The sequence below is a fragment of the Rhinoraja longicauda genome, chromosome 34 (genome assembly GCF_053455715.1).
Source record: "Rhinoraja longicauda isolate Sanriku21f chromosome 34, sRhiLon1.1, whole genome shotgun sequence".
Classification (NCBI taxonomy): domain Eukaryota; kingdom Metazoa; phylum Chordata; class Chondrichthyes; order Rajiformes; family Arhynchobatidae; genus Rhinoraja; species Rhinoraja longicauda.
Window position 1 is genome coordinate 2,688,830 of NC_135986.1, and position 71,162 is coordinate 2,759,991.

Genomic DNA, 71,162 nt, shown 5'->3' on the forward strand with positions numbered 1-71,162 from the left:
GTGCAGCACAGTGGCGCAGCGGTAGAGTTGCTTCCTTACAGCGAATGCAGCGCCGGAGACCCGGGTTCCATCCCGACTACGGGTTCTGTCTGTACAGAGTTTGTACATTCTCCCCGTCCGTGACCTGCATGGGTTTTCTCTCTCAATTTACCTACCTTTGTAGGTAAATTGACATTGACAAATGTAAAAATTGTCCCTGGTGGGTATAGGATAGTGTTAATGTGCAGGGATCGCTGGTCGGCATGGACCCGGTGGGCCAAAAGGGCCTATTTCCACGCTGTATCTATGAACTGAACTAAAGTGGTTGATCTGATTTTTGCTTCCACCAATGGTCGGTGAATCTCTGAGTGCTGTGCGATTTATATTGCTGTAGGCTTATCCCACTTTGTTGATCTGAATAGCCGAGCCCCCTACGCCCTCCCGCCTGCTTAGTTTCCAGTCTACAGAGTCTTGAGTCACGTTACACTTTCCCCACTGAATACGTACTCGGGGCATTTTCTCTTGGCATTTACCTGCCAGAACTTTTTATTTCCCTGCACGAAAGACTGGTTTTGGGACACAGGCCAGTGGATAAAATGGTAACGTCCAATGCAATCTGTAAATCATGATTCGTACGTCTTCCAATGGACTACTAACACTTACTTGACCGTTGAAATTCTCACTCGTATCCTAGCAATTAACAAATTTATTGTTTCAAATGACATAATGAGTGGCAATAATAGACAAGTCCAGCCTCTCTGGATAGGCAGAAGTCAGAGAACTCTCATTGTGTATCTATAATTAAATATTATATAAAAATATAAAATTGGCACCAATGACGATTTATTTTCTTCATATATTGTGTCAACCATACTCAGTGATTCATGAGACCACTGATTAGTAAATAATCTATCTTTTTTTAAACTCTTTGAGGCACCGCACATTAACTGGCATGACACAGTACTCGCTGATAACACCAGGGTGCTGTACAATGGTAAGCGGCAAGTGAACGGAATCCAAGCACAGAAAGGCATCAAGATAATCAAAATAAAACATTGATTACTTTTTAAAATTACTCCATGCTTCTCTTAAGAGGCTTTGGTACAAAATTAGGTGCAATGTGTCAGTTCTTCAGGTTTAGCTCGCCCACACACAGGATCCACCTGTAAATCACTGTGCACATTTTGACATTGGAGCCATCCACTTCCAGGGGGTGCCAGGGAGACAAAGCTGCAAAGGGCGCGGACGGAGTGGGGGGGACGGGGGGCTGCTCAAGTCCTTCACCGCTCATCTGCTGCATCCCGACATCTGACCAGCAAATGAGGGTTTCGGCCACAAGCCAAGACCCCCTCCCGGCAGCGAAGGCAGGCTCCGCAGAATCCACCCGCGGGGAAAGACACAAGATTCGCAAAGACTCACCACAGTCGGCAGGGCGTCTGGGGCCGGACATGTGGCGACAATCGTCATGATATGGTACTGTGGTCGGGGAGACAGGTCAGCCTGCCCAGAGGCCACAGCCTCAGAATAAAAGGATGTAGCTTTAGAAAGGAGATGAAGCGGAATTTCTTTAGTCAAAGGGTGGTGAATCTGTGGAATTGATAGCCATAGACAACCGTGGAGGACAGGTTTTTGGGTATCTTTAAAGCTGAGATTGACAGATTCTTGAATCGTGAGGGCGTCAAAAGGTATGGGATGGGGGGGGGGGGGGGGGGGGAGGCAGGAGCATGAAATTGAGGAAGAAAGATAAATCAGCCATGATTGAATGGCGGAGTGGATCTGACGGGTGGAATGGTCTAATTCTGTTATTATGACTTATGCACAAGTTCTAACCATTCCTGATGTAAACCTTTGTGAGCACGAAATGCACTGAATGAATCCACCACTTTCCAATCAAAAGGTGCCAAGCTGCTTGCACCATCTCCATGGGCACAGCACAGTTCTGGGTGACTTCAGGTTTTGTTAACAACTTTCCAGAAATCCACACACAGGGATTGTTTCTGTTCTCAAGTCACGGCGTTAAAACAAAGTGGCTTGTGCACCTCCCTCTCCCCCGTGGAACCTTCCTTTCATTGCTTTCCCCGCTAGTGATCAACCTGTAGGAATAGTGGTCAACCTGTAGGAACATTTCTTCTGTACAGCAACCACCACCATGAAGGGAAGCTCTGTAACATTACAAGCGGTGGCCTGCACAGCTTTAGTGATATTGGGGACGCCTCGCAAGCTAAAACAAGAGGCTATTGTGGGGGGACAATAGGGAATGTGCCCTCCCAGGTAGGGAGCAACAAAGCAAGGTTTGAAATAGAAAAAGGACCCAAAAGTGCTGGAGTAACTCAATGGGTCAGGCAGCATCTCTGGAGAACATGGATGGGCTGTTTGAAACAAGGTGCGAGTCCAACAGGGAAACCACTGTAAATTGAGAGCCAAACGTAACACTGTAAGGGAGACCCGACTAAGTTGCAGACAACAGACATAGAACCATACTGATCTCATGTAATGACTACATGGCGGTTGTCGCCACCATCAGAGTCAAGAGTCCAACCTTTCTCGGAGGCAGCTTCAAATTGACAAATGAAGGCAAGACAGAAGGTGACCTAAATGATGTGTAAATTTTTGGTTAAATGATGCGGTAAAATCAACTTCACATCAGGTATATAAGCAGACAGAGCAACAAAAAGCCACATCGCTTTCGTGTCTTCAAGCGGGCGGAGGGCACTGCCTGTGTGTCCAGTTACTCGATGCACATCCTTTTGCTGCGGCCAGCCGCTCTCAAGGCTGCCCTTGAGGGTTGGGGAGCCCTCTCCTCCCAGCAGCCAGGCTCGCCCCCGTGGCACGGTAACGGCTGGCCGCTCCCCGGCTGCCCCATCCTGTTAATGGATAGCGTGGGCCGACCTGGTCTCCAGCCCTATTGGCACATATATACAGAGGGCCAGAGCAGCTTCACGACAAACTCAATCATGTCTTCACCAGCGATCTATACAAGTGGTATGTACAACGGGCAGGGACGGGGTCCGAACCCAGCGTGTCAAGTGTCCAGGGCCGCCCCCTCCACCGAGATCTGCTGCCCACTCACCGGCCACCCTGTTATTTTTTTTCACTACTGAACTATACAGTTGACTATAAAATACTGATTAGGAATGCTATCATATACAACGTCCTCTAACAAAGTGCTTCATGTGTTTCCCCCGTCGCTCGGAGTCTGGCCGATTGTCTCTCTCTCTCTCTCTCTCTCACTCTCTCTCTCTCTGTTCACATTCCCGGCGGATGAGCCATGGGGGCAAAGGGCGAAGTGAAAGTGATGTCGGGGGCGGCTGGCGAGGCCGGGACGTCGGGCCCCGAGGGAGGCACCGTCTGGGGGGGGCTGTTGTTCACGCTCTCCAGGCTGCGGGAAGAAACACAAAACCCGTGAGGGGAGAATAAACGTTCACAAATGACTGCTAATCACTCCAGTTGTCCCATAAGTTCGTAATTGATAGGAGCATAGGAACATAGAAACGTAGACAATAGGTGCAGGAGGTGGCCATTTGGCCCTTCGAGCCAGCACCGCCATTCATTGCGATCATGGCTGATCATCCACAATCAGTAACCCGTGCCTGCCTTCTCCACATATCCCTTGATTCCGCTAGCCCCTAGAGCTCCATCTCTCTTTTAAATTCATCCAGTGAATTGGCCTCCACAGCCCTCTGTGGCAGAGAATTCCCACAGAGAATGTGTAGAGAATAGAGGGATATGGATCATGTTCAGGTAGATGAAATAGTTCAATTTGAAAGCACGCTAAGCCTGCTCTTTTCCAACCATCGAATTGGCCTCCACTGCCTTTAGTGACAGAGAATTCCACAAATTCACAACTCTCTGGGTGAAAAAGGTTTTTCTCACCTCAGTTTTAAATGACCTCCCCTTTATTCTTAGACTGTGGCCCCTGATTCTGGACTTCCCCAACATTGGGAACATTTTTCCTGCATCTAGCTTGTCCAGTCCTTTTATAAGTCTCTATAAGATCCCCTCTCATCCTTATTTGCAGAATTAAACCATTCGGCCCATCGAGTCTACTCCGCCATTCAATCATGGCCGATCTAGCTTTCCCTCTTAACAACTTCTCCTGCCTTCTCCCCGTAACCCCTGACACCCGTATTAATAGCTATTTAGATATTTAAACAAATAGATGTGGCGCCACCTGGGGGTCAAGACAATTACTGATCGAACTGGAATAATCACATGACTGGGAGATGACAGTTGACAGTTGGAGATGACAGTTGACAGTTGGAGATGGGAAGCTCTGCTCGAGCCCATGAGTGAAGACATGTGGTGCTCCTCTCAACAGCAACAAGCACCTAACTGTTCTCCTAAATAAGCGCGCGTGTTCAACCACTCTTTCGCTAATAAAACCCGTTTGATTCACAATGCATGGTTTACTACATAGAGCTATTTAAACAAAAGAATGTTCCCGGCATGTCCCCAACAACCCTCACCAACTTCTACAGAAGAGCCGTAGGAAAGCATTTTATCGGGATGCATCACAGCATGGTTTGGGAACAGCTCCATCCAAGATCACAAGAATGTATGTTGGCATTCATAGCAAGAGGATTTGAGTTTAGGAGCAGGGAGGTTCTGCTGCAGTTGTACAGGGCCTTGGTGAGACCGCACCTGGAGTATTGTGTGCAGTTTTGGTCTCCTAACCTGAGGAAAGACGTTCTTGCCTTAGAGGGAGTACAGAGAAGGTTCACCAGATTAATCCCTGGGATGGCGGGACTTGCATATGAGGAAAGACTGGATAGACTGGGCTTGTACTCGCTGGAATTTAGAAGACTGAGGGGGGATCTTATAGAAACATATAAAATTCTTAAGGGGTTGGAGAGGCTAGATGCGGGAAGATTGTTCCCGATGTTGGGGGAGTCCAGAACCAGGGGTCACAGCTTAAGGATAAGGGGGAAGTCTTTTAGGACCGAGATGAGAAAACATTTCTTCACACAGAGAGTGGTGAGTCTGTGGAATTCTCTGCCACAGAAGGTAGTTGAGGCCAGTTCATTGGCTATATTTAAGAGGGAGTTAGATGTGGCCCTTTTTGCTAAAGGGATCAGGGGGTTTGGAGAGAAGGCAGTTACAGGCTACTGAGCTGGATGATCAGCCATGATCATATTGAATGGCGGTGCAGGCTCGAAGGGCCGAATGGCCTACTCCTGCACCTATTTTCTATGTTTCTATGTTTCTAAATTGCAGAGGGTTGTGGATGCATCCCAGACCATCGCGCAAACCAACCTCCCTTCCATTGACTGCATCTACTCCATCTAGCAATCCCGTCACCCTGTGAACGCACATTTGACACGATGATTCCAGGCCTCTCCACAGCCATTTCCTAAGGACAATATAATACTGGGGTGTTCATTAATTAAATGAGCTGCGGTACCTGTGCGAGAGTGATGGTCTTAGCAGGGGGGTCGCACCGTGTCCGAGTCCAGGGACACCACTGACAAATAACTTCTTCGGAGGGGAATCCACTTCCATGTCACCTGTACAGACGACCAAAGGCTATTCATTGAGGGCTGAGGGAGGTGAGGCCAGAGAGAGGGGGGAGACGGAGAGAGGGGGATGAAATGGGGCCAGAAAGAGGGGGGGGGGGAGGAGAGAGATGGGGTGGGGGGAGATGAGGCCAGAGAGAGGGTGGATGGGGGGAATAAGTGGAGAAACAGGGTCAGGGGGGAAGAGACTGGGTCGGAGAGTGGGGGAGAGACAGGGCCAGGCAAAAAGGGAGAGAAACGGGGCAATGGGGAAGGAGTGGGGTAGGGAGGGAGGAACTCAAATAGTTCATGTGGCCAGGCGATGACATTATAGTCTTTACTGCAAGAGATGAAGCAAGAGGGGAGGGGGAGAAGACGGGGATGAATGGGGTTTGAATTTAAGGCAAAGCAAGTTGAAGGTGCATTTTGAGACAGTCTTACCTTTCCTCTTCAATGGTCCCAAGGCACTGGGTCGTATAGCAACACTTGGACTGACACATCTCCTGCTATAAGAAACACAGAATGAACACTTGAAGAAGCATCTCTTCAACATGATCACACAAGCAAGTTTATAGACTGGAGACACAAGGAATTGCAGATGCTGGAATCTGGAGCACAACACAAAGAGCTGGAGTAACAGCGGATCAGGCAGCAGCCGTGGAGGGAATAGACAGACGACGATTTGGGTCGGGACCCTTCTTCACATTGTGGTATAGACTGCCCATTGCACCTCCAAATCTCCTGCTGTGTTATCTGCCCCTAGGGCAGCACAGTAGAGTTACTGACTCACAGCGCCAGAGACCCGGTTAGATCCTGTCTACGGGAGCTGTCTGTACAGTTTGCATTCTCCCTGTGACCACGTGGGTTTTCTCCAGGTGGTCCGGTTTTCCCACATTCCAAAGACGTGCAGGTATGTAGGTTAATTCACTTCGGTAAAATTGTCCCTGGTATGTAAGATAGAAGTAGTGTACGGGTCTCAGTGCGCCGAAGGGCCTGTTTCCATGCTGTATCTCTACACTAATCTAGATTACCCTGCTACAGAAGAAGGGTCTCGACCCGAAACGTCACCCATTCCTTCTCTCCTGAGATGCTGCCTGACCAGCTGAGTTACTCCACCATTTTGTGAATAATTACCCTGCTACAGTAATGGCCCACTCCATAAAGAGTGGAGTACATTACGAGCATGAAGAATGTACCAATGATCCAAAGAAAAGGAGTGCAAGTTTGACGTAACATCTTATGTTTTAAATAAGGCCCAATCTGCGTATTCACTCCATGGGAGAAATCCCTCACCACAAGAATCAATCTGGTAAGTTCACACTGCACATATTGCAAAGTGGGATTCAGCAACAAAAAACAAAATCTGGAATTCTCTGCATTGGGCGATGATCATCTTAACGTAGAAACACAAAGTGAGAGAACAAACCAAGCGCAGGCTCGGCGATCGTTTCGCTGAACACCTCCGCTCAGTCCGTCTTAACCTACCTGATCTCCCGGTGGCTCAGCACTTCAACTCCCCCTCCCATTCCCAATCTGACCTGGGCCTCCTCCATTGTCAGAGTGAGGCTCAGCACAAATTGGAGGTACAGCACCTCATATTTCACTTGGGTAGTTTACACCCCAGCGGTATGAACATTGACTTCTCTAACTTCAGATAGTTCCTGCTTTCCCTCTCTATCCCCTACCCCTTCCCAGTTCTCCCACTAGTCTTCCCGTCTCCGACTACATCCTATTTTTGTCCCGTCCCCTCCCCTGTTATCAGTCTGAAGATTGATCACCCATTCCTTCTCTCCAGAGATGCTGCCTGTCCCGCTGAGTTACTCCAGCATTTTGTGTTCTATCTTCAACACAAATTGAGATACTGATCAAGGACAACCTAATCCAGTACAAGGAACCACAGATTCTGGTTTACAAAAAAAGACACAAGTGTTATTTTTCTTGAAGTAAACTATCAGTGCTCCAAGAAAGATTTTGAAGTGCTGGAGTAACTCAGTGGGTTAGGCAGCATTTCTGGAGAACATGGATAGGTGACGATTCGGGTCGGGACTCTTCTTCAGACTGATTTGGGGTTCAGACAGTTTCATAATCATATTTTTTTCAAGGGAGGGGGGGGGTGGGAGAGGGGAGATGTGTATTTCTGCAAAATGATGGGAATCATTTACTGGCATCTATAGTTCTAATGCTGAGACCATCAAGAGGTGCCCTGGTTGTACAATGCACCCATTTTAAGTGTCATGGAGTCTAAAACAAGACATCACTGAACTGCTTTGGTGAAAGAAAATATTTAATGAGGTTTGTTTTTATTGCATGGAACATTTCAAAATTTCCCACTGTTCTCTGGCATTCCATCTCTTGCAATACTTTCGCAGCTGGGGCGAATTAAAAGTTTGACAGTACTGCCCGAAATTAAAAAGATGCACTGTGTGAAGCAACATTAAAAGTGCCTTTGTCTACGAGACTGAAAGAGGATTCATTGCCACGCACACCAGTCAGGTCACTGGTTCACTCAGCAAGATGCAGAAATATCAGTCTGAAGAAGGTTCTCGACCCGAAACGTCACCTATTCCTTCTCTCCCGAGATGCTGCCTGACCCGCTGAGTTACTCCAGAATTTTGTCTCTACCCCAGAAATATCATGTGCCGCATCCCAGCCTCAGGAGAGAAACACCAAAAATAAAAATAAACACTTTCATGAGGGGAAAATAGCTCCAGGATGTATTTTTGCCATTTAGTCCATTAGATTAGAGAGAGATAATTAACAGCAAAATGCGTAACACATCATGAGGGTTAAACGGAATAAGAAAAATGTTACACATGCACACTCACGCACAGCGAGCACATATAAATGCGTGCGCACACACACACGCACTCAAGCGGGGACATGCAGGCATAAATGCTTGCACACGTACATGCAGCAAACATGTACATCATGCATATAAGCATTGATACGTATGCATAAACTCAGGCAGGCACACAACGCACAAGAGAGATACACCGACATACGTACGTACACACACACACACACACACACACGAGCCGGGGCACGTGGCCTTAAATGCACGCACATGTACACTGGCAAACATGCACAGCCGCAAACAAGCAGGAGCATGCAGGCATACACCTGCATGTACACAGGTACTGCACGCACAAAAGCAGGGACACGTGGACATAAACACACACACACAGATGGACATAAACGTGTAAACTCACCCCATACACAAGCACACACACACACGGGGGCGCAAACGTGTAAACTTAGGCCCATGTATACACACACTCAAACACAGGCAAAGTGAGAATCAGCAGCGGTTAAGCACGGGTTTCAGGAGTCGTTACATTTTTCTCACCTTCCAAACCGTCGAGTGGGACTGGGAGAGGAATTTGGCGTGACACCACCTTTGGGTATGAGGATTGGCTGGGATGAGGAGAAGTACTGCTGAAAAATACAGAAGGGGCGGGAAGGGCGGGAGATTTATTAGACCGCCTGCAGTGTGTCGCCAAGCCTCTCCTTCCTACAATCTCCACCCATTGCCAGATGGGCAAGGTAAACCTGGCGCATACTCGCCCAGAGGAACCCTGTGCTAGAGATCACCCAGGCCACCCTGTTAAATGTACAACCGTACTGTTATTAGAACACCCAAAATATAAGCTGGAATGTCTCCGCTCCTCCCCCCCCCCTCCCCCCCTCACCCCCCAACCACCCACTGCCATTCTTTGCAAGACTGGCAGACGGTGGTTGGCGTTGGAGTGGGAGGTGGAGGCAGGGGTGATCGGACCCAGGGGTCATCATGAGCGGTTGGTTGAACAGTTAACACAAATGTGCAATTTAGTCAGATCTTTGCAACTGCAGATACTGGTTAGTTTTAAAAAATAAAGTACTGGAGTAACTCAGCGGGTTAGGCAACTTCTCTCGGCTGGTATTGTGGTAGAGTTGCTGCCTTACAGTGACAGAGACCTGGGTTTGATCCCGACTACGGGCGCTGTCTGTACGGAGTTTGTACGTTCTCCATGTGACTGCTGTGGGTTTTCTCCGGGTGCTCCAGTTTCCTCCCACACTCCAAAGAGCTACAGGTTTGTAGGATAAATTGTAAATTGTCCCTAGTGTGTGTAGGACAGTGTTAGTGTGCGGGGATCGTTGTTGGTGCAGACTCTGTTGGCCAAAATGCCTATTTTCACGCTGTATCTTTAAACTAAACTAAATCTCTGGACACACGAATAGGTCAATCTGCATAAGGGTCCCGATCTGAATTGTCACCTATCCACGTTCTCCAGAGATGCTGCCTGCCCCACTGAGTTACTCCAGCACTCTGTGAAGCGTCACCTATCCATGTTCTCCACAGATGCTGCCTGACCCGCTGAGTTACTCCAGCACTCTGTGAAGCGTCGCCTATCCATGTTCTCCACAGATGCTGCCTGACTCGCTGAGTTACTCCAGCACTCTGTGAAATGTCATCTATCCATGTTCTCCAGAGATGCTGCCTGCCCCACTGAGTTACTCCAGCACTCTGTGAAACGTCACCTATCCATGTTCTCCAGAGATGCTGCCTGACCCGCTGAGTTACTCCAGCACACTGTGCGCTTTTCTTTGTAACTTATTTCTCGGCAGTGGTGGGCTGAGAGATGAGGAATTGGGGAAAGTACTTGAAGTAGCAGCTGCCTCTGACCACCGGAGGGCAGATCAGATCTCGGGACAATGCCCTGCCACAGGAGCCTTGCTGAACAATGTGCAGCTGATAGTGTAGAATAATTAACTGTATGCGCACACACATCAACCAGAGAGTTAGTTCCAACACCCTGCAGTAGACACTCCATTTATATGTCACGCTGCCTCAGTAAGGCCAGCAGCAGAATCAAGGACGAGTCGCACTCTGGCCACTCCCCCTTCTCCCATCAGGCAAAAAGGTTTAGAAGTGTGAAAACGCACACCTCCAGATTCAGGGACAGTTTCTTCCCGGCTGTTATCAGGCAACTGAATCATCCTACCACAACCAGAAAGCAGTGTTGAACTACTTTCTACCTCCATGATGACCCTCGGACTATACTTGATCGGACTTTGCCGGCTTTACCTTGCACTAAACATTATTCCCTGATCATGTATCTACACACTGTAAATGGCTCGACTGTAATCATGCATTGTCTTTCCGCTGACAAAAGCTTTTCACTGTACCTCGGTACACGTGACAATAAGCTAAACTGACTGGCTGACTTGAAATAATTGATCTTTTAGGATCACCACGATTCTTGTGTAAAACAGAAATGATACACCAGCCTGCACCAAACATCTTATGCAGATAGATACAAATGCTAAAGTAGCTCAGCGGGTCAGGCAACATCTCTGGAGAACATGGAAAGGTGACGTTTCGGGTCGGGACTCATCTTCAGACCAAACCCAAAAAGTCACTTCGCCATGCGCTGCCTGACCTGCTGAGTTACTCCAGCAATGATAGACCCAAAATGCTGGAGTGACGCAGCGGGACAGGCAGCGTCTCTGGAGTAAAGGAATAGGTGACGGGTCGGAACACTTCCTCACACTTCGAGTCCAAGGAAGGGTTCCGACCCTAACGTCACCCATTCCTTCTCTCCAGAGCCGCTGCCGGTCCCGCGCTGAGTTACCCCAGCATTTTATGTCTATCTTCGGTATGAACCAGCATCTGCAGGTCCTTCCGCCAGATTTCCATACCTTGCCGATCCGTGTTGGAGAAGGGGCGAGGGGGAAGATGTCGTCGCTCTGCAGGCTCAATACCCGGTCGTCCTGCTCAGCCGTCACCATCTGATCGCACTGCACAAAGAAGGAGAGGCGCCGGGTAAGCAGTACAAACCCACGATGCACTCACACAAAAACAATCAAGGCTGAGTCTGCAATTCATTTGAGACACCCAGTACCAAGTGAGGGGCGATCTTATAGAGGTGTATAAAATCATGAGAGGAATAGATCGGGTAGATGCACAGAATCTCTTGCCCAGAGTTGGGGAATCGAGGACCAGAGGACATAGGTTTAAGGTGAAGGGGAAAAGATTTAATAGGAATCTGAGGGGTAATTTTTTCACACAGAGGGTGGTGGGTGCATGGAACGAGCTGCCAGAGGAGGTAGTTGAGGCTGGGACTATCCCAGTTGAGGCTGGGACTGTTAAGAAACAGCTAGACAGGTACATGGATAGGACAAGTTTGGAGGGATATGGACCAAACGCAGGCAGGTGGGACTAGTGTAGCTGGGACATGTTGGCCGGTGTGGGCAAGTTGGGCCGAAGGGCCTGTTTCCACACTGTATCACTCTATGGCTCTCTACCCATCATTACTTTGAATAACTATGTGCACGGGAATGATCCACAGACTAAAGAAGAATTCAGGGCAGACGGGAAGACCCAAGAAGCAGAGACAACGAACTGCAGCTCTCGAAATCTTGAGCAAAACACAAAGCGCTGGAGGACTCCGCAGGTCAGGCAGTATCTGTGGAGGGAATGAACAGACGATGTTTTGGGACAGGAATTTTTTTCAGACTCCGTTGTCTATCCATTCCCTCCACAGATGCTGTCTGACCCAGAGTTCCTCCAGCACTTTGTTTTTTGCTTGATTCCAGCATCTGCAGTTGCTTGCGTCTCCAGTATTTAGGGATTCGATCAGGTCTCATCAAAATATGCCAAAGATTAAAATTCTTAAGGAATTTAATAGGTTAGAAGCAGGGATATTTTTCACCAGCTGAGGAGTCTAAAACACAGTGTCAGGATAAATGTTAGGTCATTTGGTTAATTGGCCTCTGTAAATGTAGACGCAAAAGAGAGATAACGTAGAACTAGTATGAACCGGTAACCTACAGTCGCCGCGGACTCGGATGGCTGACGTTTCCACGCTGTATCGCCAAACTAAGCTAAATAATAACATGCTGGTATTTTTTTTATTGGATGGCCACTTGCCCTTTAAACATTTGCTATCAAAGTGAAAGCTTCCAAAATTAAAGGTGGGGTCTGATTTACCCAGCATTTCTACCCATCTGATTAGTTTAGTTTAAGAGATACAGCGTGAAAACAGGCCCTTCGGCCCACCGAGTCCGTGCTGACCAACGATCACACATACACTAGTTCTATCCTACACATTAGGGTGGCATGGTGTCGCAGTGGTAGAGTTAGTGCAAGAAAATAACTGCAGATGCTGGTACATCTCGAAGGTATTTATTTCATAAAATGCTGGAATAACTCAGCGGGTCAGGCAGCATCTCAGGAGAGAAGGAATGGGTGACTTTTCGGGTCGAGACCCTTCTTCAGGCAGTGGTAGAGTTGCTGCCTTCCAGAGCTAGAGACCCGGGTTCGATCCTGACTACGGGCGCCTGTTTGTACGGAGTTTGTGCATTCTCCCCGTGACCGCGTGGGTTTTCTCCGAGATCTCCGGTTTCTTCCCACACTCCAAAGACGTACAGGTTTGTAGGTTAATTGTTTTGGTATAATTATAAATTGTCCCTAGTGTGTGTAAGAGTGCGTGGATCGTTGGTCGGCATGGACCTGGTGGGCCGAAGGGCATGTTTCCGCACTGTATCTCTCAACTAAACTAAGATTACCTGCATTAAGTATCTGAGGTCACAAAGGTGCAAAAGTTAAAAATAAAACCTTGCACGCGGTTTTACTAGTTAGCGGTTGAGAGGTTATTTAGCCTGGCCAAGTACTCACCAGCGTGAAGCCATCCTCCCACGAGCAGCTCATCTGCATGGCTGCGTGTATCCCTCTTCAGAGAAGAAAAAAAACAGGGAGCACGGATTAGTCACCGGAACAATACTCTCTACCTGCCTTTAGCATCTTCCCCCTCCTCAGCCAACTTACTGCAAGAAACACAGCCGGAGTAACGTGGGTGTAGGAAAACCCTGATCAATTTTGTTACTTCCTGCCCACAGATTCAACACGGCAGAACCAGAGGAAACTCTGCAGAAATGCCCGATGGTGTGGTATCGAGCTGCAGAAGATTGCTTCCTTTGGCAGCGGTGATCTCGCGGGCAGAACATGGAGGAGGCTGCAGATGTGGAAGAAGAGTAGTGTGGAACACCATGGCTGGACTGACGTCGGGCTCACAGCTACTTTGCAAAGGGAAATTGGAACCCAAAATACTGGAAAGATTCAGCAAGTCCGACAGTGTCTGTGGAGATATATTGTATCAGCGTCCACCACCACCCGTGGTAGTGCATTCCAGGCACCTACCAATCTCTATGTAGAAAATAAAACATTGTCCCTCTCAACTTAATCCCAAGTCCTCTAGTCTTTTTCCTATCTACCCTGGGGGAAAAAGGTTCTGACAATCTTTGGGCGGCACAGCAGTAGAGTTGCTGCCTTACAGTGCCAGAGACCCGGGGTCAATCCCAACTGCAGGGGCTGTCTGTGCGGAGTTTGCACGTTCTCCCCGTGGGTTTTCTCGGGTGTTCCGATTTCCTCCCACACTCGAAAGACGCGCACGTTTGTAAACATAGAAAATAGGTGCAGGAGGAGGCCACTTGGCCCTTTGAGCCAGCACCGCCATTCATTGTGATCACGGCTGATCATGATCGTGTCTCTAATCCAGGCAAGGAGACTTGACCGGGGGAGACCGAAGTCAGGAAGAGCCATAGTAGTGGGTGACTCCATTGTCCGAGGTACAGACAGTAGATTCTGTGGCGGCAGGCGGGACTTGAGGATGGTCTGTTGCCTTCCTGGAGCAAGGGTTCAAGACATCACGGACCGGCTTCAGAACATCCTAGCGAGGGAAGGCGATCAACTGGAAGTAGTTGTGCACGTGGGCACGAACGATGTCGGGAGGAAGAGGAAGGAGATACTGCAACGTGAGTTTAGAGAGTTAGGAAGAAGACTGAGAAGTAGGACGTCGAGGGTGGTTACCTCTGGACTGCTACCTGTACCAAGTGCTGGTGAGGGCAGGAATAGAGAGATCGTGGATATGAATGTATGGCTGAGGGGCTGGTGCAGAGAGCAGGGATTTAGATTTCTGGACCACTGGGATCTCTTCTGGGGTAGGGGTGACCTGTACAAAAGGGACGGGTTACACCTTAACAGCAGGGGACCAACATTCTGGCAGGCAGGTTTGCTAGTGCTACAAATGTGGCTTTAAACTAAGTAGTGGGGGGGAGGGGTTGCCAAATTGGGAATATGAAGATGGAGTTAAACGGGAAGCGAATACAGGAGAAATTGCAAAGGACTCTCGAATAAATGGGAAGGGAAGTTCTAGATGGGATAAGAGAGTAAGGTCAGGGCCAATTGCGACCGGTGTGAGAAGGGAGGTGAATACTGAAGTTAAAGTGTTATATTTAAATGCGCAAAGTATAAAAAATAAAGTGGATGAGCTTGAGGCTCAGTTAGACATTGGCAAGTATGATGTTGTAGGAATCACTGAGACATGGCTACAAGAGGACCAGGGCTGGGAACTGAATATTCAGGGGTACACAACGTATAGAAAAGACAGACAGGTGGGCAGAGGGGGTGGGGTTGCTCTGTTGGTAAGGAATGATATTCACTCCCTTGCAAGGGGTCACATAGAATCAGGAGATGTAGAATCAGTATGGATAGAAATGAGGAATTGTAAGGATAAAAAGACCCTAATGGGAGTTATCTACAAGCCCCCAAACAGTAGCCTCGACATAGGGTGCAAGTTGAATCAAGAGCTAAAATTGGCATGTCGCAAATGTAATGCTACGGTGGTTATGGGAGATTTCAACATGCAGGTAGGCTGGGAAAATCAGGTTGGTAATGGACCCCAGGAAAGAGACTTTGTGGAGTGCCTCTGAGATGGATTCTTAGAACAGCTTGTACTGGAGCCTACCAGGGAGAAGGCAATTCTGGATTTAGTGTTGTGTAATGAACCTGATCTGATAAGGGGACTCAAGGTAAAAGAGCCATGAGGAGGCAGTGATCATAATATGATAGGTTTTACTCTACAAATTGAGAGGGAGAAGGGAAAATCGGAAGTGTCAGTATTACAGTATAGCAAAGGGGATTACAGAGGCATGAGGCAGGAGCTGGCCAGATTTGACTGGAAGGAGGCCCTAGCAGGGAAGACGGTGGAACAGCAAAGGCAGGTATTCCTGGGAATAATGCAGAAGTTGCAGGATCAATTTATCCCAAAGAGGAAAGATTCTAAGGGGAGTAAGAGGCACCCGTGGCTGACAAGGGAAGTCAAGGACAGCATAAAAATAAAAGAGAAGTATAACATAGCAACGAAGAGTGGGAAGTCAGAGGATTGAGACTCTTTTAAAGAGCAACAGAAGATAACTAAAAAGGCAATACGGGGAGAAAAGATGAGGTACGAGGGTAAGCTAGCCAATAATATAAAGGAGGATAGCAAAAGCTTTTTTAGGTATGTGAAGAGGAAAAAAATAGTCAAAGCAAATGTGGGTCCCTTGAAGACAAAAGCAGGGGAATTTATTATGGGGAACAAGGAAATGGCAGACGAGTTGAACCGGTACTTTGGATCTGTCTACACTAAGGAAGATACAAGCAATCTCCCAGATGTTCTAGTGGCCAGAGATCCTAGGGTGACAGAAGAACTGAAGGAAATCCAAATTAGGCAGGAAGTGGTGTTGGGCAGACTGATGGGGCTGAAGGCTGATAAATCCCCAGGGCCTGATGGTCTGCATCCCAGGGTACTTAAGGAGGTGGCTCTAGAAATTGTGGACGCATTGGTGATCATTTTCCAATGATCAATAGATTCAGGATCAGTTCCTGTGGATTGGAGGGTAGTTAATGTTATCCCACTTTTTAAGAACGGAGAGAGAAAACGGGAAATTATAGACCAGTTAGTCTGACATCAGTGGTGGGGAAGATGCTGGAGTCAATTATAAAAAACGAAATTGCGGAGCATTTGGATAGCAGTAACAGGATCGTTCCGAGTCAGCATGGATTTACAAAGGGGAAATCATGCTTGACTAATCTTCTGGAAATTGTTTTTGAGGATGTAACTAGGAAAATTGACAGGGGAGAGCCGGTGGATGTGGTGTACCTCGACATTCAGAAAGCCTTCGACAAGGTCCCACATAGGAGATTAGTGGGCAAAATTAGAGCACATAGTATTGGGGGTAGGGTACTGACATGGATAGAAAATTGGTTGGCAGACAGAAAGCAAAGAGCGGGGATAAATGGGCCCCTTTCAGAATGGCAGTGACTGGTGGGGTACCGCAAGGCTCGGTGCTGGGACTGCAGCTTCTTACAAAATACATTAATGACTTGGATGAAGGGATTAAAAGTACCATTAGCAAATTTGCAGATGATACAAAGCTGGGTAGTAGTGTGAACTGTGAGGAAGATGCTATGAGGTTGCAGGGTGACTTGGACAGGTTGTGTGAGTGGGCAGATGCATGGCAGATGCAGTTTAATGTGGATAAGTGTGAGGTTATCCACTTTGGTGGTAAGAATAGGAAGGCAAATTATTATCTGAATGGTGTCAAGTTAGGAAAAGGGGACGTACAACGAGATCTGGGTGTCCTAGTGCATCAGTCACTGAAAGGAAACATGCAGGTACAGCAGGCAGTGAAGAAAGCATGTTGGCCTTCATAACAAGAGGAGTTGAGTATAGGAGCAAAGAGGTCCTTCTGCAATTGTACAGGGCCCTAGTGAGACCACACCTGGAGTACTGTATGCAGTTCTGGTCTCCAAATTTGAGGAAGGATATTCTTGCTATTGAGGGTGTGCAGTGTAGGTTTACTAGGTTAATTCCCGGAATGGCGGGACTGTTGTATGTTGAAAGACTGGAGCGACTAGGCTTGTAAACACTGGAATTTAGAAGGATGAGAGGGGATCTTATTGAAACGTATAAGATTATTAAGGGGTTGGACACTTTAGAGGCAGGAAACATGTTCCCAATGTTGGGGGAGTCCAGAACCAGGGGCCACAGTTTAAGAATAAGGGGTATGCCATTTAGAACGGAGATGAGGAAAAACTTTTTCAGTCAGAGAGTTGTAAATCTGTGGAATTCTCTGCCTCAGAAGGCAGTGGAGGCCAATTCTCTGAATGCATTCAAGAGAGAGCTAGATAGAGTTCTTAAGGATAGCGGAGTCAGGGGGTATGGGGAGAAGGCAGGAACGGGGTACTGATTGAGAATGATCAGCCATGATCACATTGAATGGTGGTGCTGGCTCGAAGGGCCGAATGGCCTACTCCTGCACCTATTGTCCATTATGAATTGGCCTCCACTGCCTTCTGCGGCAGAGAATTCCACAAATTCACGACTCTCTGGGTGAGTGATTTTTCTCATCTCAGCTTTAATTGGCCCCCCCTTTGTTCTTAGGTTCTGTAGGTTGATTGGCTTCTGTAAAACTGTCCCCTGTGTGTGGGATAGCTCGAGTGTGTTTGTTTGGGGGGATTATTGTTGGTCGGCATGGACTCGGTGGGCATGTTTCCACGCTGTTCCTCGCAATGAAACATCTGAAAAACTTGGTTCCCCCAGTCCTCTCCCGCTGTAAGTGGCACATCAGTAAGTCGCTCTGTTTCGTTCACCACTACCACACTGCAACAGCAGCACTTCCCACTATCTCTTTGCTGTTCTCACAATGTGTCTAACAGCTGGAGCTCCTCCAGCCCCGGCTTGACAGGAGGACACGGCGTCCTGGCGCGCAAGCTGCCTTTTAAGTACTGCAGCGTGGGAGCAGGAGAGCCACGACTGATAGGAAGGCAGTGCTTTGGATCAGGCCCGGGTCGAACGTCTGAAGGGATACTCCCCCAGCAGCAGCACGGCTGAGGCAAAGATAAACCGCAGCCCCTCCTCTCCCACCATCACCACCACACGTTCAACTTTAGGCACACGCAACTGCCTGTCTCTTAAAGTTTCAGATAATAGCAACAAGAGCACTTTTGCTCATGCTTCAGCCAGAACTGCAGTTCTAAAGCTCTAAATCCAAGGCCAAAACCAGCGTGCATCAACAAGTGATATAAAGTCAGGGGGGGGTGACACATCTGAAATAGTCGCAATGACGGCCCAGCAGTGCAGCAGTCATAAGACGGGTCTTGACCCGAAACGCGAGTCTGAAGGTGTAAACCAGTGTCTACAGTTCCTGCACACAGAACAGTTGAGGCAATCATAAGAGAGACTTTTAGGAGAGTCAGAGGAGTGGAAGGATGGAGGAAGATGAAAAGAGGCCAGAAGAGGTTCTTACGAGGTTTTTATGGAGCATAATCTCCATAGGAAATGGTAGCGTAGAATGTCCTATTTCTCTCAATTTCTGGACACCCAAGGTTGGCAAGGTATTAACATAGAAAATAGGTGCAGGAGGAGGCTATTTGGCCCTTCGAGCCAGCACCATCATTCATTGTGTCTGAAGAAGGGTCTCGACCCAAAACGTCACCCATTCCTTCTCTCCTGAGATGCTGCCTGACCTGCTGAGTTACTCCAGCATTTTGTGAAATAAACACCTTAAATTTGTACCAGCATCTGCAGTTATTTTCTTACACGCCCAGCAGTACAATATCAAGAGCTTTAACATTGGACCTCAAACTGAGCTCCGACCTACTATAGGCTTTAGAGATACAGCGTGGAAACAGGCCCTTCGGCCCACCGAAGGAGGTTGAGGGGTAGTCTTATGGAGATGTATAAAACCACGAGGGGAATTGATAGGGTGAATGCACAGTCTTTATCCAGTGTTGGGGATTCAAGAAACAGAGGACATAGGTTTAAGGTGAGAGGGAAAAGATTTAATAGGAACCGGTGGGGCAAGTTTTCCACACACAGTATATGGCGAGTGCCATACGGTGGGTATATGGAACGAGCTGCCAGAGGAAGTAGATGAGACAGGTGCTATAACATTTAAAAGACATTTGGAAGGTTTAGAGGGGGATACAGGCCAAATGTGGGTAGGTGGGACTAGCTTAGATGGGGTACCATGGTCGGCATTGGGCGAGTTGGGCTGAAGGACCTGTTTCTGTGCTGTTTAACTCCATGACTAATTACTTAGGATTTTTAGTTTAGTTTAGAGATACAGCGCAGAAACAGGTCATTCAGCCCACTGGTTTCATGGCGATGCGCCGACCAGTGATCCCCGCATATTAACACTGCCCTACACACTCTAGGAACAATTTTTTTCACATTTACCAAGCCAATTAACCTACATACCTGTACATCTTTGGAGTGTGGGAGGAAACCGGAGATGTCAGAGAAAACCCACGCAGGTCATGGGGAGAATGTACAGTACAAACTCCGTACAGACAGCACCCGTAGTCAGGATGGAACCTGGGTCTCCGGCGCTGCATTCGCTGTAAGGCAGCAACTCTACTGCTGCGCCACACGAAAGGCACTCGCCAAATAAGAAACATATTTGTCTTTGCTTCTATTCTTTCCAAGAGCTTCGATTCAGTCTGAGTTTACATAGAGCCTGTACAGCAGGAGGGATTTCACATTAGGGATTTAACATTAGGGATAATGATCTCACTGACATATAACTAATGTAAACAATAGCACGATCGCACAAGATTACTGACATTTCATTGGTATTTGTACCAACTCCAAGTCGCTGTGATCTGGCAACGGACATCCTGAAAGGACAACTAAACTAGTTCAGGACTTTCAAAGGGGAGATGAATGAATATCTAACATGGTGGAAGTGCCCAACACTAGAGGGCATATTTATAAAGTGAGAGGGGGAAAGTTTAATGGAGTGGATGGTGAGGGCCTGGAACACGTTGCCAGGGATGGTGGTGGAGGCAGATACGATCGTGGTGGTCCAGAGGGTTTCGGATAAGCACATGGATATGCTGAGAATAGAGGGATATGGATAACGTGCTGGCAGATGAGATCATGTTGAAAGACTGGAGCGACTAGGCTTGTATACACTGGAATTTAGAAGGATGAGAGGGGATCTTATCGAAACATAGAAGATTATTAAGGGGTTGGACACGTTAGAGGCAGGAAACATGTTCCCAATGTTGGGGGAGTCCAGAACAAGGGGCCACAGTTTAAGAATAAGGGGGAGGCCATGTATGTACGTAGGTAAATTGGCTGGGTAAATGTAAAAATTGTCCCTAGTGTGTAGGATAGTGTTAATAGTGTTAGTGTGCAGGGATCGCTGGGCGGCGCGGACTTGGTGGGCCGAAAAGGCCTGTTTCCGCGCTGTATATATATGATATGATATGATGATATGATTTAGAACTGAGATGAGGAAAAACTTTTTCAGTCAGAGAGTTGTGAATCTGTGGAATTCTCTGCCTCAGAAGGCAGTGGAGGCCAATTATAGACAATAGACAATAGGTGCAGGAGTAGGCCATTCAGCCCTTCGAGCCAGCACCGCCATTCAATGCGATCATGGCTGATCACTCTCAATCAGTACCCCGTTCCTGCCTTCTCCCCATACCCCCTCACTCCGCTATCCTTAAGAGCTCTATCCAGCTCTCTCTTGAAAGCATCCAACGAACTGGCCTCCACTGCCTTCTGAGGCAGAGAATTCCACACCTTCACCACTCTCTGACTGAAAAAGTTCTTCCTCATCTCCGTTCTAAATGGCCTACCCCTTATTCTTAAACTGTGGCCCCTTGTTCTGGACTCCCCCAACATTGGGAACATGTTTCCTGCCTCTAATGTGTCCAATCCCCTAATTATCTTATATGTTTCAATAAGATCCCCCCTCATCCTTCTATATTCCAGTGTATACAAGCCTAATTGCTCCAGCCTTTCAACATACGACAGTCCTGCCATTCCGGGAATTAACCTAGTGAACCTACGCTGCACGCCCTCAATAGCAAGAATATCCTTCCTCAAATTTGGAGACCAAAACTGCACACAGTACTCCAGGTGCGGTCTCACCAGTGCCCGGTACAACTGTAGAAGGACCTCTTTGCTCCTATACTCAACTCCTCTTGTTATGAAGGCCAACATTCCATTGGCTTTCTTCACTGCCTGCTGTACCTGCATGCTTCCTTTCAGTGACTGATGCACTAGGACACCCAGATCTCATTGAACATCCCCTCTTCCTAACTTAACACCATTCAGATAATAATCTGCCTTTCTATTCTTACTTCCAAAGTGAATAACCTCACACTTATCTACATTAAACTGCATCTGCCATGTATCCGCCCACTCACACAACCTGTCCAAGTCACCCTGCAGCCTTATTGCATCTTCCTCACAATTCACACTACCCCCCAGCTTAGTATCATCTGCAAATTTGCTAATGGTACTTTTAATCCCTTCATCTAAGTCATTAATGTATATCGTAAATAGCTGGGGTCCCAGCACCGAACCTGGATAAAGCTCTTAAGGATAGTGGAGTCAGGGGGAATGGGGAGAGGGCAGGAACGGGGTACTGATTGAGAATGATCAGCCATGATCACATTATTGAATGGCGGTGCTGGGTCAGAGGGCCGAATGGCCTACTCCTGCACCTATTGTCTACTGTCTATTGTCTATCATTTCAGCTAGGCATCATGTTCGACACAAATACTGTGGGCAGAAGGGCCCATTTTTGTGGTATATTGTCCTGTGTAGGAAGAATATTGCAGGTCTATGGATAGTGAGCAGGGCAAGTGAGAGCTCATTTTAAGAGCCAGCACAAGCAAGATGGGTTGAATGGTCCTCTGAGTTGCACTGTACCACCTTGTCCTCAGGAATAACAGATAAAAACCAGGGAATGGCCACAAACTGGGTCCACCTCGAACGAACAAACCGGACAGAGTGGGCATTTCTAGTTGCCAGACTCACCTCTCGTGTGCAGTCTCTCGGTTCATCACGTCCATGCTCTCCTCCTGAAACGCAAAATAAAACAGGCAGTTTCCTTGTGTCTGTGTGCGGTCGTCAGTCTCGGCCTCTGCCCGACCGGCGCAGGGCTGCGTCCCCACCCGACGGAGAGGGACGCAGAGATCACGGAGCAGTCAAGTTACTGAACTTGACAAGAAACCAGGCTTCAGGATCACTGAACCGGACCCGAGGTGTCAGGGATGGTAGTGGAAGCAGATATGGCAGATTCGGGCGGCACAGATGCTGCCCCACAGCGTCAGAGACCCGGGTTCGATCCTGACCACGGGTGCTGTCTGTGCGGAGTTGCACGTTCTCCCCGTGACCACGTGGGTTTTCTCCGGGTTCTCCGGTTTCCTCCCACACGCCAAGGACATGCAGGTTTGTAAGTTAATTGGCTTCTGTAAATTGTCCCGAGTGTAGGACTCGGTGTGGACCGAAGGGCCTGTTTTCACGTTCTCTCTGTTTTCTCTTGACTAAACTAAACAGTGAAAAAGGAAAAGCCTTTTTGCCTTTTTTTGACAGAACCTTCTCCCCCAGGGTGGAAAGGTAAAAGACTCGAGGACATAGTTTTCAGTTGAGAGGGGCAAGGATTTTTTTAAACAGGGATTGGTGGGTGCCTGGAATTCCCTGCCACCGGTGGTGGTGGTGGATATAGATATAGATATAATACCGATGTTTAAGAGGTTTTTAGAGACGCATGTGGATATGCAGGGAATGGAGGGATACATATCACATACAGGTACAGGAGATAAGTTTAACTTGGTTCGGCACGGACAGTGTGGGCCAAAGCGTGTGTTGCTGTGCTGCACTGTTCTGTGTTGAGGATTATCGTGGAGGATTTGTTGTCCCCTATCCTCACTGATTGGGGTCTGTTGGTCAGGAAGTCAAGGATTCAGTTACAGGGATGAGTGCTGACCCCAAGTCCTGCGAGTTTGGTGATAAGCTTGGATAGTATTAAAGGCAGAGCTGTGATCTATGAATAGCAGTCTGACTGACGTAGGTGTCTCTCTTCTCCAGGTGTTGTAGGGATGAGTGCAGGGCGAGGGCGATGGCATTGTCCGTAGACCAGTTGTGGCGGTAGGCAAACTGCAGTGGGTCAAGGCCACTGGGCAGACCGGATTTAATGAGTTCCAAAACATTTCATGATGGTGGATGTCAAGGCCACTGGACGGTAGTCGTTTAGGCATGAAGTCTTGCTTTTCTTCAGCACTGGGATAATGATGGTACACTCTGTACACATATCCAAACATAAACCACAAGCTAAGATTGCAACCGGGACTGAGCATGGGATGTCAGTGTTTAGACATGCGTAACCATACTTGCCCTTGTGAGGTTGGCAATGCTCAATCCTTGACAAAAATAAAATGCTTTAGAAATCGTGGCTGCTTTGGGGCAAAAACAGAGTTGCCAGTTGCAACAATGGACACTTGTGCTCTGGGGTGTTACCTATTTGGAGCCAGTAATTTCAATGACTTGCAGCTTATTTTGCAGGAAACACATGAAAGAATAAATAGCATAAGAAAATAACTGCAGATGCTGGTACAAATCGATTTATTCACAAAATGCTGGAGTAACTCAGCAGGTCAGGCAGCATCTCGGGAGAGAAGGAATGGGTGACGTTTCGGGTCGAGACCCTTCTTCAGAATAAATAGCCAACAGTTCTGATGTGTGTCTGAGAGGCACGGTTGATTCTCATGAAACATCAGGAGATGGGGCTGTGTGTGCGCAATGGTTTTCCGCTCTCAGAGAGAAGATGGTACATTTTTAGTTTAGTTTAGAGATACAGCATGGAAACAGATCGTTCGGCCCTACTAGTCCGCACTGACCACTGATCCGATCCTTGCACACTGGGGACTATGTAAAATTTTACCCAAGCCAATTAACCTACAAAACTGTACGTTTTTGGAATGTGGGAGGAATCCAGAGCACCCGGAAAAATCCTACATGGTCACAGGGAGAACGTACAAACTCCGTACAGACATCACCCGTAGTCAGGATTGTACCCGGGTCCCTGGCGCTGGATGGCAGCAGCTCTACCGCTGTGCCACCGTGGCGCCCAACCAACCCTTTCTTGAAAGCATTGAAAAGGAGTTCATGAGGGAGAAAAAATAACTAAACAATGGTAATAGATAGGGTAGATGCACAGAGTCTTTTAGCCAGGATTGGGGAACCTAAAACCAGAGGACATTCGTTTAAGGTGAGAGGGGCAAGATTTAATCGAAACCAGATGGGTAAAATTTTCAGTCATTGGGTGGTGGGTTTCGGGAACTAGCTGCCATAGGAGGTGACTGGGTACATATACTATAAGAGTATTTAGAAGACATTTGGGCAGGTACATAGATGGGAAAAGTTAGAGGGATATGGACCAAATGGGAGTAGCTTGGATGGCGCATCTTGGTAGGCATGAACGAGTAGGGCCTGGAGGCCTGATTCCGTGCTGTATGACTCTGTACACTGAGAAGGCAAGGCAAGGCACAGTAGGTGGGCTAGTATGGAGAGTAAGAACTCTCTGTTGGGCCAAATGGCTTGATAATTTGCACTCCCTTCCACACAATGCATCTGATGACAACACAAAGTCGAAGTACAATGATCAAAGTCTCTCATCCGTGGAGGAAATAACTTCAGAAGGAAATAAATGTTTTCTATTGAATTTAACATCATCACAAAGCACAAGGTAAGCCTTACCTGCCTAATCTGATCAATCCGACTGTTGAGGGTTCGGAATGGTGACAGTGGGAAAGACTAGAAGGAAGGAGGGATGGATGGAAAGAAGAAAAAAAAGCAGTCGTTCAGCTTAATCACTGCGTTATTAAATGGAAGCTGACCTGAACAGTTACAGTTTACAGAAACTGTGGAGTCACTGTTCCGCTGGAAGCCGGGAAATAAACAGCTAAGATAGACATAAAGGCGGTCCCCCCATCCAAGTACTAACCAGGTGAACTAACTTCCTGCAGCCGCACCTGGGATCCTGAGTGCCCAACGCCAAATAAACACACAGAGTGCTAGAGTATGGAAAAAAAACTGCAGATGCTGGTTTAAATTGAAGGTAGATACAAAATGCTAGAGTAACTCAACGGGACAGGCAGCATCTCGGGAGAGAAGGAATGAGTGACGTTTCGGGTCGAGACCCTTCTTCAGACTGATATCAGGGGAGGGGGTGGGACAAATATAGACTGTATTTCTGTAGTCAGAGACAGGAAGACTAGTGGGAGAACTGGGAAGGGGGAGGGGATAGAGAGGGAAAGCAAGAACTATCTGAAGTTGGAGAAGTCAATGTTCATACCACTGGGGTGTAAACTACCCCAATGAAATATGAGGTGCTGTTCCTCCAATTTGCGCTGGGCCTTACTCTGACAATGGAGGAGGCCCAGGACAGAAAGGTCAGATTGAGAATGGGAGTGGGAGTTGAAGTGCTGAGGCACCGGGAGATCAGGTAGATTAGGACGGATATGCGAGAGTAACTCGGCGGATCTGGCAGCATCTATGGAAAACATGGATAGGTGATATTTCGGGTCAGGACCTTTGTTCAGTCTGATTGTAGTTGGGAAGAGAAAGCTGGAAGAGAGGTGGGGGCAGCACAAAGCCTGGTGAGTGAGAGTTGGATGCAGGTGAGGGAGGCGGGACGGTTGATTGGGAGATGGTTGGACAAAGGCCAGAGATGAAGAGACAAAAAGGACGGAAGAGGTACGAATTGTGAAGCTAGAGGAAGGAATATAGTTAGAAGGGGAGAGGAGAGGAGACGGGGAAGCACTCAGCGACTCGGGCAGCATTACCAAAGAAGACACAAAGTGCTGGAGTAATACAAAAAAAAGACAATGCGCTCAAGTCTGAAGAAGGGTCCTGACCTGGAATGTAAACTAACCATGACCTCCAGAGTTTCTGCCAGACCCGCCGAATTACTCTAGCACTCGTGTCTTTTTTTGTAAGCCAGCACCTGCAGTTTCTTGTTTCTACACCCTAATGGCTAATGGTCAGATAGGCAGAGCCATAATAAGATGGTTTCCCAGTTTTTGCCCAAATGTCTTCCCCAGAATTCCCAGCCATCAAGAGTGAGCATCTGAATAAAAACCATCTCCCGAATAATCGCTGATATGGTAAACCCTCTGTGCACTCTTTCCAGCTTATTGGTGTCCACCTATGACAGGGTGAAGCAGTTTCAGCGGGTAGAGTCAGAGTCATAGAGCGTAGAAACAGGCCCTTCAGTCCTGCTTCTTCAGACTGATTGTAGGGTCCCGACCTGAAATGTCGTCTATCAATTCCCTCCACACTGACCCACTGAATTACTCCAACACTGCCCAAGATTCCAGCCTCAGGAGGTGCTTGTGTCACCAACTTAAAAATAATGCTGCCTGTATTTCCATCAGCAGAAAGATGAGTTGGGAGCTTAGCGAGGCCTTATAGTATTTGCAGACAATAAAAACTACGACAAAGCTCCAACTCATATTACAGAAGAGCTTTAAAGCATTATCTCAGCTGGCGAAACACTAGAAACTAAAAATGTGGGCTCAAAAGCGCCCCCTAAACTTCGCTATCCCTGCGGCCTCTGTGTACCTACCACACTCCCAAAATTGCAATTTGCCAACTTAAGCCTCGAACCAACTACCTTCACTTGCCCCTTCCCCGTCCGCCTGGTGTATCTTCAGCCATTTATCATGGTCCCCAAGTACTGAAATTCAATAAACCGTTGTTCCTCCACTTCTCAAATCTTGAAACCCAAGCTCAGTTTATTGTCACGTGTACCGGGTGGGGTACAGTGAAAAGATTTAGTTGCGTGCTATCCAGTCAACGGAAAGACAATACACGATTACAATCGAGCCATTTACAGTGCACAGATAAGGGAAGAAAACAGTGCAAAGTAAAGTCAGCAAAGTCCAATCAAGGATAGTCCAAGGGTCACCAATTCACCAATGAGGAAGATAGTAGCTCAGCACTGCTCTCTTTGGCTCCACTTTTAGTTACCTGCCCTAAAATATCCTTCTTAGATTGAAAGATATAACATGGAAATCACAGGGAGAAGTTGCAAACTCCACACAGACAGCACCCGAGGTCAGCAACTAAACCCACTGGCCACCTTTGGATTGGTGCAAATTTCCATCTAATTATGGACTCTCCCAGAGAATTCCCCTGAGGTTTTGACTCAGCCTGGTAAACAACATGGGAAGGGTAATGCTCCTGGCTCACAGTGAAGGATGGTGATGTGATACTCACCAAGCTCGGGCTGCCGAGATTTACCGAGGCACTGCTCCTCCGACATCGGAGAGAGGTTGGCTGAAACACTGGCGAAGAATCACTGCAAAAAAAACCCCATACAAACAAGAAATTTAGCGCCTTCTGATTGCATGTTTTGCATCGTTCTGATAAATTTCTGAATCACAAATAGCCACAAACACACCGTGACTAATGCAATGGGCGACCCGCGCTTATGGAATCAATTCCACACTCAGTCCCTAGTGCAGTCGAGGCGGTTTATAATTCCAACACTGTACGATCACTCAGGATTACATCAGAAACAAGCCGGCAATGGCTGCTTTGCTTACCCAGAAGGACGCGTGCCGCAGAAAGTGCCCCGGATCCAGCCGGAAGCCACTGAGGCAGTCCCACTCCCAGTCTGACCTTTCTGTCATGGGCCTCCTCCAGTGCCATAGTGAGGCCCACCAGAAATTGGAGGAACAGCACCTCATATTTCGCCTGGGCAGCTTGCAGCCCAGCGGTATGAACATTGACTTCTCCAACTTTAGATAGTTCCTCTGTCCCTCTCTTCCCCTCCCCCTTCCCAGATCTCCCACTGTCTTCCTGTACCAGCATCTGCAGTTATTTTCTCACAATACTCTCCGTGAGTTATTTCGGGCTGGGCTTAAGGATAGGGATTCCAACTTGCGTAAAATCAGACTTACGTAAGGGTTCACGGAACGTATCCCTTACCCAAGTGGGGGAGTGCGCAAATATGCGTTGTAAATCCAGGAAAGGCAGGTATAATACTCTTCAAAACAATGCAAAAGAACTTCTTGCCAGCTACCCAACTTTAATAAACCCCTTGGAGACACAAGAGACTGCAGATGCTGGAATCTTAAGCAAAAAGAAAAAAAAACACTGGAGGAACTTGGTGAGTCAGACAGCATTTGTGGAGAAAAATGGACGGATGGGCGAGAATTCTCAGCCTGAAGAAGAGTCCCAACCCAATATGTTGTCTGTCCATGTCCCTCCACAGATGCTGCCTGACTGGCAGAGTTCCTCAGCACTGTGTTTTATCCTTTCACACGTTGATGGTGCTGTCTGCTACCTTGAACTTGCACAGTACTTAACACTATATGCAGATGTACTTTATGTACCTGAAAGATTTGTTATGTGCAAGTCACACAAAAGCTAGATTAAAGCCACAAAGTTCACCAACTTTATGCCCTCCTTCAGAAATACTGGTAGATTTCTATCCTTACCAGATTTCTAAATATTGTTACCACTGTCAACCACACACATTAATGGCAAGTTACAATCCTCATGAGTTGTCTCTCTCACAGACACTGAAACCACCCTCTTGCTTGGAAAATGGGTTCTGAATTGGTCTACACCCCATCTCACTGGTGCGTCTTAGCCAAGCATTAGTGAGCCTGGAACTGCATCACGCAGTGATGGCTCCATCATTCAAGATCTCAAGTTCATCCTGGCTTGGGCAGCACAGTGGTAGAATTGCTGCTCACAGTACCAGTGACCCGGGTTCGATCCCGACTAAGGGGGCTGGCTGTACGGAGCTTGTATGTTCTCCCTGTGGCCACGTGGGTTTTCTCCATGTGCTCCAGTTCCCTCCCGCATTAAAAAGATGTGCTGGTTTAATTTGCCTTTGTAAATTGTCCCTAGTGCCGAGGATAGAACCAGCGTGGGGTGACCGCTGGGTTGCGTGGACTCAATGATACGTTATCTGTACACTAAAACTCCCGTTTCTTTGTTCCTGAACTACAGCCAAAACGGCACATGACAGCGCGATAATTTTAGGCCCACCTTACTCACCGTCGCCCCTTTGGTGCTAATGGAGGTTTCATTGAAATTGGTTATATTTTAAAAGTTATTCACATTTTAAAGTTTAAATCTATCTCCCAGGGAGAGAGAGGGGAGGGAGGGAGGGGGGTGGCAGGAGGGAGGATGAGGAGTGAGGGAGGGTAAGGGGGGTTGAGGAGGATGGAGTGGGAGGGGGAGAGGGATGGGGGGGATGGGGGGAGTGGGAGAGGGGAAGGGGAGAGGGGGAAGGGGGAGAGGGGGAAGGGGGAGAGGGGGGGAAGGGGGAGAGGGGGGAAGGGGGAGAGGGGGAGGGGGAGAGGGGGGAGGGGAGAGGGGGGGAGGGGTAGAAGGGGAGGGGGAGGGGAGGGGCGAGGAGAGGGTGCTGCACCAATGCAGGAGAGGTTTGGGCCCAAAGGGTCCACTTGGTCTAGTTGTCACCTAGGTACAGTGAAATGCTTTGCTTTGCATACAACCTGGTGAAATTATACAGCAGACCGCATCTAGACAGTACACAAGTGTCGACACATTTTTGGCGCCGACAAAGTCACAAAAGTTCACTGAAAGTCCTATCTTCTGCCTGCCACCACAAGTGGCAGCACACAGCCCTCTGCCTGGTCCCCCCCTTTGTTCTTGATGGCCCCCCGCCGGGTCCCTCTTCATTCTGTACGCACTTTGTGGGCCGAAAGGCCTTTTTCCACACTTTATCTCCACACTCTAAAAAAACTTAACAAGGCTCACCGCCCAGTGTGACACGCGGCTTGCAAATCAGGGTTGCTCAAACGAGGATTGTTCCTGGCATGGATCACAGCAGTTTACTGCCAAGAGAACGCGCTCAGCAATCTGAACGTGGCGCTGGCTTGCCAGGCAGGTAACAGGGCTGTTCTGCGGTGCTCACATTGGTCTCAATGAGGGCCACGGGTCTACAAGAACGGAACCGTCACGATTCCTGCTCTGGATTCCTACCCCCTGGTTCTGCTGGAAATAACACACGGTCGGGGTGGGTCCATGGCTGGCGGTGGTGCTGCCCACAGTCACGGAGTCCGTCGACACTCACCGTTTGAGACTGGCACATGTGGGGCAGCCAGGCAGCTGTTGGTTGGTAGAGCTTCTTCCAGGAAAGCAACGATGCCCTTGGACTGAAGGAGCCAGTCCAACGCAGCTTCTGTTCAGTGTCTCCGCGCTGAAGGGGAATGAAAGTAACAGCTGCCGCATACAGAGTCAGAACTGAATGTTCCAGCGCCGATGCCTGACAATCGGAATCCAAGTCTGGGAAACGGTGGCAAGCAGCCAGATTTCAAATCGGACTGTTCACCAAAAATCCCGTACCTTCCGGCAGGCAAATATCTCCCTGTGGAGAGACGGCCAGAGAAAGCGGAGCCGGCAAGTCCAGACGTCCAGAGACTGCCACAACGTTTAACATAAAAAATAGGTGTAGGAGAAGGCCATTTGGCCCTTCGAGCCAGCACTGCTATTCAATATGATCATCCAAAATCAGTACCCCAATCCCGCTTTTTCCCCATATCCCTTGATTCCGTTAGCCCCAAGAGCTAAATCTAACTCTCATCTAAACATCCAGTGAATTGGCCTCCACTGCCTTCTGTGGCAGAGAATTCCAGATTCACAACCTTCTGGGTGAAAAGGTTTTTCCTCATCTCAGTCCTAAATGGCCTACCCTTTATTCTTAAACTGTGGCCCCTGGTTCTGGACTTCTCCAACATCGGGAACATTTTTCCTGCATCTGGCCTGTCCAATCCCTTAAGAATTTCATATGTTTCTATAAAGTCCCCTCTCACCCTTCTAAATTCCAGTGAATACAAGCCAGGTCAACCCATTCTTTCATCATATGTCAGTCCCGCCATCCCCGGAATTAACCTGGTGAACCTACTCCCGACACCAAGTACCGGGAGAACCATGAGAGGAGCCGTGAGGAAAGAACACAGAACAGCAACAGGCCATTCGGCCCACATTGTCCGTGCCCAACATGATTCCAAATTAAATTAATCTCCCCTGCCTACATGTGACCCATATCCTCTATTCCCTGCATATCCGTGTGCAGCATCTGAAAGCATCTCAAAGCCACTGCATTGAAAGGATCTGTGTGGTTTGTAATAGAGGATGTTTCGGGACTGGCTTCAGGGTTATTTCTTTGATTAATCCACTTGCTTTATTGTTGGGGCGGCCCTGCCTTCACACAGTGGTGTCACATTGGTCTTAATCTAAGCTCTTCCATAAATCTCCTGTTGGAAACTCCTGGCCTGATCTGACCTCACTCGCCATTGGTCCCGTGCTTGCTCTCCCACAGGCGTCTTAGTCCATCACTGTTGACCGCTCCATCTAAGATCCAGCTCGTACAGTCCTTTTATAATTTTATATGTTTCTATAAGATCCCCTCTCATCCTTCTAAACTCCAGTGAATACAAGCCTAAGTGTAGGTTTTCTCCGAGTGCTCCAGTTTCCTCCCACACTCCAAAGTCGTACAGGTTTGTAGGTTATGTGGCTTTGGTAAAATTGTAAATTGCCCCTAGTGTGTAGGATAGTTAGTTACGGGAGTGATCACTGGCTGGACCAGGTGCAGTGGGCCGAAGGGCCTGTTTCCCCACTAGATCTCTAAAATCTAAAGTCTGGTGTAGATTTTGGTCAGTGTGGGCAAGTTGGGCCGAAGGGCCTGTTTCCACACTGTAACACTATGACTCCGCAGAGCAAGTGCACATATTCCCTCTCGCACCATAGGGCACTGGCGATCCTCCAGCAGCTCTGCCTCATGACCCTTCTTCCCATGGATAGGTAAACAATGGCGACTTGTGCTTTCATACAGCTCCAGCAGAGGCCAGAATGACCAGGTTATACGCTGGACAAAGACCTTCACGTTGGGATGCGGGTTCAGAAAACCTGACTCAAGCTCATGAGCCAGACCTCCCAAGTCGTTTCACAGGAGCTTGTCAAACTAACTTTGATCCTGAGCCGCAGTTAAACTGCTTTGAAGAGGAGGGAAATAATGTCAAATAGGTTAAGGCAAGCCTCCAAAGGTGAACTGTTAGAACTGGGGGATATGGGCAATAAGACAGAAACGAGAGTGCTGTTCACCTGTTAATTCAATTGTTGACAAAAGCACAATGCTTACAGTAGATCCAAGCTGAGGAGTTTGGGGAGATCCAATTCATTTCTTAATGGAAAGAAATGGGGATTTGACATATGGAACCCAAGCCAGTGCCTGTCCTGCACATCTGCGGTTGTCAGAGTCCCATTTCTTTCAAGCATGTGTCATCGAGGGCGTATCTGCTTCAACCTGAGACAGCACACTGCACAGCTGGTCGAGCCGCTGCCTCACAGCACAAAGACCCGGGTTCAATACTGACCGCGGATGCTGTTTGTGCGGAGTTTGCACATTCTCCCTGTGACCGCGTGGGTTTCCTCCCACATCACAAAGACGTGGTTTGTAGGTTAACCGGCCTCTTAAATTGCCCCTCAGGCGTGGAGAACGGATGAGAAAGTGGGATAACATGGAACCAGTGTGAAAGGGTGATCGATTGTCAGCATGGACTCTGTGGGCCTCAGGGCCTGTTTCCATGCTGTATCTTTCAATCAATCACAAGCTACTAACTTTAAAAGTCCGTTCTGCAGCATCATGAGATTAAGATCTCTCGGCCCTGGTTTCTTACTTCATTTGCCTTTTATATTCCCTCGTTCAGACCACAGCAGCAACAAAATACCCCAACACTTCTGGTATTTCAAACTTTCTTGCTAAGTAATGGGCAGGTAAGAAGCAGCTCAGTCCTGGAGTTAATTCGCAGTCTGCTGATGGGTTCCTGCAGCTGAGGACCATGGCAGAGACACAAACCAGAAATAACAAAAGCCCCATTTTAGTCTGGAAGGGCTGGTTAATACATCAAAGTGCCTGCTGTTTACATCACCTGATGTTTAGTGACAAATAACATTTGGTGTGCAATGTAAATGCAAGTACTTTTGGCAACACTCCATTAGGGCCCTTTGCAAATTTGTAACACAAGAACAAGAAGCCTTTTGAGCCTCTGTCTTCATTTGACTAGACCAAGGCAGATCTGTATACTAAACACCTGTATCAAACAAAAATATGAACATTATCAACTGGTGTACATTTGTACAAATGTTGTTCCATTGCACTAAACCTCAAGTTGCAGCTATTTTTTTGCTTTGTGTACTAGTACTATTGTGTATTATGGTGTTTACAGGGTACTATGTTTGGAGAAGGTGCTTGACAGAATACATTCTGAAGAAGGGTTTCGACCCGAAATGTCACCTATACCTTTTCTCCAGAGATGCTGCCTGACCCGCTGAGTTACTCCAGCCTTTTATGTCTATCTACTATGTTTACATATCTGTTGTGCTGCTGCAAGTAAGAATTTAATTGTTCTGTTTCGGGACATATGACAATAAAACACCCTTGACTCCGTCTTTATCTGCTGATTTCAGAGTTGCGTCCTAAAATACTCGTTTCAGCCAAACAAGTTGTTGTGGATAAAGGCCATGCATATGGTTGCTTTCAGTTTTATATGAATCAATTATAAAAAATTCACCCACTCACTATTATACTTCGCTGAATTATAGTGAAAGCACCCCAAACTATCTGTATCTCTAAATGTAAAATCTAAAAAATCTAAATCGAAAAAAAATCAATGAACATGGTGCAATGTGTAACGTACTCATCTCACAACGTCAGGGTGAGCCATTCAATCAAAAAAGAGTGGAAATATAGCATCACTAGAAAAGGCAACAGGCCTGACAACAGAATTTTGTCTTCTCTGTATTAACTGTATTAACTTTATTTATATGCTGTAACTGTAATTCTTTTTTGTGCACAATCCGCAGGCATTGCCACTTTCATTTCACTGCACATCGTGTATGTGCATGTGACAAATAAACTTGACTTGACTTGACTGAGTGTGACTAAACATGATTAAGAGCAAGAAGATGGATTTTAAGAGGAAGCTTACAGGGAACATGACAACTAACCGTTAAAGCTTCTATAAATAATCAAAGAGGAAAAGATTAGTGAAAGCAAATGCAGTTGCTCTAGACAGAAAAGTCTAACTGGTCGCAATGAAATGATGGAACAATGGTACGCACACTTTGGTTCTATTTTCACAATGCAGGACACAAATAATTCACAGATAGAGGGAGGAACTGTGTTTCTGTCCTTCACAAGCACCCTTTACTAGTAATCCACTAAAATCCAGGGCCAAATGCTTTCACATACAGAAACGTACTGCAGCATGTGGAGGAACTGCCAGAGCTCATAATTTTAATGCCTTTCTCAAGTTTCACTTTCAAAAACTATTAAAGCACAACGCCTTATTGAGTCAGAAAAGTAAGTGACAGGGATTGCTATAATTGAATCCATGTCCTCTGGTTCTTAACTTCCCAACTCTAGGTAAAAGATGCTATCTATTCCCTCGACTTTCCAGTAATTCATACATCCGCCAATTTCTCAATAGACAATAGGTGCAGGAGGAATATAGTCAATGACGAGATCAAGAGGACCCGTTGGGCCCAAACCTCTCCTGCATTGGTGCAGCACCCTCTCCTCCCACCCTCCCCTCCCTCCACCCCTCCCCCTCCCTCCAACCTCCCTCTCCCCCTCTTCCTCTCCCCACCTTCCCTTCCATCCCCCTCAACCCCCCTTATCCCCCCTCCCTCCCTAGGAGATAGATTTAAACTTTAAAATGTGAATAACTTAAAAAATATAACACCGATTTCAATGAAACTTCTTCCATTAGCGCCAAAGGGACGACGGCGAGTAAGGTGGGCCTAAAATTGTTGCGCTATCGTGTACCGTTTTGGCTATAGTTCAGGAACAAACAAACAAATGAGTGTTTTAGTATATAGATTCCGTCTCCCCTGCAGTGGAGAACTCCAAGGTATACAACCTCCAAGAGAGGTTTCCCCACATCTGTCCTGAGCGGCCGACCACTCATTCTGAAACTATGCCTCCTACTTTTAAAGAACTCATTGAGAGTTTAAAGAACTCCAGGGCAGCACTGCGCAGCAATAGAGCACCTGCCTTACAACGCCAGTGACCCGGGTTCAATCCAGGTATCCATCACTCTGTGTAAAGAAAACTTTCTCTCTTGCACCTTAAGGTAGTGCCCTTTGGTACTTGACATTTCTACCCATGGATAAAGACTACCTTCTCTATCTATGCCTCCCATAATTGAATAACACGGATAATAGGTTGAGACAAAAGTCACTGAAGGACATTTGGGAGCCAGTTGGTTTTAATCCCAAATTATTTATCGACTGAATTTAAATTCTCAGCTGCCACTGAGGTAGAGGGCATCTGCACTGTGTAAAGCCACCCCCACTCTCAAACATGGTACAAGAGGACACAGCCTATTTTGAGTGTTCAATAACATTAAGATAGTTCACTGTATGACTGATCTATGAATGTATTAGCTATAAATGTGTTTGCATTTTATTTTCCGATGACAACAACAGCTATAAATTATACAACTGCTAGAGTGTAGGAAGGCAGAGCAAATCTGCATTGGCTCCAAGTGGAACAATCTCATCATTTTTCTTTGCAGCCCTACAAATTATTCTCTTTCAAGTCATCACATACTTTCCATTTCAAAGCGCAGAATGACTGTGTCCTCACCACACCCATTGGAGGTGAGTTACCAGACTGTAACTACAATCTACCTCCCATTCTCCACGTTTCCTTGACCCATGCATTTAGAGATACAGTATGGAAACGGGCCCTTCAGCCCACCAAGTTCGTGCCAACCAGCAATCCCCATTCACTAACACTATCCTGTACACTAGGGACCAAAGCCAATTAACCTACAAACCTGTAGGTCTTTAGAGTGTGGGAGGAAACTGGAGCACTCGGAGAAAACCCACGCAGTCACAGTAAGAACGTACAAACTCAGTACAAACAGCACCCATAGCCAGGATCGAACCCGGGTCCCTGACAAGGTAAGGCAGCAATTCTACCGCTGCCCCACCGTGCCGACCTCAGTTGTGTGAGGCCAAAGTGGAAATAAAAAGTATTTGACACTACTTAGCCCTGACTTCTGTAATAAATACGACTTTGAACAAAATATTTGCCTGAGATCTTGGAATTTTGCTGATAGTTCACAAGTTGTATTAGTAGAATTAGGCTGTTCAGCCCATTGAGTCTACTCTACCATTCAATCATGGCTGATCTCTGCCTCCTAATCCCATTTTCCTGCCATCTCTCCATAGCCCTTGACACCGTTCTAATCAATAAGTTGTCTATCTCTGCCTTAAAAATATCCACAGACTTGGCCTTCACAGCCCTCTGTGGCAATGAGTTCCACAGATTAACTACCCTCTGACTAAAGAAGTTCCTCCTCACCTCCTTTCTAAGAGCGCTATAAGAAATTCTGAGGCTATGACCTCTGGTCCTAGACTCTCCCACCAGTGGAAACATCCTTTCCACATCGACTGTATCTATGCCTTTCATTATTCTGTAAGTTTCAATGAGGTCCCCCCTCAACTTTCTAAACTCCAGCGAGTACAGGCCCAGTGTTGTCAAACGCTCATCAAATGCTAACCCACTCTTTCCTGGAATTATTCTTGTAAACTTCCTCTTGACCCTCTCCAGAGCCAGCACATCCTCAGATATGGGGCCCAAATTTGCTCACAGTACTCCAAATGCAGCCTGACCAGCGCCTTAAAGAGCCCCAGCATTACATCTCTGTTTTGGCATTCCTCTTGATATAAATACTAGCATTGAATCTGCCTTCCTCTCGTCATTCTCGTCTTTCCACTCATCATTTTAATTTCATGTGTCGTGTATTTAGTGTTTTGTGTTTTTATGACTGTTGGCAGATCAATTTCCCTCATGGGATAAATAAAGTTCTATCGTGTCGTTCCTTACTACCGATTCAACTTGCAAATTAACTTTTTGGGAGTCCTGCACCAGCACTCCCAAGTCCCTTTGCACCTCCGATTTCTGGATTCTCACCCATGTAGAAAATAATCTACGCCTTTATTCTTAATACCAAAATGCATGACCCCGCATTATATTATGAATTTCATCTGCCACTTTTCTGCCCACTCTCCTGACCTGTCCAAGACCTTCTGCAGAATCCTTGCCTCCTCCACACTGCCTGTTCCTCCACCTATCTTAGCATCGATCGTCTGCAACCTTGGCCACAAAGCTTTCAATCCCCTCGACCAAATCATTAATATACAAAACATGTGGACTTTAAACATTAACCAATTTCTCCCTCCAATACATTTCCTAACATAATTTCTGGCATAAACTGAAGAAGGGTCTCGACCCGAAATGTCACCCATTCCTTTAACCAGCGATGCTGTTTGTCACGCTGAGCTACTCCAGCATTTTCCATTACCTGATGTTCACAAAATGCTGGAGTAACTCAGCAGGTCAGGCAGCATCTCAGGAGAGAAGGAATGGGTGACGTTTTGGGTCGAGACCCTTCTTCAGACTGATGTCGGGGGGGGGGGGGGGGGGGGGGGGGGGGGGGGGCGGGACAAAGGAAGGATATAGGTGGAGACAGGTAGAGGGAGAACTGGGAACTGGGAAGGGGGAGGGGAAGAGAGGGACTATCTAAAGTTGGAGAAGTCAATGTTCATACCGCTGGGCTGCAAGTTGCCCAAGCGAAATATGAGGTGCTGTTCCTCCAATTTCCGGTGGGCCTCACTATGGCACTGGAGGAGGCCCATGACAGAAAGGTCAGACTGGGAGTGGGAGTTGAAGTGCTCAGCCACCGGGAGATCAGGTTGGTTAAGGGGACTGAGCATCAGTCTGAAGGGTCTCGACCCGAAACATCACCCATTCCTTCTCTCCTGAGATGCTGCCTGACACGCTGAGTTACTCCAGCATTTTGTGCAATAAATACCTTCGATTTGTACCAACAAATCTGCAGTTATTTTCTTACATTACCTGATGTTGCTGATCATTGGGGCGCTATTGGACCTGCGCAGTGTCGGCACTCCGCCGCCCCCTGCCGGCAGCGCCCCGCCCCCCGCTGCCGCCGCGCAGCCGCAATGGTCCACCTCCATCCGCTCCTCCTGCGCCATCGCGGGGGGGCGGCGGGGGGGGAAGGAGTGAACACTAGGCCGCAAAGCCTCGGGCTCGCGTAACCCCCCCCCGCTGCCGCGTCCGAGGGCGAGGGCCCCTCCGGAGAGCCGAGAGCCGCTCAGAGGATGGAAGCGTCTCGTCTCCAGGTTCCGTTCATTTTTTGGGTTTTTTTTTGTCCTCTTGCTCTCTTTCTTCGCCGCTTTGCCCGGGCTGTGAGGAGATGCGGGCAAGGGAACGTGAGCGCCAAGCGCCAAGCCCCCCGCTCGCTCGGCCGCCCGGTTGCTAAGTCGCCATCTTGCTGTTCCAGGACATTCCGGCGGAGGGCACCTGACCGCTCTTGCGTCACGCGCACTCTTAGGGCAAGGCTCCGACGTCGCCGGCAGTGAAAGGGAAAATCAAAGATGGCGACCATCCGTGAACGTGGCACAACGTGTAGCGCTCTCGTCTTGGGACGCCAGGGTCCCGGGTTCGAGTCCCGCTGCGAGTAGACATGATAGGCCGAATAGCCTACCGATTCCTTATGATTACATTATACACCGATCAGCCAAAACATTATAGACAATGGTGCAGGAGTAGGCCATTCGGCCCTTCGAGCCAGCACCGCCATTCAATGTCCGCGTTAACCAATCTGATCTCCCGGTGGCTGAGCACTTCAACTCCCCCTCCCACTCCCAGTCTGACCTTTCTGTCATGGACCTCCTCCAGTGCCATAGTGAGGCCCACTGGAAATTGGTGGAACAGCACCTCATATTTCGCCTGGGCAGCTTGCAGCCCAATGGTCTGAACATTGACTTCTCCAACTTTAGATAGTTCCTCTGGCCCTCTCTTCCCCTCCCCCTTCCCAGATCTCCCTCTATCTTCCTGTCTCCACCTATATCCTTCCTTTGTCCTGCCCCCCTGACATCAGTCTGAAGAAGGGTCTCGACCCGAAACATCGCCCATTCCTTCTCTCCTGAGTTGCTGCCTGACCCGCTGAGTTACTCCAGCATTTTGTGAATAAATACCCGCCATTCAATGTGATCATGGCTGATCATCCACAATCAGTATCCCATTCCTGCCCTCTCCCCATACCCTCTGACTCCGCTACCATTAAGAGCTCTATCTAACTCTCTCTTGAAAGCATCCAGAGAACTGACCTCCACTGCCTTCTGAGGCAGAGAGTTCCACAGATTTACAACTCGGAGTAGGAAAAAAAACTGCAGATGCTGGTTTAAGTCGAAGGTAGACACAAAATGCTGGAGTAACTCAGCGGGTCAGGCAGCATCCCTGGAGCACAAAATGCTGGAGTAACTCAGTCCGAAGAAGGGTCTTGACCCGAAACGTCACCCATTCCTTCTCTCCAGAGATGCTGCCTGACCCGCTGAGTTACTGCAGCATTTCGTATCTACCAGCCAAAACATTATGACCCGATGAGCCAAAACATTATGACCACCTGCCTAATATGTCGTTGGTTCATCCGTGTGCAGCCCCATATGCAGCAGGGTGCAATGCACTGTGTATTAGACCTTCTATCGGTTCCGACCAGACCGGATAACCTTCGTTGCCCTCGCGCATCGATGAGCCTTGTCGCTGGTTTGTGGTTTGTCCCTCCTCGGACCACTGTCGGTAGGTACTCACCACTGCTGACCGGGAGCACCCCACAAGCCTTGCCGTTTCGGAGATGCTCTGACCTAGTTACACAAACCAAAATCTTCCCCCACCCTAATTCTCCAATCTGGTTTTCCTCTCCCCTGACTCTCAGTCTGAAGAAGAGTCTCGAATGGTTTCTTAGAAGGCTTATGAAGGTTGGCATGTCCCCAACAACTTCCCGTAGAAGGCATTTTATCGGGAACAGCTCCATCCAAGACCGCAAGAAATTGCAGGGAATTGTGGACGTAGCCCAGACCATCACACAAACCAACCTCCCTTCCATTGACTCCATTTATACCTCGTGCTACCTCGGCAAGGCCAGCAGCATAATCATGGACCAGTCTTACCCTGGTCACTCTTCTCCTCTCTCCCATCGGGCAAAAGGTATAGAAGTGTGAAAACGCACACCTCCAGATTCAGGGTTAGTTACTTCCCAGGTGTGATCAGGCAACTGAACCATCCTACCACAACCAGAGAGCAGTCCTGAACTACTATCTACCTCATTGGTGACCCTCAGACTATATTTGATTGGACTTTGCTGGCTTTACCTTGCTCTAAACGTTATTCCCTTATCACATATCTATACATTGTGGACGGCTCGATTGTAATCATGTATTGTCTTTCCGCTGACTGGTTAGCACACAACAAAAGCTTTTCACTGTACCTTGGTATATGTGACATATGTTTAACTCTCTGAGTTACTCCAGCACTTTGAGTCCATCCAAGGAACTGCAGATACTGGTTTATTTTTAAAAAAATTAAAAAGTGCTGGAGTAACTCAGCCGGTCAGGCAGCATCTCCGGAGAAAAGGAATAGGTGACGTTTGGGGTCGAGACCCTTCTTCTGACGAGAAGGCACAGCCTCGGAATAAATGGACATTCTTTTAGTCAGAGGGTGGCGAATCTGTCGAATTCTTTGCCACAGAAGACTGTGGAGACCAAGTCAATGGATATTTTTTAAGGCAGAGATGGATAAATTCTGGGTTAGTGCAGGTGTCAGAGGTTATGGAGAGAAGGCAGGAGAATGGGGTTAGGAGGGAGAGATAGATCAGCCATGATTGAATGGTGGAGTAGACTTGATGGGCCAAATGGCCTAATTCTGCTCCTTTCACTTATGATCTTGCGTGGGGAGCGTGGGGAGCGAGGCGCAGTAAACAATTCAGGTTGATGACCAATTATCACAACACCTCTGGGGATTGAGCCCAGCGACAGACCAGCATGGTCAGCCATGATTGAATGGCAGAGTAGACATGATGGGCTGAATAGCCTAATTCTACTCCTATTCCTTATGATTGCATTATATGTCGTGCCTGGGGGGGGGGGAAAGTAACACATGGGTGAGCATCAATGGGCTGAATGGCCTTTGACATGACCTTTCTTGGGTTGGCACGGATGACTTCCTGTAAGGACCCAAACAGTCCTTCCAGGTGAGGCAGAGGTTCACCTGCACCTCCTCCAACCTCATCTACTGTATCCGCTGTTCCAGGTGTCAACCTCTCTACATCGGCAAGACCAAGCGCAGGCTCGTTTCACTGAACACCTCCGCTCAGTCCGTCTTAACCAACCTGATCTCCCTCCCAGTGGCTCAGCACTTCAACTCCCCCTCCCATTCCCAATCTGACCTTTCTGTCCTGAGCCTCCTCCATTGTCAGAGTGAGGCCCAGCGTAAATTGGAGGAACAGCACCTCATATTTCGCTTGGGTAGTTTACACCCCAGCGGTATGAGCATTGACTTCTCTAACTTCAGATAGTCCCTGCTTTCCGTCTCTTTCCCCTCCCCCTTCCCAGTTCTCCCACTAGTCTTCTTGTCTCCGACTACGTCCTATCTTTGTCCCGCCCCCTCCCCTGATATCAGTCTGAAGAAGGGTCTCGACCCGAAACGTCACCCATTCCTTCTCTCCCGAGATGCTGCCTGACTCATTGAGTTACTCCGGCGTTTTGTGTCTACCTTTGACTTCCTGCAAGGTGGGTGTGAACCAAACATTATAGACCAGAGCAAGATAGACCACTCGACCCTAAAAACCGTAGTGCGTCACGGCGCCATTTTAGTAGGCAGAAACTTGCAGAAACATTTAAAAAGAAAAATAACAAAAATCTGTGAGTTGATAGATGAGATATATTCTGCATTTTTATGGTATCATCACACATACTGTTCCCCCAAAACACTGATTACACTGCGAGGGGCCGAGCGGACGGCGGGTTTTGCTTACTAAAATGGTGGACGTTCCACTCCTTTGCGAACTACACTTCAGTGTAGGCCATTTCGACGGAGTGGTTCATCTTGCTCCTCTAGTATCTTTGGTGTGAACCATTGGAGGTCACCTGCTTTTGGGAACGGTCGTTCCAAGACTTACCGACGATGGAAGGACCAACAGATATATTTCCAGCGAAGATAGACAAAAAATGCCCGATTAATTCAGCGGCACAGGCAGCATCTCTGGGTAGAAGGAACGGGCGACGTTTCGGGTTGAGACCCTTCATCAGACCGAATCAAGTATTCCTTTGTCCACCGCTCTAACCACCCTTGAAGTAGCCTTTATTTTATTTCTTAAGACACAGGAGCAGAACTTGGCCATTCGGCCAATCAAGTCAACCCTAGCCAGTCTCAAGATGGCGCCCGACCCGAAACGTCACCCATCCCTTCTCTCCAGAGATGCTGCCTGTCCTGCTGAATTAATCCTGCATTTTAATGTCCGTCTTCGCTGTAAACCAGCACTTACAGTTCCTTCCTTTCCAGAGCAGAGTAGGATGGTTTGTAAGATTCACGAAGCATTGGGAAGATATCAGCATTGATCAGCTCGTGAAAGTGACCTTTACTCTCTTCACGAGTGTGCTCAACAATTTTAACTGCGTAGTCTTCTGTTGACACATGGTACATTTGGGGTTGGTCACGTAAAGACCAGTCCAACTTTTGTCACCACTGTCTTAGTTTCTCTTTTGCACGGCGTTGCCACGGCAACGTGCCTTCCTTTGATCTTTGGATGTCATCCAGCTCAGTGGATCCTTGTTCCCTGGCTTCCTGCCGCTAACTTTGCAATGAAATATCTCAAGGTTAATGGGACCTCCGTGACCGAGTTTTATTGTTTATCCTGGATAATGTTTATGTACATCCTCGGCAAAGGCACGGGACTAAGGCGTGGGGAGGGGGTGTTATTGACTCATGGAGTCCTCACGGAGCAGAAATAAGGGCGACTGCCCCACAGCGCCGGAGACCCAGGTTCGATCCCGACCACCGTTGCTTGTCTGCACGGAGTTTACATGTTCTCCCCCGTGACCTGTGTGGGTTTTCCCGAGATTTAGTTTAATTTAATTTAGAGATACAGCGCGGAAACAGGCCCTTCGGCCCACCGGGTCCGCGCCGACCAGCGATCCCCGCACATTGAAAAAGGGGCGTGGCTGTGTTCTGCAGCTGCGGCTCACCGGCAGTCTCTCCGTTTTTTTTTTGTGTTTTTTTTTTTTTTTTTTGTCATTGTTGATGTTAAATGTACGTTTTGTTTTATTTTTAATTCTGTGTATGTAGGGGGGTGGTGGGGGGGTTGGGGGAAACCTTTTTTTAAATCTCCTCCTCAACGGAGATGCGACCTTTACCGTGTCGTATCTCCGTTCGCGCAACGGCCTAACATCGTGGAGTCGGCGGCCTCCAGCTGGGATCGACCTCGAAGACTCCGGTCGCAGGGCCTGGACTTACCATCTCGGAGGCTTCGGCCGTGGGCCCTGCAGACCGCAACATCGGGAGCTCGCAGGTCCCTGGCTGGCGACCGGCTTTTGGGAGCTCCAGCCGTAGCAGCTTCGACCGCCCCGAAGCACGAGGCACGATCAACCCGCCCGCAGGCCCTTCATCGCCCTGCGTGGCTCGGCCGCAGCACTTTACATCGCCCGGTGGGGGCTCAGGACTCTCATCGCCCTGCGTGGCTCGGCCGCGGCATTTTCCATCGCCCGGTGGGGGCTCAGGACTTTCATCGGCCTGCTCGGCTCGACCCTGGGACTTTCCATCGCCCGGTGGGGGCTTCAAGGGGTTGGGAGCCTCGATCGCCTCGTGGCGCCACGGGAGAAGAACGAGGAGGAGATAAGACTTTGCCTTCCATCACAGTGAGGGTATGCCTAGAGCAATCACTGTGATGGCTGTTTTGTGTAAAAAATTGTATCTGTGTGTCTTGTGTTCTTTAATGTCTACTGCCGGACCCTGACGTGAGAGGACGCTGGCGTTGAGTATTCGCCGCTTTTCCGTCAGGATAGTTTGTCTGTTTGTCTGTTTGTTTCTATGTTAATTGTATTTGTAAAGCGCTTTGTGCATGTGTTAAGGCGCTATATAAAATAAATATATTATTATTATTATTATTATTAACACTATCCCACACACACTGGGGATTAAAAAAAAAAAATTACCAAGCCAAATAACCTACAACCTTGTACGCCTTTGGAGTGTGGGAGGAAACCGAAGATCTCGGAGAAAACCCACGCAGGTCACGGGGAAAACGTACAAACTCCGTACAGACAGCGCCCTTAGTCGGGATCGAACCCGGGTCTCCAGGGCGCTGCATTCGCTGTAAGGCAGTATTTCTACTGCTGCGCCACCGTGACCACAGAGATCTTCGGTTTCCTCCCACACTCCAAAGACGTGCAGGTTTGTAGGTTAATTGGCGTGGTATAAATGTAAATTGTCCCTGGTGTGTGTGGGATAGTGTTAGTGTGCGGGCATCGCTGGTCAGCGCGGACCCGGTGGGCCGAAGGGCCTGTTTCTGTGCTGCATCTCTAAACTAATCTAAACTAAACTGCAGATGCTGGTTAATACGCAAAAGGACACAAAGTAAAGTCTGATTAAAGATAGTCCAATGAGGTAGATGGGAGGTCAGGATCTAGTTGGTCACAGGATGGTTCTGTGTTGGAAGAAACTGCAGGTGCTGGTTTAAACCGAAGGTAGACACAAAATGGTGGAGTAACTCAGCGGGACAGGCAGCATCTCTGGAGAGAAGGAATGGGTGACGTTTCGGGTCGAGACCCTTCTTCATTCCGTCTCTCCTGAGATGCTGCCTGACCTGCTGAGTTACTCCAGCATTTTATGAATAAAAACCTTCGATTTGTACCAGCATCTGCAGTTATCTTGTTATACTAATTGTTAGCTGTTCGTTGGGTGAAAACGAGAAGCTGGTGCGACTTGGGTGGGGGAGGGATGGAGAGAGAGGGAATGCCGGGGCTACCTGAAGTGAGAGAAATCAATATTCATACCGCTGGGCTGCAAGCTGCCCAAGCAAAATGCGAAGGAAAGAACTACAGATGCTGGTTTAAATCGAAGGTGGACACAAAATGCTGGAGTAACTCAGCGGGTCGGGCAGCATCTCTGGAGAGAAGGAATGGGTGACGTTTCAGATCTCGACCCGAAACGTCGCCCATTCCTTCTCCCCCGAGATGCTGCCCGACCCGCTGAGTTGCTCCAGCATTTTGTGTCTATTTTGAGCAAAATATGAGACGGGATGGTTCAGTTGCCTGATAACAGCCGGGAAGAAACTGTCCCTGAATCTGGAGGTGTGCGTTTTCACACTTCTGACCCCTCTTGCCCGACGGGAGAGGGAGAAGAGGGAGTGGCTGGGGTGTGAGACTGGTCCTTGATTTGTGGAGCCTCTTCTGGTTGTGCCTGCAAATCAACCTCGTGGGAAATGAAGAGAGGGCAGGAGAAGGAATGAGATACGGCAAGCAGTGAGCGCTAAACATCTCTCTTTATATAACATTTAATGCCATCCATTATTATTGTACATTTGCCACCCGGGGTGTGACAATCACAACTCCACACTGTAGGTGTTTCAGAAATCAAAACAGATCGAGCTCCATTGAGCAGAAGTCCGTCTAAACCTGCTACGGATGTAGGGAACATTTAATGCTCCAAGTCAGGTTTTAACGCTACCCCTCCCTCCCCAACCCCCCTCTGTATTGGAAGGTAAGCAGTCTAGAGAAAGGTCTCGACCCGAAACTTCTCTCCGGAGTTGCCGCCTGTCCCGCTGAGTTACTCCGGCGTTTTGTGTCTGTCTTCAATGTGCCGTTGGGTTGAAGGAAGATATAAACCACAACCGGACGAGGAGATGAGAGGCAATAAGGGTTGACCTCCTGCTCTTCCTCGTAACGATGAGCCAGGAGTCGTAGGATCTGCTCATCGTCTCCCCCTCTCTCTTATCAGAGTCACAATGTCAATGGGGGGGGGGGAAGAGTGGCAAGACCCCAACACAGAGTCTCCAATGCCAGACGGTCCCAGATGGACTTCCCAAGGGAGGGCTGGACCTCCCGAAGATGCCGCCTTTGGAGCGAGGACTTAGTACGTCCTCTCAGGAGGGGGAAGCCCAACGAGGTCTCCCTCTGAAAATAAGGGTGGATGAGATCAGTGGAGGGACAAAACCAAGTCCTTCTGAGATCAAGGTCAACTAACGAACACCCACGAAGGAGAGCAGATCATCGCCATGTCTTCCGCGGGGGTGGCCAACCATCCACAGATAGTCCCTCCTGCACCCCACCGCACCTCAGCTCACACGGTGGGACAGGAAAATGGCGGTGCTCCAACCTCTTCTGCACAACTCCATTGGCAGAGGTTCGGTTCGGTTTGTGACCTTCTCTCGGTTGTGCCAAGCCTCGTGGTGCTCTGGTAATGTGTCGGGAGGGGGGAGGGCGAGGGTTAGAAGCGTGGGGGGGTGGGCAGGGGAGGGTCGCAGGTCCAGGGATCTGCCCTCGGCTTGAGGAGTCCTCGAAACCGCCTCCTCCTTCTTCCCGCCGTTTGATGACCCGCATCCCGACAAGACCGCACTTGGCGGCTCGCCCCGACCGTTTCGCCGAGATATGGCGGAGAGGGTCAGTTCCACAAAGTCAAGTCTTCATGTATGAAGAGGTGAGGGGTGTTTGATGGGATGGGGGGAGTTGGGGGAAGGCGTGGAACCACTCGAGAGGAGGTCACGACCTCGGGGGGGGGTTGAGGGTGAGGGATGAGGAAATGGGAGCCCACCAGCCACCCATCCTCATGAGGGGAAGTTGAGAGACAGGGAATGAGGAAATGGGAGTCCACCAGCCGCCTATTCTCGTGAGGGGAAGCTGAGGGACGTGGGGGGGGGGGGGGGGGTCGAGGGGACTGGGGGAACCAACAGCGTTCTCCTCCACAGGCCCGTCTCAGGCCGGCGACGTCAGGTGGTTGAAGGGCTTGAAGATGTTCCACGAGGACTTGGAGTCGTCGTTCTTCTTGGGCTTCAGGCAGTTCTGGGGCCACTTGTCCTTGGTGAGGAAGTAGAGGAGGGCGTTGAGCCAGGCGTTGAAGCTGGCCAGCGGGCGGGTGACCTTGTAGCAGATGGTGATCACCCGCTTGGTGGTGCAGGCCACGTTGGGCACGGCCTTGTTGATGAGGAAGATGGTCTTGGTGATGTGGAAGGGCAGGAAGCAGAGGGCGAAGAGCAGGGTGATGGTGAGAATGGTCTTGATGGACTTGCGCCTCTTCTCCAGCCCCGGGGCGGCCGACTTGAACTCCTGGTTGTTGATGGTCTTGAAGATGGTCTTGATCACGCGGGAGTAGCACCAGGCGATGATGGAGAAGGGCAGGAAGAAGCCAACGGAGTGGAGGATGATGCCATACGGGACGTAGTGGGGGTACTCGGTGTCCAGGGCATCATCCCAGCAGTTGGTGGCGTTGTGACTGTCGGCCGTCTTCGCGAAGTGGAAGATGGGGCTGGTGAGGCCTAGCACCACCAGCCAGACCAGCACGCACACCAGGCGTGCCGTCTTCTTGGTCTCCATGGTGATGGTCCTCATGGGGTGGCAGATGCCCAGGTAGCGGTGGAAGCTGATGCAGGTGAGGAAGGAGATGCTGCAGTAGAGGTTGAAGTAGAAGAGGAAGCGGACCAGGCGGCAGGTGAAGTCGCCGAAGACCCAGACGTCGTGCATGATGTAGCTGGCGATGAGGACGGGCAGGGAGAGGCCGTACATGAAGTCCGTCAGGGCCAGGTTGAACATGTAGATCAGCGAGCAGTTCCACTCCTTGCGGCGTTTCAGGATGCTGCAGAGGATGATGGAGTTGAGGGCCAGGCTGAGCACGCAGGTGTAGGTGTAGCACACCGGCAGGAAGACGTACTTGTACGACTCGTCATTGTTGCAGGAGCCCGTGGGGCCCAGCCGCCCCGGCTCCCGGCCCGAGCCGTTCCCAAACGCCGCCTCCGACCCATTCTCCAACATCTTCTAGCGCCGGCCGCCGGCGGCAAGCATCGCCCAGCAGGGGGCAGCGCGGCACGGCGGGCGGGGGGTAGAGGTCACACGCACCTGCGGGCAGAGAGGGCAGAGGTCAGGGAGGGCAGAGGTCAAATGTACCTGTGGGGGGAGAGGGCAGCGGTCAGGGAGGGCAGAGGTCAAATGCACCTGCGGGGGAGAGGGCAGAGGTCAGGGAGTGAAGAGGTCAGAGAGGGTGGAGGTCAGGGAGGGCAGAGGTCAGAGAGGGCAGAGAAGTCAGAGAGGGTGGAGAGGGCAGAGGTCAGGGAAGGTAGAGGTCAGAAAGGATAGAGAGGGCAGATGGAGAGGATGGAGGGGCAGAGGTCAGAGAGGATGGAGAGGTCAGAGAGGATGGAGGGCAGTAGAAAGGGCAGAGGTCAGGGTGGGTGGTGAGGGCAGAGGTCACATGCACCTGCAGGCAGAGAGGGCAGAAGTCAGGGAGGGCAGAGGTCAAATGCACCTATGGGGGGAGAGGGAAGAGGTCAGGGAGGGATGAGGTCAGAGAGGGTGGAGGTCAGTGCGGGCAGAGGTCATGGAGGGCAGAGAAGTCAGAGAGGGTGCAGAGGTCAGCGAAGGTAGAGGTCAGAGAGGATGGAGAGGGCAGAGGTCAGAGAGGATGGATAGGCAGAGGTCAGAGAGGGTGGAGAGGGCAGAGGTCAGATAGGATGGAGGGCAGTCAGAAAGGGCAGAGGTCAGAGGACAGGGTGGGTGGTGAGGGCAGAGGTCAGAGGAGAGAGGGCAGGGTTGAAAGGTAACAAGTTATGGGGTACAGAGGTCAGAAGGTAGAGAGGGTGGAAAGGTCAGAGGTGGAAAGAGAGGTCAGGGGGTAGGGAGGGTAAAAACAAGAGGTCAGGGGAGAGAGGAGAAATGTCCAAGGGGTAGAGAGGTCAGTAAGCAGTGAGAGGAGAGGTCAGAGGGTAGAGAGCAGAAAGTGCAAAGGTCAGAGGTCATAGACAGTAAAGAGGAGAGATGTCAAGGGGAGAGGGGTCAGAGGAGTGAAGGGGTGAGAGATCGGAGAGAGTGTGGAGGACAGAGATGAGAGAGGCAAGAGGTCAGGGGGCATTTCCATCCGCTCCCCCCCTGGTCACGGGGTTCAAGGTGAAGGTCAGCAGCCCGTGTGGCCTCAGTCAAAAAAGCAAAGTGCTGGAAGAACTCAGTGGGTCGGGCAGCATCTACGGAGGGAAATGGACAGACGACGTTTTGGGTCATGTGAAGAGGGAGCACAGAGGGAGGGGCAAACAATTCTACACTGTTACTCTCTCTTTTTGTCCCTTACTCCCCTACCCACTTTTTTTCTCCCTCTTCCTCTCCCCCTCTCTCTCTCCCCCTCTCCCTCTCCGTCCTCTCTCTGTGTCTCTGTCTCTCTTACTCTCTCCCATTTCCCTCTCTCTCTCTCTCTCTCTCTCTCTCTCTCTCTCTCTCTCTCTCTCTCTCTCTCTCCCCATTTCTCCTCTCTCCCCATTTCTCCTCCCCTTCCTGCTCCTCTCTCTCCACCTTCACCTTCCTCCCCCCCCCCCCTTCTCCTCTCTCTCTCTCTCTCTCTCCCTCGCCTTCTGTCTCGTTCGTGCCATCCCTCAGCTGCAGATGGTCGGTGAGATTGGCCGTGGCCTGGTTGTCTAGTTGCACAACCTTGGCTGAACATTGGGCGTGCCTCACCCACTTTCACTGACGACTGATGCTGCTAATGGTTAAAGTGTAACTCAGTAATTGTTCAATCTAGCTGGTGAGTAACCAAAGAAAAAAATAATCACTTCATAACCTCGCTTAGAAGAGATATTTGTTTTGGACGAATAATGTACTGTAGTACACAGAGAAAGTCGGTTCAAAAACAATAGTCAACCTTTGACACCTGTTATTCCTCTCCGCGCTGTGGAGGGGGGGGCGGGGGTGAGGGAGCGTCGCGCTGTGGGGGGGGGGGGGTGAGGGAGGGCCGCGCTGTGATGGGGGGGGCGGTGAGGAGGGAGGGCCGTGCTGTGGAGGGGGGGCGGTGAGGAGGGAGGGCCGCGCTGTGGGTGGGGGGGCGGTGAGGAGGGAGTGCCGCGCTGTGGAGGGGGGGGCGGTGAGGAGGGAGCGCCGCGCTGTGGAGGGGGGGCGGTGAGGAGGGAGGGCCGCGCTGTGGAGGGGGGGGCCGTGAGGAGGGAGCGCCACGCTGTGGGGGGGCGGTGAGGAGGGGCATTATTTATAGTGTTATTCTATGAGAGAACAGTGGTGGGGGAGGGCGAAGATAGACACAAAAAGCTGGAGTAAACGGAGTAACTCAGCAGGTCGGGCAGCATCTCCGGAGAGAAGGAATGGGTGACGTTTCGGGTCGAGACCCTTCTTCAGACTCAAGAGAAATTGATAATGATCACTCAACCTTTTAATGTCAACAAACATTGAAACAAAGAACTGCAGATAGACAATAGGTGCAGGAGGAGGCCATTTGGCCCTTCGAGCTTGTACGCACCGCCATTCAATGTGATCATGGCTGATCATCCACAATCAGTACCCCGTTCCTGCCTTCTCCCCATACCCCCTGCCTCCGCTATCCTTAAGAGCTCTATCCAGCTCTCTCTTGAATGCATTCAGAGAATTGGCCTCCACTGCCTTCTGAGGCAGAGAATTCCACAGATTCACAACTCTCTGACTGAAAAAGGTTTTTCCTCATCTCCGTTCTAAATGGCCGACCCCTTATTCTTAAACTGTGTGGCCCCTGGTTCTGGACTCCCCCAACATTGGGAACATATTTCCTGCCTCTAACGTGTCCAACCCCTTAATAATCCTATACGTTTCGATAAGATCCCCTCTCATCCTTCTAAATTCCAGTGTATACAAGCCTAGTCGCTCCAGTCTTTCAACATACGACAGTCCCGCCATTCCGGGAATTAACCTGGTGAACCTACGCTGCACGCCCTGAATAGCAAGAATGTCCTTCCTCAAATTTGGAGACCAAAACTGCACACAGTACTCCAGGTGCGGTCTCACTAGGGCCCTGTACAACTGCAGAAGGATGCAGATGCTGGTTTGTACCAAAGATGGACACAAAATGCTGGAGTAACTCAGCGGGTCAGGCAGCATCTCTGGAGACAAAAGACAGTTGGCGTTTCGGGTCGGGACCCTACTTGAGATCACACCTTCCCTAGTCAACCAATGTCCTCACCAGGGGGCCACCGTGCCTGGGGTCGTTTGTTGACAGCCCTGGCTTATCCTGGTCATACCTCACCTCCAGTTCTTCCCCTCCCCATCCCGCACTGTCCCCCCCCCAAACCACTCCATGCTTTGTGTAGGAACTTTACCTCAGACTTCAGAGGCACAGCGCGGAAACAAGCCCTTCGGCCTACCGAGTCCCCGCCGGCCATCGATCGCCCCGCACACTGGCACTGTCATACACGCACCAGGGATCATTTACAATTTACAGAAGCCAATTAACCTACAAACCTGCATGTCTTTGGAGTGTATGAGAGGAAACCGGAGCACCCGGAGAAATCCCACGCAGGTCACGGGGAGAGAACGTACAAACTCCGTATAGACACGTAATGTGCAGTCCTGGATGAGTAAGTGGGATGACAGAGAACTCGTGTGAAGGGGTGGTCGATGGTCGGTAGGCCGAAGTGTCTGATTCCCTGCTCCATCTCTGAAATCTCTGTGGTGGGGTAGACTGAGACTGACTCCCTCCCCCCACTCCCCCTCCCCCCCCCATCTTTCCCCATCCCCAATCCTTTCCACTCGTCATGTTTCATGTATTTTGTGCTTTTTATGACTGTTGGCAGATCAATTTCCCTCCTGGGATACATAAAGTTCAAGACTCAAGATTCAATTTGATTGTCTCGTGTACCAATTAAGCCACAGTGAGATTTGAGTTACCACACAGCCATATGAAATAAAAAGCAACAAGACACACAGCCGCATAAAATAACATTTAATAAGTTCTATCGTATTGTATCGTGTCGTAAGCTCTAAGCGAGATAAATCCAGAAATATAAAACTGAAGTAAATGCCACTTTAATTAAAACCCCTCCTAAGGTTGATTTTGCTTTAGAGTAGAAAATAACGTTTGCACAGTCTCTCGACTTCCCGAACCCACCAGCCCGTGCAAACTGCTTCTGTCACCTGTCTGTTGCTTCCAACAGGAAACCCTGGCTTCTGCTGGTTAGACAGTAACTGGGAAAATAACATGCCGAAGGAACAAGGGTCTATGTCACAACAACGTCTTTACCAAGGTCACGATACATGTGGAGAGCCTGCATTGTCAAAACACTCGCTCCCTTCCTTCACCAGAGTTTACAGAGTGGAAACAGGCCCTTCAGCCCAACTTGCCCACATCGGCCAACATGCCCCAACTGCACTAGTCTCACCTGCCCACACTTAGTCCCTCCAAACCTTCACCCTTCAATCCTTCACCCCAAGTGCGTGAAGGAGAGAGATAGGAGGTCCTTCCTTCCCTTCCCGCTGCTGTCAGACTGCACAACCAGCACTGCTCCCAGCGGACGAGTCAACAATAACAGTTAAGGAATACACAGTAAACTGATGACAATTTATCCTTGTCTTTACTTTTATTTATAATGAATGATCTCTTGTGATCCACTTTGCTGCTGTAACGCTGTAAATTTCCCCGGTGTGGGACGAATAAAGGAATATATATATATATATATATATATAAACCTATCCTATCCATGTACCTATCCAAATGTTTCTTAAACATTACGATAGTCCCAGCCTCAACTACCTCAACAGCTCATTCCACACACACACCACCCTTTATGTAAAAAAGTTACCCTTCAGGTTCCCATTAAATCTTTCCTCCCCCCCCCCCCCTCACCTTAATTCAAATTTCACTGTACCTTAATTGGTACATGTGACAATAAATTGATCTTGAAGCTGTGTCCTCTGGTTCTCGATTCCCCTACTCTGGGCAAGAGACTCTGTGCGTATACCCGATCTATTCCTCTCATGATTTTGTGCACCTCTATAAGATCACCCCTCATCCTCCTGCGCTCCAAAGAATAGAGACCCAGCCTGCTCAACCTCTCCCTGTAGCTCAGACCCTCTAGTCCTGGCAAGATCCTCGCAAATATTCACAGCACCCTTTCCAGCTTGACGACATCTTTCCTATAACATGGTGACCCAAAATTTGAACACAATACTCTAAATGTGGCCTGACCAATGTCTTTTCAACTGTAACATCACCTCCCAATACTCAGTACTCTGACTAGGGTTGCCAACTATCTCACTCCCAAATAAGGGACAAGGTGACATCACCCAGCCAGCCGCCACGTGCTCCCGCTCTACCAATGGCGCCCGCCCGGGCAGGGAGGCGGGTTGCTATGCAACCTCCGCTAGGTGGTGCCCGGGCCTACAGTGTCCGGGCCTACAGTGGCCGGGCCAACACTGTCCGGGCCCACAGCATGTGGGCCTACAGCGTCCGGGCTTGCAGCGCCCCCCGGGCCTAATACGGGACAAGGGCGGTCCCATATGGAACAAACCAATTTAGCCCAAAATACGGGATGTTCCGGCTAACACGGGACAGTTGGCAACCCTAACTCTGACTGTGTGCTGAAAGCCTTCTTGAACACAGGTAGCCAAAGCCCAGCAATCAACTGTCTCCTCACATGCCTGAAAAACTCTGACGGATCTGGCCAACACCTTTTAGCATAGGACTAGTTTGGATGGGGCATCCTTTAGTTTAGTTTACTTTAGAGATACAGCGCGGAAACAGACCCTTCGGCCCATCGAGTCTGCGCCGACCAGCGATCACCCCACACACTAACACTATCCCACGCACACTAGGGACAATTTACACGATTACCGAAGACAATCAACCTACAAACTCTCTGGAGTGTGAGTAGAGTTGCCAACTTCCTCACTCCCAAAGAAGGGACAAGGTGACGTCACCGCCCCGTGCCCCACTTGACCTCACCCAGCCAGCGGCCACGTGCTCCCGCTCCACCAATGGCGGCCACCCGGGCCGGGAGGCGGGTTGCTATGCAACCTCCGTTAGGGCCTACACTGTCCAGGACTACAGCGGCCCACGTGCCTACATTGTCTGGGCCTACAGTGTCCGGGCCTACAGTGTCTGGGCCTACAGTGTCCGAGCTTACAGTGTCCGGGCCTACAGTGTCCGGGCCTACACTGTCCGGGCTTACAGTGTTCGGGCCTACGGTGTCCGGGCCTACACTGTCCGGGCTTACAGTATTCGTGCCTACAGTGTCCGGGCCGACAGTGTCCATGCTTACAATGTATGGGCCTAATACGGGACAAGGGCGGTCCCGTACGGGACAAAGCAATTTAGCCCAAAATACGGGACAGTTGGCAACCCTAAGTGTGAGAGGAAGCCGGAGCACCCGGAGAAAACCCACGCAGGTCACGGGGAGGAACATACAAACTCTGTACAGACCCGTGGTTGGGATCGAACCCATTGTCTCTGACACTGTGAGGCAGCAACTCTACCGCTGCGCCACTGAGCCGCCCTTGGTCAGCATGGACCAGTAGGGCTGAAGGGCCTGTTTGCGTGCTGGGCATGCTACAGCTCTATGACCCATGACTCCCGAGTAGATCAATAACTTCCACCCTGTATTCCAGGACTCGAAGGGTAATTGAAGAAGGGTCTCGACCTGAAACATCACACCCATTCCTTCTCTCCAGAAATGCTGCCTGACCTGCTGAGTTATTCCAGCATTCTGTGTCTATAATCGATCTTGGAATTAGTTTAGTTTAGTTTTGAGATACAGCGCGGAAACAGGCCCTTTCGGCCCACCGGGTCCGCGCCGACCAGCGATCCCCGCACACTTACACTATCCTACACCCACTAGGGTCAATTTTTACCTTTACCAAGATAATTAACTGACAAACCTGCACGTCTTTGCAGTGCGGGAAGAAACCGAAGATCTCGGAGAAAACCCAGGCAGGTCACGGGGAGAACGTACAAACTCCGTACAGACAGCACCCGTAGTCGGGATCGAACCCGACTCTTCTGTACATTTATTTAATCACTAAACTTAATAAAAGCTTTTGGCACATTGGCCTCTTTCAGTCAGAGCATTGACAGCTACAAGTCCCCCCGTGCTTTTTCTAACTGGTCCACCTTTGGGATTTTTGCGTATCCCCAACCATAAACTGATGCAAAGTGTTAGTTTAATCAAACACTCGCCATCTCCAACCTCAGTTAGAATATTGAGTATTGAAGTTGGAAGATCACGTGACAGTTGTACAAGGCATTGGTGAATGTCGTTCACGTGAGTTTCGAAGGATGAGAGGGGATCTTATAGAGACGTATCAAATCATAAAAGGACTGGACAAGCTAGATGCAGGAAAAATATTCCCAATGTTGGGCGAGTCCAGAATCAGGGGCCACAAACTAAGAATAAAGGGGAGGCCATTTAAAACTGAGGTGAGAAGAAACTTTTTCACCCAGAGAGTTGTGAATTTGTGGAATTCTCTGCCACAGAAGGCAGTGGAGGCCGATTCACTGGATGAATTTAAAAGAGAGTTAGATAGAGCTCCAGGGGCTAGTAGAATCAAGGGATATGGGGAGAAGGCAGGCACGGGTTACTGATTGTGGATGATCAGCCATGATCACAATGAATGGCGGTGCTGGCTTGAAGGGCCGAATGGCCTCCTCCTGCACCTGTTTTCTATGTTCTCAATGTTTCTATGTTTCTATTGCGTTCAGTGATGGCCACCATGTTACAGGAAAGATGTCGTCAAGCTGGAAAGGGTGCAGAGAAGATTTACGAGGATGTTGCCAGGACTCGAGGGCATGAGCTGCAGGGAGAGGTTGAGCAAGCTGGGACTCTATTCCCTGGAGTGCAGGAGGACGAGGGGTGAACTTACAGAGGTGTATAAGATCATTGGAGGAATAGATCGGTTAATGCACAGAATCTATCACCCAGAGTAGGGGAATTAAGAACCTGAGAACATTGGTTTAAGGTGAGGGAGGAAAGATTAAATAGGAACCTCAGGGGTAACTTATTTACCCAAACTGGTGGTTGCATAGAACGAGCTCCTGGAGAAGGCAGTTGAGGCAGGTACTAACGCAATGTGTACGAGACACATGGACAGGGACATGGATAGGACAGGTTTAGAGGGGTATGGGCCTAGTGCAGGACTTGTGTAGATGGGACATGTTGGATGGCGTGGGCAGGTTGGAATGAAGGGCCTGTTACTACGCTGAATCACTGTATAACTGATGGGACATATTGGTCAGCATGGGCAAGCGGTCCGAAAGGCCTGTTTCCACGCTGTATGACTATGACTCATCCATAGGGTCGCCAACTGTCCCGTATTAGCTGGGACATCCCGTATATTGGGCTAAATTGGTTTGTCCCATATGAGACCGCCCTTGCCCCGTATTAAGTCCGGGGGGCGCTGTAGGCCTGGACACTGTAGGCTTGGGGGCCGCCGTAGGCCCGGACAGTGTAGGCCTGGAGGCCCGGGCACCGCCTAACAGAGGTTGCCTAGCAACCCGCCTCCCGGCCCGGGCTGCCGCCATTGGTGGAGCGGGAGCATGTGGCCGCTGGCTGGGTGAGGTCACGTGGGGCGCTGGGTGAGGTCACGTGGGGCACGGGGTGGTGATGTCACCTTTTGTCCCTTATTTGGGAGTAAGAGAGTTGGCAACCCTAACGGGCACCATGGAGTGGTTCTGGGACCGCTGGGCACCACGGGGGTCTGATAGTATCCCAGGTCTGGATTGTAATACAGTAATTTGATCTTAAACATAGAAAATAGGAGCAGGAGTAGGCCATTCGGCCCTTCGAGCCAACACCGCCATTCAACATGATCATGGCAGATCATCCACAAAGGGGTATGCTTTCTCCCCATACCCCTTGATTCCGTTAGCCCTAAGAGCTAAATCTAACTCCCACTTGAAATTAGAGTAAGTTTAGTTGTAAGGAATATTTGGGAATTTGGCCAATAAGCTTCAAAACCACCGCGTGGGCGATCACGGTGGAGCAGCGGTAGAGTTGCTGCCTTACAGCGAATGCAGCGTCGGAGACCCGGGTTAAATCCCGACTACGGGTGCTGCCTGTACGGAGTTTGTACGTTCTCCCCGTGACTTGCGTGAATTTTCTCCGAGATCTTTGGTTTCCTCCTGCACTCTAAAGACGTGCGGGTTTGTAGGTTAATTGACTTGGTAAATGTAAAACAAATGTCCCTAGTGGGTATAGGACAGTGTTAGTGTGCGGGGATCGCTGGTCGGCGTGGACTCAGTGGGCCAGAAGGGCCTGTTTCCACGCTGTATCTCTAAACTAAACTAAAACCTTTCCTATCTATGTACATCTGTGTACATTTCCTATCTATGTACATATCCAAATGTCTTTTAAATGTTGTTCTGGTGCTGGGGTCTGTCTCGGTCTTCAGGTAGAGAGAGACGGATAGACACAAAAAGCTGGAGTAACTCAGGCAGCATCTGTGGAGAAAAGGAATTGGTGGCGTTTCGTGTCGAGACCCTTCTTCAGACTCTTATTCAGTAGCGGGAGGAGGGCAGTTTGCACAGATCCCCTGACTACCAGCTGTCTGCCTTTCCTGATTTAGTTCAGTTTTGAGATACAGCGTGGAAACAGGCCCTTCGGCCCACCGAGTCTGCGCCGACCAGCGATCCCCTGTACACTATTTCTATCCTACACACACTAGGGACATTTTACAACGGCCAATTAACCTACAAACCCGCACGTCTTTGGAGTGTGGGAGGAAACCTGAGCATCCGGAGAAAACCCACGCGGTCACGGGGAGAACGTACAAACTCCGTACAGACGGCGCCCGTAGTCGGGACGGAACCCGGGTCTCTGGTGCCGCGAGGCAGCAACTCTACCGCTGCGCCACCGTGCCGCCCTGATGTTCCAATGACGTTCCGATTGGTTGGCTCATCTTGCACCACCTTGTTAGCTAAGACCAGATTAAATGGCCACCCACCGGTGCAGCGGGTAGAGCCGCTGCCTCACAACGCCAGAGACACGAGTTCGATCCTGACCTCAGGCGCTGTCTGTACTGAGTTCGCACGTTCTCCCTGTGATCGTGTGGGTTTTCACCGGGTGCTCAGGTTTAGTGGAAGATGATTGGACTTTATTGCCTTCCATCACAGTGGGGAATGTGGTGGATGTCCATGTTAAATGTTACTTTATGTGGCTGTGTGTCTGTCTTGCTTTTCACTGAGTAACACAAATTTCACTGTACCTCAATTGGTAGACGTGACAATAAAATTGAATCTTGAATCTACGGACTTTGCACGTTCTCCCCGAGTGACCCGCGAGGTTTTTTTCCGGGTGCTCCGGTTTCCTCCCACATCCCAAAGACGCGCGGGCTCGTAGATTAATTGGCCCGTCTGTAAATTGCCTCCTAGTGCGTAGGGGGTGGATGAGAAGGTGGCTTGACATAGAACGAGTGTGAGCATGTGATCGCTAGTCGGCACGGTAGGGGTTGTATTCACTGTAGGAAAGAAAAAACTGCAGATACTGGTTTAAATCGAAGGTAGACACAAAATGCTGGAGTAACTCAGCGGGTCGGGCAACATCCCGGGAGAGAAGGAATGGGTGACGTTTCCGGTTGAGACCCTTCTTCGGACCCGAAACGTCACCCATTCCTTGTCTCCCGAGATGCTGCCTGACCCGCTGAGTTACTCCGGCATTTTGTAACCCAAACCACTGTTGAACGTATCACTTCTTTGATACACTCTCCCAGCTGAATCATATCCTCAATTCTTAATTCCATCTGATTCAGTTATTCCGTAATTCTACTTATCTTTTTGCACAACAGTCTTTGCACCATTATGTTTTGGACTTGTGTTTGTACGTAGGTTTCGGTTTATTATTGTCACGTGCACTGAGGTACAGTGAAAAGCTTTGTTCTGCAAACTGAGCAGATGCATTGTACATAAAGGCACTATGTAAATATACACTGATGAGCCAAAACATTATGCCCACCTGCCTAATATGCTGTTAGTCCTCCGTGTGCAGCCCCATACGCAGCAGGGTGCGATGCACTGTGTATTGTGACACATTCCTCCCGTGACCACCATTAACATTTTCTGTGACTTGTGCCACAGTCGACCTTCTGTCGGTTCGGACCAGACGGGATAGCCCTCGTTGCCCTCGGGCATCGATGAGCCTTGGGCGCCCAACACCCTGCCTGTCGCCGGTTTGTGGTTTGTCCCTCCTCGGACCACTGTCGGTCGGTACTCACCACTGCTGACCGGGAGCACCCCACAAGCCTTGCCGTTTCAGAGATGCTCTGACCCAGTCGTCTGGCCACAACAATTTGGCCCTTGTCAAAGTCGCTCAGGTCTTTACTCCTGCCCACTTCTCCTGCATCCAACACGTCAACTTCAAGATCTGACTGTTCACTTGCTGCCTAATATATCCCACCCCTTGACAGGTGCCATTGTAACGAGATAATCAATGTTGTTCACTTCGCCTGTCAGTGGTCATAATCTTTTGGCTGATCGGTGTATATAGAGGGACTATCTTTAATTAGAATCAACTGGACTTTAAATTGCAATAAACGTTATTCATATTATTCCCTTTATCGTGTATCTGCACTCTGTGGACGGCTCGATTGCAGTCATGCCTTGTGTTTCCTTTAACTGGATAATCATGCAGCCAAAGCTTTTCACTGTACCTCGGTACACGTGATAAGAAACTAAACTCAACTCAAATGCAATGGGTAGATCAAAGGAGGAGATACAGAGTGTCGAATTGCAGCACATCGAAACGCGTAGTGCAAGAACACAGGGCAGCAGGCTGAGCTGCTGCCTCACAGCGTCAGAGACCTGGGTTCGATCCTGACAGCGGGTACTGTCTGTACGGAGTTTGCATGTTCTCCCCTGTGACCCACAGATTTTCTCCGGGTGCTCCGGTCTCCTATGTTCCCGATGTTGGGGGGGGGGGGGGGGGGGAGTCCAGAACCAAGGGCCACACACAGTCTTAGAATAAAGGGGAGGCCATTTAAAACTGAGGTGAGAAGAAACTTTTTCACCCAGAGAGTTGTGAATTTGTGGAATTCTCTGCCACAGAGGGCAGTGGGGGCCGATTCACTGGATGAATTTAAGAGAGAGTTAGATAGAGCTCTAGGGGCTAGCGGAATCAAGGGATATGGGGAGAAGGCAGGCACGGGTTACTGATTGTGGATGATCAGCCGTGATCATAATGAATGGCGGTGCTGGCTCGAAGGGCCAAATGACCTCCTCCTGCACCTATTTTCTATGTCTATATCTATGTCCTCCCACACTCCATTGATCTACAGGTTTGTTGATTAATTGTTGATGGTGCTAGTGGGCGGGGTGATTGCCGGTCGGCGTGGACTCGGTGGGCCAATGTTCCTGTTTCCGCGCTGTATCTCTCAAGTACTAAAAGTGCCAAAGGACACAGAGTGCTGGAGTAACTCAGCGGGTCAGGCAGCGTCTCTGGAGAACATGGATAGGTGACGTTTCCACAGAGTGCTGGAGTAACTCAGCGGGTCAGGCAGCATCTCTGGAGAACAACGATAGGTGACGTTTCACAGAGTGCTGGAGTAACTCAGCGGGTCAGGCAGCATCTCTGGAGAACAACGGATAGGTGACGTTTCACAGAGTGCTGGAGTAACTCAGCGGGTCAGGCAGCATCTCTGGAGCGAAGGAATGGGTGACGTTTCGGGTCGAGACCCTTCTTCAGACTGGAGTTCTTATCATCCTGCTTACCCTGTCATCTTCATACGTTCTTAAGTTCTAGGAGCATAATTAGGCCATTCGGCCCATCAAGTCTGCTCCGCCTTTCAATCACGGCTGATCTATCTCTCCCTCCCAACCCCATTCTTCTGCTTTCTCCCCATAACCCCTGACACCCGCACTGATCAAGAACTTACCGAATAGTGAGCGGCCCGGATAGAGTGGGTGTGGAGAGGATGTTTCCACTAGTGGGAGAGTCTGGGACCAGAGGGCTCAGCCTCAGAATTAAAGGATGTTCCTTTCGGAAGGAGATGAGGAGGAATTTATTCAGTCAGAGGGTGATGAATCTGTGGGATTCTTTGCCACAGACGGCTGTGGAGGCCACAAGTCAGTGGATATGTTTAAGGCAGAGATAGATAGATTCTTGATTAGTGCGGGTGTCAGGGGTTATGGGGAGAAGGCAGGAGAATGGGGTTAGGAGGGAGAGATAGATCAGCCGTGATTGAATGGCGGAGTAGACTTGATGGGCCGAATGGCCTAATTTTTGCTCCTATCACTTCTGAAGGTAAGAATCTGTTTATCTCCGCCTGAAAAAACATCCGATCCCGACCACGGGCGCCGACTGTACGGAGTTTGTACGTTCTCCCCGTGACCCGCGCGGGTTTTCTCCGAGATCTTCGGTTTCCTCCCACGCTCCAAAGACCTGCGGGTTTGTCGGTTAATGGGCTTGGTAAAATGTAAACATTGTCCCTAGTGGGCGTAGGATAGTGTGTGAGTGTGCGGGGATCGCTGGTTCGGCGCGGACCCGGTGGGCCGAAAGGGCCTGTTTCCGCGCTGTATCTCTAAACCAAACTCAACTAAACTGAAGTAAATAAATGAGACTGATGAACGAGGAATTATGTAGCCTTGAACTGGTCACGGTGCGAGTCTGATCACGGGCTTCCTGGGCAGCTTCTATTCCTCTTTGGGAACATGCCTTGCTCCTCTCTGTCCACACGGACAATCCTCTGATTGTCTCGTGGGCCTCGTGAATCCCTCCATTTGAGGGCCAGCGGTGAACATCCCTCAAGATCAGCAAAGCCACTGAGGAGGTGGGACGTTGGGATAGGATTGGAGACCCCCTTCCTTTCCCCATACCCCTTCCCCCACCCCTGAACTGTACTATAGACCTAAGGCTTTAGAGATACAGTGCGGAAACAGTCCCTTCGGCCCACCGAGTCCGTGCCGACCAGCGATCCCCGCACACTAACACTATCCTACACACACACACTAGGGACAATTTACAATTTACACAAGCCAATTTACCTACAAACCCGCATGTCTTTGGAGTGTGTGGGAGGAAACCGGAGCACCCGGAGAAAACCCACGCAGGTCACGGGGAGAGAACGTACAAACTCTGTTCAGACAGCGCTCGTAGTCCGGATCGAACCCGGGTCTCCGGCGCTGTGAGGCAGCAACGCTACATCGCCAGAGACCCGGGTTCAGTGCTGACTACGGGTGCTGTCTGTGCGGAGTTTGCACGTTCTCCCTGTGAGGGGGGACGAGGACATTTGGCCCATCGATTATTGTCTATCCCTCTCCAAGTGCCAGGAGCGGAGGTGGGGGCCTGGATTAGTAGGGATTCATTTAATTTAGTTTGGAGACACAGCGTGGAAACAGGCCCTTCGGCCCACCGAGTCCGCACCGCCCAGCGATCCCCGAACATTAACATCATCCTACACGCACTAGGGACAGTTTACAATTTACAGAAGCCAATTAGTCTACAAACCTGTACGTCTTTGGAGTGTGGGAGGAAACCGGAGCACCCGGAGAAAACCCACGCAGGTCACGGGGAGAACGTACAAACTCCGTACAGACAGCGCCTGTAGTCGACAACTCTACTGCTGCGCCACCGTGCCGACCACGAACCACAAGGAGATGGGTTGGACAAACTCCGGAACAGAGTTGCAGCAGGTAGAGCTGCTACTTCACAGCGCCAGAGACCCAGGTTCGATCCTGACCTTGGGTGGTGTGTGTGTGTGTGTGTGTGTGTGTGTGTGTGTGTGTGCATGTGTGTGTACGTGTATGTGTGTGTGGGTGCGTGTGTGTATATGTGTATGTGTGTGTGTGTGTGTGTATGTGTGTGTACGTGTATGTGTGTGTGTACGTGTATGTGTGTGTGTGTGTGTACATGTATGTGTGTGTGTGTATGTGTGCGTGTGTGTATATGTGTGTGTGTCCATGTGTGTGCGTGTGCGTGCGTGCGTGTGTCTGTACGGAGTTTGCATGTTCTCCCCGTGACCGGGTGGGTTTCCTCCGGGTGCTCCGGTTTCCTCCCACATCCCAAAGATGTTCCTGTTTTGGATTTGTAGGTCGATCGGCCCCCGATTAGTGTGGATGGGAAAGCGGGATTACGTAGAACTAGTATGCGAACGGGAGATCGCTGGTCGGCCCGGACTCGGCGGGCCGAAGGGCCTGTTTCCATTGCAGTACCTTTATCTATATAGTAAAACTCTCGTTTGTTATCTTGTTTGTGACTGAACTTCAGCCAAAACGGTACACGATAGCGCGACAATTTTAGGCCCACCTTACTCACCGTCGTCACTTTAGTGATAATGCAAGTGGTTTTATTGCAATCGGTCTTATATTTTTTATGTTATTCACATTTCAAAGTTTAAAAGGAGGGGACGGGGAGGGGAGGAGGGAGGGAGGGGGGAAGGGGGGAGTGGGGGAGAAGGGAGAGGGGAGGGGGGGGGTTGAGGAGAGGGGGAGGGGGTGAGGAGATGGTGCTGCACCAATGCAGGAGAGGTTTGGGCCCAACGGGTCCACTTGGTCTAGTACTAAACTAAAATTGTCCCTGGTGTGTGTGGGATAGAGTTAGTGTGCGGGCGATCGCTGGTCGGCCCGGACCCGATGGGCCGAAGGGCCTGTTTCCACGCTGTATCTCTGAAGTCAACCTAGGGTAGACAGTGAGAAGGTTCTCTCGGGGAGCCGCCAACAAGCGGGAGGGGGGTGGGGTGGGTGGGGGTTGTCTCGGAGGCGTGGGTCTACTTACGAGTTAGGGAGGTTTTGCGCCCGGTTCCTTCGCTCCACGCTCTCGCCGCGCCCTCCTCTCTCGCTCGCTCTCTCCGGCAACGATCCCCTCCCACTGCGGCGTCCCGTTATCCCGCGGTTCCCACCGCTGCTTCACCGCTGGCTGCTGCTCCAAAGGTGTCTGCGTCAGCTGATGCACCTCGTTACCCACGGTTAATAAGTCATCCGGCCTTGCGTCGCCACGGCAACGGGAGGCTCCGTAGGCCGAGCCTGCCGACCGTCCTCCCTCCCCGGCACTCATCCCTCCCCCCCCCCCCCTCCCCCCTCCTCGGACCAGCGGCGCCACAATCCACACCCCACCCCCCCTCCCCCTCCCCATCCCGCCACAGCGGGTAGAGCTGCTGCCTCACGGCGCCAGAGACCCGGGTTCGATCCCGACCTCGACCGCTGTCTGCCACACAATTTGTACATTCTTCCCGCGACCTGCGCGGGTTTTCTCCGGGTGCTCCAGTTTCCTCCCAAGACGTACAGGTTTGTAGGTTAATTATCTTCTGTAAGTTGTAAAATTGTAGGAAAATGTCCGTGTGCGGGGATCGCTGAATTTTTAAATATAAAAATGACCCGTGTGTGTGTGTGTGTGTGTGTGTGTGTGTGTGTGTGTGTGTGCGGGGATCGCTGGTCGGCGCGGACTCGGTGGGCCGAAGGGCCTGCTTCCACACTGTATCTCTAAACTAAACTAAACTGAACTAATCTCCTCTGCCTGTATGTATGTGATCCATATCCCTCCATTTCCTGCATGTCAACGTACCTATCCGAACGCCAGTATCGTACCTGCCTCCACCACCACCCCTGGCAGCGCATTCCACACACCCACCAAGCTCTGTGCAACAACCTTGCCCCTCACACCTCGGCCTACACTCACACACCGCACACTCACACACTCACTCACACACACACTCACACACCACACACACGCACCACACACACACCACACACACACCGCACACAGACTCACACACCACACACTCACGCACCACACACACATCGCAGACTCACACACCACACACTCACCACACACTCACTCACGCACACTCATTCACACACACACACTCACACACCACACACTCACACACTCACTCACGCACCACAGACTCACACACCACACACTCACACTCATCCCACTCTCACGCACACACAAGCTCACACTCACGTACACACTCATAGTCTCTCTCACGCACATTCACACACACCACACACTCACACACACGCACACCACACACAGACCACACACTCACTCACACTCATGCACGCTCACCACACTAACATCCCACTCTCACGCACACACAAGCTCACACACGTACACACTCATAGTCTCTCTCACGCACATTCACACTCACACACACTCACTCACACACACACTTACGCACCACACACAAACACCACACACTCGCTCTCACACGCCGCACACACATACACACACCCACACTCACAGTTTCAGCCTCACACCGCGCCACACACTCACTCGCACACAGCACACACGCACCTCACACGCATCTTACACGCACCACACACACAGGCAGAAGGTCAAGGTGCATTAAGGAGTAACAGCTGGTCTGCCGTTGCTACCTCGACAGATTTTGATAGCAAACAGTTTGTTCTGGAGAGAAAAACATATCGAGATCACGGTCCAGTCAAACGTGAGTTAATCAGGTAAGGACAGAGTGCACACGGGATGTGAATGGCTAATTGAACCCATTACATCGGCCTGTCGCGTGATACAACAACAAGAGCCGTTAATTAATCTCTCCATAACATCTTTCAGCACGGAAACAGGCCCTTCGGCCCTTAGTGAAAGGCCTGGGTAGAGTGGATGTGGAGAGGATGTTTCCACTAGTGGACCAAAGGGCACAGCCTCAGAATTAAAGGACGTTCCTTTAGGAAGGAGATGAGGAGGAATTTCTTTAGTCAGAGGGTGGTGAATCTGTGGGATTCATTGCCACAGACGGCTGTGGAGGCCACAAGTCAGTGGATATTTTTAAGGCAGAGATAGATACTAGATTCTTGATTAGTGTGGGTGTCAGAGGTTATGGGGAGAAGGCAGGAGAATGGGGTTAGGAGGGAGAGATAGATCAGCCATGATTGAATGGCGGAGTAGACTTGACGGGCCGAATGGCCTAGTTCTGCTCCTATCACTCATGGAATGGAACACTTCATAGTCACATGTGACAAGGCACAGTGAGGTTCATTGCTTGTGTACCCAAGTAATACAAGTAGCGGCGCTGACAAAGTTACAAAGCACACCGATTCATCCTTTTGTCCTCCCCACACAGCCCCCACCCCCCCCCCCCCCCCCACAGCGGGTTCCCCCATGACTAGGGTTGCCAACTGTCCCGTATTAGCCATGACATCCCGTATATTGGGCTAAATTGGTTTGTGCTGAACAGGACCGTCCTTGTCCCTTATTAGGCCCGGGGGGCGCTGTAGGCCCGGACACTGTAGGCCCGGACAGTGTAGGCCCCGACACTGTAGGCCCCGGGGGCCGCTGTAGGCCCAGACAGTGTAGGCCCAGACATTGTAGGCCCAGGGGCCGCTGTACGCCCGGACACTGTAGGCCCGGGGGGCGCTATAGGTCCAGACAGTGTAGGCCTGGAGGCCCGGGCGCCGCATAGCGGAGGTTGCATAGCAACCCGCCTCCCGGACCGGGCGGCCGCCATTGGTGGAGCAGGAGCACGTGGCCGCTGGCTGGGTGAGGTCACGTGGGGCGCGGGGCGGTGACGTCACCTTTTGTCCCTTATTTGGGAGTGAGAAAGTTGGCAACCCTAATGGCAGAGTAGACTTGATGGGCCAATGGCCTAATTCTGCTCCTGTAGCCTGTGAACTCTCTTCCCCCCCTCTCTCCCCAGGGCGCAGCGCTCCCTTGGCACCCCATCCCCGCCCGTTCGTACCGAATCGGTTGGCGTTAGACTTGGCAGAGAGACAGAATGGAGAGAGTGAGTGTGAGACCTAAGAATGCTGGCGTAGAGAAAATAAATCATCGCTCGCTGTATAAAGGTTTACTTCTGCATTGAATAACATTCACTTATTCAGCAGCCGTGGGTGACGGTCAATAACAAGGAACCAGTTATTAAAAAATATATATATATATATATATATGTACGTAGATATAAACATTTCGGTACAAAGTCTCGGTCCACATGCAGCGAAGATCAAAGACTCTCAGAGTACAAACACCGCACACAAGGTGCCCTTTGGCACACAGACCTTGCGGCGTTCCAGAAGTGAATTCCGTGGGATTTGTTCGGGAAGGCCGTCCGGAGAGGATTCCCGCAGATCCTGCCATCTCCTGCCCCCGTCCGACCCGCCATTCCGGCAACAATCCTGACGATTTTGGTCCTCAAAAATCCTTCCGTCTCTCTCCGGAGATGCGGCCTATCCGGCATTTTGTGTCCTTTTCGCGGCGTAAGCCAGCATCTGCAGTTCCTTTCCCTCACGATTTTAGTCCGCAGTTCCCAGTTCGAAGCAGAACTCAACATTTCCCCCGGTAAATTCTCAGACTCGGAGAGAGGACTGGAATATAAACGCAGGGGTGTAAGGCACTGGGTCAGACCGCAATTGAAAGTATTGTGAGAAGTTTTGGGCACCACATCTTTACAATAGACAACAGACAGCAGGTGCAGGAGGAGGCCATTTGGCCCTTCGAGCCAGCACCGCCATTCAATGTGATCATGGCTGATCATCCACAATCAGTACCCCGTTCCTGCCCTCTCCCCATACCCCCTGACTCCGCTATCCTTAAGAGCTCTATCTAGCTCTCTCTTGAATGCATTCAGAGAATTGGCCTCCACTGCCTTCTGAGGCAGAGAATTCCACAGATTCACGACTCTCTGACTGAAAAAGTTTTTCCTCATCTCCGTTCTAAATGGCCTACCCCTTATTCTTAAAGTGTGGCCCCTGGTTCTGGACTCCCCCAACATTGGGAACATGTTTCCTGCCTCTAACGTGTCCAACCCCTTAATAATCTTATACGTTTCGATAAGATCTCCTCTCATCCTTCTAAATTCCAGTGTATACAAGCCTAGCCGCTCCAGCCTTTCAACATATGACAGTCCCGCCATTCCGGGAATTAACCTAGTAAACCTACGCTGCACGCCCTCAATAGCAAGAATATCCTTCCTCAAATTTGCACACAGTACTCCAGGTACTTTAGTTTTAGTTTAGAGATACAACGGGCCCTTTGGCCAACAGACTCCACTCCGACCAGCGGGCACCCGTCCACACTAGCACTATCCCAAATTTTAGTTTAGAGATACAGCACGGAAACAGGCCCTTTCGGCCCACCGGGTCCGCGCCGACCAGCGATCCCCGCACACTAACACTACCCTAAACCCACTAGGGTTTTACATTTACCAAGCCAATTAATTCTACAAACCTGCATGTTTTTGGAGTTTGGGAGGAAACCGAACACCCGGGTTCGATCCCGACTACGGGCGCCGTCTGCACGGAGTTTGCACGTTCTCCGCGTGGGTTTTCTCCGAGATCTTCGGTTTCCTCCCACACTCCAAAGACGTGCAGTTTTGTAGGTTAATTGGCTTGGTATAAAGGTAAATATTGTCCCTAGTGGGTGTGTAGGATAGTGTTAGGGGATCGCTGGTCGGCGCGGACCAGGTGGGCCGAAGGGCCTGCTTCCGTACTGTATCTCTAAACTAAACTACAGCTAAAGCAACAACTAAAGTTGCCACCACCGCCACCCTCTTGCCCCTGGGCTCCAGCGATGCAGCCGTGGGCCGGCCTGTGTGATGGGTCATTGGGTTGCCAACTTTCTCACTCCCAAATAAGGGACAAAAGGTGACGTCACCACCCCGCGCCCTACGTGACATCACCCAGTCAGCGGCCACGTGCTCCAACCCCACCAATGGCGGCCGCCCGGGCCGGGAGGCGGGTTGCTACGCAACCTCTGTTAGGCGGCGCCCGGGCCTGCTGGCCTACTCTGTCCGGGCCTACAGTGTTCGGGCCTACAGTGTTCGGGCCTACACTGTGCAGACCTACAGTGTCCGGGCCTACACTGTCCGGGCCTACACTGTCCGGGCCTAGACTGTCCGGGCCTAGACTGTCCGGGCCTACACTGTCCGGGCCTACACTGTCCGGGCCTACACTGTCCGGGCCTACACTGTCCGGGCCTACACTGTCCGGGCCTACAGTGTCCGGGCCCACAGTGTCCGGGCCTACACTGTCTGAACCTACAGCGCCTCCCAGGCCTACAGCGCCCCCCGGGCCTAATATGAGACAAGGGCGGTCCCATATGGGACAAACCAATTTAGATGGGATGTCCCGGCTAATACGGGACAGTTGGCAACCCTGTGAGTCACTCACCCTGAGTCAGTGGGTCAGGTCTCCAATTTCCACCAACATGGCGTCCTGCTCTGTCCTCAGGTCATCCCGGCTCTCCAACAACTCCATCAGCTGCCCGTTGAAGTCTGAGGACAGGAGTTTTTAAGTTTAGTTCAGGGATACCGCGTGGAAACAGGCCCCTCGCTAACCTGCGATCGCTCATTCACACGCACAAGTTCGATGTTATCCCACGTTTTTACCCACCCCGTACACACTAGGGCAGTCACGGTGGAGCAGCGGTCGAGTTTGCTGCCTTACAGCGAATGCTGCGCCGGAGACCCGGGTTCAATCCTGACTACGGGCGCTGTCTGTACGGAGTTTGTACGTTCTCCCCGTGACCTGCGTGGGTTTTCTCCGATATCTTCGGTTTCCTTCCACACTCCAAAGACGTACAGGTATGTATGTTAATTGGCTCAGTAAAATGTAAAAATTGTCCCTAGTGGGTGTAGGATAGTGTTAGTGTGCGGGGATCGCTGGTCGGCGCGGACCCGGTGGGCCGAAAGGGCCTGTGTCCGCGCTGTATCTCTAAACTAAACTAAACTAAACTAGGGGGCAATTTACAGACGTGCCGATTAACCGACATGTCCCGCGAGTCTTTGGAGTGTGGGACCAAACCGGAGCACTCGGAGAAAACCCATGCAGGTCACGGGGAGAACGTGCAAACTCCGTACAGACAGCGCCCGTGGTCAGGATTGAACCCGGGTCTCTGGCGCCGTGAGGCAGCAACTCTACTGCTGCGCCACCCTCTATTCCTTCCTTCCACCCTTTGAAGTTCCACTCCCTCTGTCCGCCACTATTCCCTCCTCCCCTCTCCTCCTTCCTCACCACCATTTTCTCCTCCATTTCTCCACTCTACCCTAGGGTTGCCAACTGTGCCGTATGACCCAGGACATCCCGTATATTGGGCTAAATTTGTTTGTCCCGTACGGGACCGCCCTTGTCCCGTATTAGACCCGGGGGGCGCTGTAGGCCCGGACACTGTAGGCCCGGACAGTGTAGGCCCGGACACTGTAAGCCTAGACACCGTAGGCCCGGACACTGTAGGCCCGGACACTGTAGGCCCGGACACTATAGGCTCGGACACTGTAGGCCCGGGGCCGCTGTAGGCCCGGACAGTGTAGACTAACGGAGTATTTTCGGGGAGCGGGGCCGAGTGTGTTTGCCTAATGGAGGTTGTGTAGCAACCCGCCTCCCGGCATGGGCGGCCGCCATTGGTGGAGCGGGAGCATGTGGCCGCTGGCTAGGTGAGGTCACGTGGGGCGCGGGGTGGTGACGTCACCTTTTGTCCCTTATTTAGGAGTGAGAAAGTTGGCACCCCTACTCCATCCACCCTCCTCTCCTCCACTCCCTCTCCCACCATTCTCTCCCCTCCACCATTCCCGCCTCCCCCATGCTGGACTTACGGTGTATCTGGGAGAGGATGTTGACCTGCAGTTGCTGCACATGGACCAGGGACATGTCCAGCAGATCTCCGTGCTCCAGGGCCCGCTCTACACCCACGCCCGGACCCTGCGGCACAAAACCATTCACCCGTCAGCCGAGAACTTCACCACCCACAATGGCCGAGAGGGGTGCCAACTATCTCGCTCCCAAATAAGGGACAAGGTGACACCGCCCTGCGCCCCACATGACCTCACCCAGCCAGCGGCCACGTGCTCCCGCTCCACCAATGGCGGCCGCCCGGGCCTCCAGGCCTGCACTGTCCGGGCCTGCAGCGTCCGGGCCTACAGCGTCTGGGCCTACAGAGTCCGGGCTTACAGGGTCCGGGCCTACAGCATCCGGGCCTACAGAGTCCGGGCCTACAGCGTCCGGGCCTACAGCGTCCGGGCCTACAGGGTCCGGGCCTACAGCGTCCGGGCCTACTGCGTCCGGGCCTACTGCGTCCGGGCCTACTGCATCCGGACCTACAGCGTCCGAGCCTACAGGGTCCGGGCCTACAGCGTCCGGGCCTACTGCGTCCGGGCCTACAGCGTCCGAGCCTACAGAGTCCGGGTCTACAGCGTCCGGGCCTACAGCGTCCGGGCCTACAGAGTCCGGGCCTACAGCGCCTCCCGGGCCTAATACGGGACAAGGGTGGTCCTGAACGGGACAAACCAATATAGCCCAAAA

At 50.2% G+C, this 71,162-nt stretch overlaps 3 protein-coding genes across 9 annotated transcripts in view; all 3 read right to left on the minus strand.

Moving 5' to 3' along the window:
* Window positions 1-3,042: 3,042 nt before the first annotated feature.
* Window positions 3,043-38,493, minus strand: LOC144609729 (P2R1A-PPP2R2A-interacting phosphatase regulator 1-like). The gene is made up of 10 exons (XM_078428238.1): window positions 38,049-38,493; window positions 27,356-27,437; window positions 24,833-24,889; window positions 22,112-22,155; window positions 13,129-13,183; window positions 11,151-11,249; window positions 8,818-8,906; window positions 5,913-5,977; window positions 5,381-5,483; window positions 3,043-3,358 (listed from the first exon to the last, which is right to left on the minus strand). The coding sequence occupies exons 1-10, from the start codon at window positions 38,183-38,185 to the stop codon at window positions 3,226-3,228; spliced, it is 864 nt and encodes a 287-aa protein (XP_078284364.1). The 5' UTR covers window positions 38,186-38,493; the 3' UTR covers window positions 3,043-3,225.
* An 8,464-nt stretch (window positions 38,494-46,957) lies between these two features.
* On the minus strand, window positions 46,958-48,010 carry LOC144609509 (P2Y purinoceptor 3-like). The gene has a single exon (XM_078427997.1). The coding sequence runs from the start codon at window positions 48,008-48,010 to the stop codon at window positions 46,958-46,960; it is 1,053 nt and encodes a 350-aa protein (XP_078284123.1).
* An 18,702-nt stretch (window positions 48,011-66,712) lies between these two features.
* Window positions 66,713-71,162, minus strand: part of LOC144609545 (schwannomin-interacting protein 1-like) — a 24,826-nt gene continuing 20,376 nt past the window's right edge. For all 7 annotated transcript variants that reach the window (XM_078428053.1, XM_078428048.1, XM_078428050.1 and 4 more), the window contains 3 exons: window positions 70,457-70,562; window positions 69,036-69,139; window positions 66,713-67,232 (listed from right to left, as the gene is read on the minus strand). In XM_078428053.1, coding sequence (XP_078284179.1) covers window positions 69,042-69,139; window positions 70,457-70,562 — 204 coding nt within the window. In that variant the 3' untranslated portion in view covers window positions 66,713-67,232; window positions 69,036-69,041. The remainder of the gene's footprint in view (window positions 67,233-69,035; window positions 69,140-70,456; window positions 70,563-71,162) is intronic.

What these genes read in the sequence shown, in the direction of transcription:
- LOC144609729 (XM_078428238.1), bottom strand. Translation starts at nt 38,185, where the DNA reads ATGGCGCAGGAGGAGCGGATGGAGGTGGACCATTGCGGCTGCGCGGCG. An exon ending in CCAATGATCAGCAACATCAG is followed by an intron (nt 27,438 to 38,048) that starts GTAATGTAAGAA and finishes TTTTTTTTGCAG; the next exon opens with TGATTCTTCGCCAGTGTTTC. An exon ending in GGATTGATCAGATTAGGCAG is followed by an intron (nt 22,156 to 24,832) that starts GTAAGGCTTACC and finishes TTTGCGTTTCAG; the next exon opens with GAGGAGAGCATGGACGTGAT.
- LOC144609509 (XM_078427997.1), bottom strand. Translation starts at nt 48,010, where the DNA reads ATGTTGGAGAATGGGTCGGAGGCGGCGTTTGGGAACGGCTCGGGCCGG.